This window comes from Bidens hawaiensis, unplaced genomic scaffold (assembly GCF_021521415.1).
Source record: "Bidens hawaiensis isolate Kalapana, Puna unplaced genomic scaffold, B.hawaiensis_p1.1 tig00005061_1, whole genome shotgun sequence".
NCBI lineage: Eukaryota > Viridiplantae > Streptophyta > Magnoliopsida > Asterales > Asteraceae > Bidens > Bidens hawaiensis.
This window is the reverse complement of record NW_027491322.1, coordinates 1,254,975-1,326,152: the sequence shown is the minus strand read 5'-3', so window position 1 is coordinate 1,326,152 and position 71,178 is coordinate 1,254,975. Positions and strand designations below refer to the sequence as shown.

The 71,178-nt window shown below is 37.5% G+C and overlaps 8 protein-coding genes, 1 non-coding gene and 2 pseudogenes across 9 annotated transcripts in view; 5 read left to right on the top strand and 6 right to left on the bottom strand.

Annotated features, from left to right (window-relative positions):
- LOC143628699 (H/ACA ribonucleoprotein complex subunit 4 pseudogene) overlaps window positions 1-9,349 on the top strand; it is a 17,327-nt pseudogene extending 7,978 nt beyond the window's left edge.
- A 2,734-nt stretch (window positions 9,350-12,083) lies between these two features.
- On the top strand, window positions 12,084-13,536 carry LOC143628770 (UDP-glucose 6-dehydrogenase 3-like). The gene has a single exon (XM_077098261.1). It carries the CDS (start codon window positions 12,094-12,096, stop codon window positions 13,534-13,536), a length of 1,443 nt encoding a protein of 480 aa, XP_076954376.1. The 5' UTR covers window positions 12,084-12,093.
- A 9,342-nt stretch (window positions 13,537-22,878) lies between these two features.
- LOC143628817 (putative galacturonosyltransferase 13) lies at window positions 22,879-26,014 on the top strand. The gene is made up of 6 exons (XM_077098300.1): window positions 22,879-23,095; window positions 23,944-23,999; window positions 24,082-24,237; window positions 24,337-24,930; window positions 25,017-25,319; window positions 25,699-26,014. The coding sequence occupies exons 1-6, from the start codon at window positions 22,885-22,887 to the stop codon at window positions 25,978-25,980; spliced, it is 1,602 nt and encodes a 533-aa protein (XP_076954415.1). The 5' UTR covers window positions 22,879-22,884; the 3' UTR covers window positions 25,981-26,014.
- Window positions 26,015-27,557: 1,543 nt separating this feature from the next.
- Window positions 27,558-27,710, bottom strand: LOC143628828 (U4 spliceosomal RNA). The gene has a single exon (XR_013152824.1). It is a non-coding gene; the product is annotated as a U4 spliceosomal RNA (small nuclear RNA).
- Window positions 27,711-28,442: 732 nt separating this feature from the next.
- Window positions 28,443-30,310, bottom strand: LOC143628768 (uncharacterized). The gene is made up of 5 exons (XM_077098260.1): window positions 30,190-30,310; window positions 29,328-29,401; window positions 29,174-29,253; window positions 28,598-28,749; window positions 28,443-28,521 (listed from the first exon to the last, which is right to left on the bottom strand). Exons 1-5 carry the CDS (start codon window positions 30,287-30,289, stop codon window positions 28,448-28,450), a joined length of 480 nt encoding a protein of 159 aa, XP_076954375.1. The 5' UTR covers window positions 30,290-30,310; the 3' UTR covers window positions 28,443-28,447.
- A 1,745-nt stretch (window positions 30,311-32,055) lies between these two features.
- On the top strand, window positions 32,056-33,823 carry LOC143628818 (pentatricopeptide repeat-containing protein At3g29290-like). Its single transcript, XM_077098301.1, has 2 exons — window positions 32,056-33,528; window positions 33,640-33,823. Exons 1-2 carry the CDS (start codon window positions 32,110-32,112, stop codon window positions 33,802-33,804), a joined length of 1,584 nt encoding a protein of 527 aa, XP_076954416.1. The 5' UTR covers window positions 32,056-32,109; the 3' UTR covers window positions 33,805-33,823.
- A 119-nt stretch (window positions 33,824-33,942) lies between these two features.
- On the bottom strand, window positions 33,943-38,549 carry LOC143628816 (chaperone protein ClpB3, chloroplastic-like). Its single transcript, XM_077098299.1, has 10 exons — window positions 38,283-38,549; window positions 37,183-37,401; window positions 36,851-37,088; window positions 36,576-36,771; window positions 36,428-36,482; window positions 36,198-36,348; window positions 35,808-36,116; window positions 35,419-35,684; window positions 34,416-35,342; window positions 33,943-34,323 (listed from the first exon to the last, which is right to left on the bottom strand). The coding sequence occupies exons 1-10, from the start codon at window positions 38,532-38,534 to the stop codon at window positions 33,997-33,999; spliced, it is 2,940 nt and encodes a 979-aa protein (XP_076954414.1). The 5' UTR covers window positions 38,535-38,549; the 3' UTR covers window positions 33,943-33,996.
- A 1,892-nt stretch (window positions 38,550-40,441) lies between these two features.
- LOC143628767 (uncharacterized) lies at window positions 40,442-41,246 on the bottom strand. Its single transcript, XM_077098259.1, has one exon. The coding sequence runs from the start codon at window positions 41,243-41,245 to the stop codon at window positions 40,532-40,534; it is 714 nt and encodes a 237-aa protein (XP_076954374.1). The 5' UTR covers window position 41,246; the 3' UTR covers window positions 40,442-40,531.
- Window positions 41,247-45,874: 4,628 nt separating this feature from the next.
- Window positions 45,875-47,824, bottom strand: LOC143628698 (uncharacterized). Its single transcript, XM_077098208.1, has 2 exons — window positions 47,576-47,824; window positions 45,875-47,489 (listed from the first exon to the last, which is right to left on the bottom strand). The coding sequence occupies exons 1-2, from the start codon at window positions 47,822-47,824 to the stop codon at window positions 45,999-46,001; spliced, it is 1,740 nt and encodes a 579-aa protein (XP_076954323.1). The 3' UTR covers window positions 45,875-45,998.
- An 18,272-nt stretch (window positions 47,825-66,096) lies between these two features.
- On the bottom strand, window positions 66,097-67,902 carry LOC143628766 (pentatricopeptide repeat-containing protein At3g29230 pseudogene; annotated as a pseudogene).
- Window positions 67,903-70,887: 2,985 nt separating this feature from the next.
- The window catches only part of LOC143628815 (chorismate mutase 1, chloroplastic-like), a 3,353-nt gene continuing 3,062 nt past the window's right edge, over window positions 70,888-71,178 (top strand). Inside the window, exon 1 of the mRNA XM_077098298.1 lies at window positions 70,888-71,074. Within this exon, the coding sequence (XP_076954413.1) occupies window positions 70,899-71,074 (176 nt within the window). The 5' untranslated portion in view covers window positions 70,888-70,898. The remainder of the gene's footprint in view (window positions 71,075-71,178) is intronic.

The following is a 71,178-nucleotide window of genomic DNA, read 5'->3' as shown; positions in this document are numbered from 1 at the left end:
ATCTAAATTTGAGCGAGTTTTTCGGTGGTGTAGTTGTTACGGATGAGAATAAAGTGTGCGGATTTGGTTAATCGGTCCACAATTACCCAAATTGCGTTGTGTCCTCGAGAGGTTTTAGGAAGGTGTGTCACAAAGTCCATGGTAATTTGTTCCCATTTCCATTATGGGATTTCGGGTTGTTGTAACATTCCCGAAGGTTTTTGGTATTCCGCCTTTACCCTTGCACATGTTGCACATTTACTTACATACACGGCTATATTCTTTTTCATACCAGGCCACCAGTAAAATTCTTTAACATCCTTATACATCTTATCAGTACCTGGATGAATAGAATATTTGGATTTGTGTGCTTCATCAAGAATCAGCTTTCGGAGTTTATGAAGTGTTGGAATCCAGGCCCGGTTTTTATAGTAATATACTTCATCAATTTTCTTCTCAAAATTCCTTTCATTTCCATGTAGTTCTTCTTTTTCTAGCTGATCTGCCTTCAAGGCCTCATCTTGTGCAACGCGAACTTGTTCGGTTAGGCTACTTTGAACAATCATTCCGAGTGCTCGTACCCTTAATGGTTTGATTCTGTCTTTTCGGCTTAAAGCATCAGCTACTACGTTGGCTTTACCCGGATGGTATTTAATCTCACAGTCATAATCATTTAACAGTTCTACCCATCTCCTTTGTCTCATGTTTAGCTCTTTCTGATCAAATATGTGTTGTAGGCTTTTGTGATCAGTACAGATGGTACATTTAGTGCCATACAAGTAATGTCTCCAAATCTTCAATGCAAAGATAACTGCTCCCAATTCCAAATCATGGATCGTATAATTCTTTTCATGTATTTTTAATTGTCGGGAAGCATATGCTATTACTTTCTTTCTTTGCATCAGTACGCATCCTAAACCTTTACGAGATACTTCACAATATACCACCAATTCATCAGTTCCATCTGGAAGGCTTAATATTGGAGCCTCACATAACTTCTGTTTTAACGTTTGGAAGGCCATTTCTTGTTCTTCTCCCAATTCATATGCTCGATCTTTTTGAGTTAGGAGGGTTAGAGGTTGTGCAATACTTGAAAAGTTTTCAATGAATCTTCTATAATACCCGGCTAGTCCTAAGAATTGACGAATTTCTCTTGGTGACTTAGGCACTTGCCAATTCTTAATAGCCTCAATTTTACTTGGGTCTACTTGGATTCCTTGATGGTTCACAATGTGTCCCAAAAACTGTACTTCTTGTAGCCAAAACTCACATTTGGACAACTTTGCGTATAACTTCTCTTGCCTCAATAATTTTAAGATTTCCCGCAAATGTTGTTCGTGTTCCTCCTTACTTCTTGAATATATCAAAATGTCATCGATAAACACTATCACAAACTTGTCAAGGTAAGGTTTGCAAATTCGGTTCATGAGGTCCATAAACACTGCGGGTGCATTTGTCAACCCAAACGGCATAACCAAAAATTCATAGTGACCATACCGAGTTCGGAAGGCTGTTTTTGGTACGTCTTCTTCCTGAATTCTTACTTGATGATAACCAGATCTAAGATCAATTTTTGAAAAATACTTTGCACCTTGGAGCTGATCAAACAAGTCATCAATTCGAGGTAAGGGGTATCTATTCTTTATAGTCACTTTATTCAATTCCCGATAATCAATACACATTCGAAAACTCCCATCTTTCTTCTTTGCAAACAACACTGGTGCTCCCCACGGTGAGTAACTAGGGCGAATAAAACCCCTGTCCAGTAATTCTTGTAACTGGTTGGACAGTTCTTGCATTTCAGAAGATGCAAGTCGATAAGGTGCCTTAGCAATGGGTGCTGCTCCCGGTATCAAATCAATACGGAATTCAACTTGTCGGGTCGGTGGTAAACCAGGCAACTCATCGGGGAATACATCTGAATACTCGCGTACCACTGGGATGTCTTCCAATCGTTTTTCCTCGGGTTCCTTAACTGTTATACTCGCCAAGTATAATGTACAACCTTGGCGTAAATATCTCAATGCCTTAAGTTGAGATATGAGAGGCAGTACTGTACCAGATTTCTCACCTTGAACAATTATAGCCTCATCATTCGAAAGAGGTATTCTAACGGTCTTATCCTTACAGACAATTTCAGCTTTATACTTAGATAGCCAGTCCATACCGACTATAACATCGAAACTTCCCAATTCCACTGGGAGTAAATCAATAAGGAATGGGTGGTCGTTTAGGATAAGGGAACAGTCTCGGACTATTCGGTTAACAAGTATAGACTTACCGTTAGCAAGTTCTATAGTATATGGTTTTGTTAGTTCACTAACCGGCATATTTTCTAAAGGTAAGAAATTAACAGATACGAAACTTCTATCGGCGCCCGTATCAAACAAAACTGAAGCATACTGACCCAAAACTAAGAATGTACCTGTCACCACATTCGGATCTTGACGCGCTTCACCCGGTCCTAATACAAACGCGCGTCCCTTAGCTGTGTTGGAGGTTGATGCTTGTGCTTGATTCTGCCTTCTCACTGTACTCGGGTTCAAATTAGGGCAGTATCTCCGAAAATGTTCCGTACTGCCACATTCATAGCAGGCACGGAGGTTCGTGGTAGGCGGGGTTTGTTGGTTGAGTTGTGGGCGGTTTGGTTGAGGTCGAGGGAGTTGAGTTGATTGCGGTGGATGGTTAACAGTGTTGGTGGGGGTTCTACAGTTGGGGGCATAGTGTCCCGTTCTTCCACACTTTTGACAAATGATCGGTTTGCAATCACCCACATGATGAAAGTTACACCTTCTGCACTTCGGTAACGTTCCATTATAGGCCTCTTGTTTTACATTAAAACTGGTCATGGTATAACTTCGGGTTTTCGGACGAGCCCGTTTGTTCTGAGGGTTTCCTTGCATTCTTGTCCCATAATCAGTTCGTTTTAAACTTGTTGTTTCACCTGGCATCCTTATCACTCCACTTCTCATCAGATCAAAAGTAACGACACCCGTTTGAGATATAGCACTTTCTAATGTCGGGTGGGCAACTGAATTCACTATACTTCTCACAGCAGGGGTCAGTCCCCAGATATAACGTTCAATTCGTTTCGCTTCCGGTGTAACTAACCATGGAACTAAGCGGGACAGTTCGTTAAAATGATTCGTGTATCCCACATGGTCTGCTCCTTTCATTTCCAGATTCCATAACTCGTGTTCCAACCTCTGAATCTCACTTTTAGGACAAAAATGCTCTAGCATGAGGGTTTTTAATTCAGTCCATGACATACGATTAATAGCATCTTGTCCCCTTATTTGGACTACCGTGTTCCACCACATCAGCGCTTGGTCTAGAAACATACTGGTAGCATATTTGACCACGCGGTTCGGTGGACACTCACTGATATTAATTACTGATTCGGTCTTTTCTATCCATTTGACCAGTCCGCTAGGTCCTTCAATACCCTTAAACTCAATCGGTTTACATGATGTAAATTGTTTGTATGAGTACTCCTGACGCGAGGGTTCTCGGTTATTATTATTATTATTATCGGTATTGGTCCGAGTATTATCATTATTAGTTGTATTAACAACTGGTACAGGGTTTGGGTTCGGGATATTATCAGGGTGCACAACAGGTTCTAGGTTCCCAGTGACATTCATAGTTGGGAGAGTGTTATTATTATTTATAACATTATCAGTATTCACCGGGGTAGTAACACCCGGGGCTACATTAGTGTCCGGCGGAGGTATATTAACAGTGGCCGTGGTGGTGCTCGTAGGTTGATTAACAGTATTGTTAGCACGTATGCCTGCAGTGACTTGTGCTACAATTGTTGGTATCACTGCTTGTAGTTGACGAGCAATCATTGCGGCCACTTCCGCCTCAGACAAAGGGTTTGCTTTCTTCGGGGCCATTCTATAGAATAATCAATATCGTTTCACTATGATCAACACAACTTTACGATATTACACCTTCACAACACATAACTATGCCAAAGAAAACACGTTTGTATTAATTATAATCATTACTGTACATATGCATCCAAAATTAGCGCATAGGCTTAACCTGGTATAGGCCAGCGCTTGTATATGCGTATCAAAATTTGTCACCAAGTGACATGTAGACTTAACCCGATAAGGGCCAGTGCTTGAAATAGTACTAAACCACAAATAACTCCCAAGTCAGCCCAACATGCTGTAACAAAATGCTGCTTGGGATATCAAAAGACTATATACATAAGACTAGATTACGATGTCCTATCCATTCTTTGCAACATGGAACCACAACCAAACAACAGCAGCCACTAGGGCCGCATTAACCGCTAAACACACCCCAGTAGTATCATCGCTCGATCCTGACGCCCGTGGCTGTGAGCACTGGATCTTTGCACAATTCTGATTTCTTGCTGCATATACCTCATGTGATCATACATATCATGTCTATGCTGGTTTAGGTTATTTATAGAATGTGAGTGGTCTAAAAGCTGATCAGTTGCTAAACCAAACCATGCTGAATCAGAATGACGAGGTGGCTCGGGTACCGGGGCGGGTAAACCCCAAGTAGGAATAGGTATCTCAGTGACCTGGACACGTGATGTTTCTCCCCTATGGTACGTAGATCGAGGTGGGAGAGAAGTGTGCTCAGGTGGACGCACTGAAATGCGAGCGGTCTGACGGTTTCTAATAGTGGGTGAGAGTACTGGTGTATGCTGTACAGGTGGAGTAGGGGATCTGGGTGCTCTAACAGGTGAACGATAAGCACTAGTAGCTCCCTGTCCTGTAACATTCCTAGGGGATTCCCTAGGGGGGTAGGTGTCACAACGGTAACCCGATAAGTCGGGTTGATCTGCGGGTACCTCGTAAGGAATTACCGCATCTGCACCTTCTTCCATTTCCTCTGGTTCCTCCTCAGTTTCCTCTTCCGGATCCTCCTCTTCCTCCTCAGGCTCTGTTGGTAGGGTATTAGGTACACGATCAGTAGATCTTGACATATTCCTGCACAATTGTTAGTGATAAAAATAATATCCTTCTATATTAATCATACTAAGATACGTGCAGGTATTTATACACATAAGCACAAATAATCGTTCATATACACAAATATTTATCTATTATTATATTTTATACACATATGTTGCTGTTTTTACCTATTCGATTGTTTATCGACTTCTTCTTGAATTTCCTCGTACAAACAAGTCTGTTATTACGTTCCGGACCATAATAACCCACTTGTCCATTCGCGTTCATCACGAGAATCATTCGTGTATATTATTTAATATTATTTTATTCCCAGAGTTAATCGAGCCTACGGTTATCTTAGGGTATCCTAAGGGACATCCTAATTCTTTATAACCAATGGCTCTGATACCAACTTCTGTCACACCCCGACTAGGTAGTTGCGGAAGCGTAATATGGGAATGTAACAGATAACACTGGTATCAACCACATTGTTTATAAAGAAATTCAACAGCTAGATTACATCATATTACATTGGTAGGTACTAAGTTTACAAACTAGGTGAAAAACACATAACCGGTTTACGAGCTTCTTATACAATATTATATCAACGTCTATTCACAGCTATTCAACTTTCTTTCTAATCACCAAGCATGTAAGCAAATCATTCCACTTTTGCTTTACCTGAAAAGCATGTTAAAACGGGTCAACTACGTCTAGTTGGTGAGTTTCAAGTTTCGCGAGTATCAATGAAATCAGTTCACGAGTTCGTAAAGTTTACAGTGTGTATGTATATATGTCTGTGTATGATGCATTATACTAAGCCACAAGTGAAACCGAAACGAGCTATACTGCATGGCCTCTGCTGCCCATGCACTCCTGTTGGCATTTAACAGCCAATTTGCCCCATGTATGTACTATGTCTAACACCACATAGCAGTATGTAAATATATAATGACAATGTGCAACTGGTTTTTACATATGTTCCGGCTTACCCCACCGGCTCTGTCACAGTTGGGTTTGTCAAACCGATAGTACTATCCACACGTCACCGGCACGAAGTTAATCACTTGTGTTTGTGGGGACTTGTCAAGTGTTAGTACTTAGATAATCCACATCATCACACGTTTTCAAGTATAACAGTTTATGTAAACATGCTTTTCACCCCAAAAGTTCGTAAAACAGTTTAGAAAGTGGGGGTCGTGAAACTCACCTTATCGTAGTTCGCACAGAAATCACGTATCAATAAGTCAGATGTCTCGTTTATAGCCTGATTCCTATAAACGGTATCGTATCGTTAATACTAGTACAGTGTTCAAGCTAAGTCGGGCTGTATAGATACTCTGGGTATAGCTGTTAGGCCCAGAACATGACCATAGTCTTAGATTGTGACGTTGTATACTATGAAATGTTTAAAACTGGATTTGGCTCAGTTTCACCGTTTTCCGAGCCTAGCTCAGTTGATCGTTTATACGTTTCGGGATTAGGTAAGATCACATAAAACTTAAGTAAATATATTGATTGATAAAATGATTTGATTTATGAAAGAATTTTAAAGTTTCGGTGTCTGGTTTGATTGCAGGGTTCGTTTCCGTTTTTACACGGGTTTGATTATACAAAACGCGCGCAATCCACCCGAATTGTCCGGAATTCTCGTAAAAAGTTCGTTTTTATTAATATCATTCAAAAATATGATCTTTGACCACTTTTGACATTTTGACATACCAGTCAGTCCGTTAAACACAAAACTGCCGGGTTCGTTAAAACAATTATAATTTAATTCTTTGATTAATCATAACTAAATATGTACTTATATATAAATTATGTAAATTTTTGTAAAAATACATTAAGACATGGAGAATTTTATAAAAATATTTTCAGAAATTTTATGATTATTTATTTATTTATAAAAATTCATTTAATAGGTTATAATCGTGTAATAAATGGCCCGTTTATATCAAACGACCTCTGAAAAATCCGATAATTTTTACCAATGGCCTCAATGTCATTAAATAGCCCCTGCAAAATTTCCAGAACCTAACTCTTTTGACAAAATGCCTTTTTGTGCGTTTTTTCGGCTGTTAAAATTCGGTTAAGCCATGATCGCACAAACCATACTTAGACATTTCCAATGATTCCCAAAATTTACCAGTGATCTTACCATCACATATTAAACTCCAAAACCAAGTTTCATAATTTTTCAATATGTTTAGCTATTTTTCCCAAAATTCAGTAGGTTGGAATGAATAATAAGTCTTAGAGTGTAAGTTATAAAAAGGTGTGTAGTTTGGTACCAATAATTCCGATCGGAATTCTTTAAATGGCCCTTAATGGGCTGTTTTGGCCCATTACTCCAATCACACAAGCCCAAACATGAAAAGCCCACTTCAAGTTTAGTTCGGGTTCGGTTTTTCGCAAGAAAATTAATTCGGGTGTGAGAGATAGCGCAAAAACGCGTGTTTTTCAGCTTATTTTTGTAAAATAAGAAAAACGTACTGACTCATTGTAAAATTCCAAAATATTTTCACGGATTGCTTAGAACATGTCATATAAGTGTTTTATAAATCTTTTTCGGCTTAACGGATGCTACAATGCTTGTTTTGATATTAACGATTGCGTTTAAGCTTATAGCGTATCGATAAACGAAACCTTTTTCGTTTAAAGAGTTTTAAACGTACCGGGGCCTAAATATCAATATGTTAGCCTCTATAACATATATATAACTCGTATATGACCCCTTAGTATGTATACGGGTCATAACTAGTATCGGTCGGTTACTCGTTTAAGCACTACGAATTAACCGATTTATCGTTTACTTGTTACGTAAAGAATATAGTATACCTCGTTTTGTCATGAATGTCACACAAGCTGTTATTACTATAGCTCGTAAGTCGCCTCTCGCGCCAGCTTCATTATTATTACAGCTCATAAGTCGCCATGCGCGCAGGCTCCATTATTATTATAGCTCGTAAGTCGCCTCTCGCGCCAGCTTCATTATTATTACAGCTCATAAGTCGCCATGCGCGCAGGCTCCATTATTATTATAGCTCGTGAGTCGCCTCACGCGCAAGCTTCATTATTATTCTTTTAGCTCATAAGACGCCTCGCGCGCAAGCTTTTATTATTCATACAGCTCATAAGACGCCTCGCGCGCAAGCTGTCATTATTCTTCTAGCTCGTAAGTCGCCTCTCGCGCCAGCTTCATTATTATAGCTCGTAAGTCGCCTCACGCGCAAGCTTCATTATTATTACAGCTCATAAGACGCCTCGCGCTCAAGCTGTTATTATTATAGCTCGTAAGTCACCTCACGCGCAAGCTTCATTATTATTACAGCTCGTAAGTCGCCTCGCGCGCAGGCTTTTATTACAACATGTCACCATAATGAAGAAAACCTCTCAAAACTCAAAAGACAATAAAGACAAGGCCAAAGAAAAGGGAAAAAACCGCCTCACACCTTATAAAGTCCAGCGCTCCACCTAGACGCTTGCGCGCCCAGGAGCAACGCTGGACTTGGGGGGCTTGTTGGGGTATGGTACTAAAACCCGGTTCTACGACCCTAAATCTATTATGTTTGGCTTATTTTATTACTTGGACTAATACAATGTTATTGGGCTGAGGGGGTTTTGTGGAGGTAACCCTAACTGGGCTAGGCCCATTAGGGTATCATGATGGTGGCCATGAGGCTCTCTATATAAGGAGGTCTCCACCTCCTTATTAAGGGGTCATGCTCAATAAGAGCCACCACCACTTTTTTGTGTCTGTAAACAAGAGATCTTAGGATTTCTTAGCAGTCACCTCCACACCTCCAAAAAGCCATCGCAGGTCTCAAGCAGCTGAAGAAGAAGATCAAGACGTGGTTCGTTCATCTCGAAAATCCGTGGAAACATTGTCATGGATCAGGTCAGATTCATTTCATGCTTCGACACTGCTGCTGCAGGTGTTGAAGAAACACCGGTTTTGAAGAAGAAGAAGGTTGAAGAAGAGGAGGAGAAGGTGGAAGGTGAGAAGAAGAAGAAGAAGAAGAAAGATGGTGATGTGGAGGTGGTTGTTGCAGCCGAGAATGGTGATGGAGATAAGTCGGATAAGTCGGAAAAGAAGAAGAAAAAGAAGGATAAAGATGGTGGTGCAGAGGAAGAGAGTAAGAGTGAGAAGAAAAAAGATAAGAAAAAGAAGAAGAAAGATGCAGAGGAGGAAGAGTAAAGGTGAATTTAGGTGTTTATTTGTGGTTTTTGAGTGATTACTATGTGTTTTTGACATGGCTTTTAAAGGATTTTGGTGCCTTGATTAAGTTGAATTAATGAATTTGTCTTATAAGTTTTGATATCTATGTAGTTTCTTGATGCATCTTCATGGTTTCAAGGCATTTGATGCTCTGTTTGTTGGCATAATAGTTTTTGAGATAGAAATTGCATCACATGAACATGACTAGTTACATCGATAAGAGTATTTAAGCGGATCAGTTATATAAGGGTTCTACTAGGGACACCCAAACACCCCTCAATATGCTCCTTATAGAGCTATATGGGGCCCTATACGTCCCGTATAGGGGACGTATTCTCCATTTCCACGCATAGGGTATGTGTAGATTCATTTTGCATTATTGTTACTTTCATTCGGTCATTATCACATAGACATACTTTTACGTTGGAGTTTGGTCACACGGAAAGCTCTGTCTTTATGGAAGACTAATCGATTATGAGAAAGTGTTGGTCAATGGTCATATGCCGATTTATCATAACTAGAAGTTCGGGGGTTCTTGACGTTACAATCATTTTGTAACAATTTCTATGTATTATATAATTTCATGTAGTAGTTTTTATATGTTGTTTACTTACCTGACGCTCGAGTAACATCAGCTTATAAAACATTTTTTCATAGTTATACGGGTAAAATAGAAGTCTTTTGTTCACGTTGGCAAAAACTTATCGAGCCATGGGGGACTTCTGCAAACTTGATTCTAATTTCTAAAGCTTAATTTAGTGAAGTTAGAATAAGTTTTTTATTCGTTATAGCTGTAAATCTTAAAAATAAAGCAGGAAAATAAAAGTGTGATGAGATGTAAGGATTAAAAAAATGAATTTGATAGAAAATGTGATTGGCAAGTCGGTAAAAAAAAACCAAGAATCAAGTGTAAAAATACTTAAATTGTCAAATTTGTGACTCAGTTATAAAAAGATGATTAATTAAAGAGGAAATTGTGGATTTTGTTCACGTGGCTTGTCCGAATATGCGGTTTTAGTCCAACAGTTTTAAATCTGTGATTTTTGTCCCTGTGGTTTCATTTCACTTGCAATTAAACTTGACCTCACTAACCCTGTTAAGTCTGGTCGTTACTCATTAGCATACCCCCTCGCGTGAATGGCAGTTTTGTCCTTTTCCTCCAAATAAACCCAACCCTAATTCGCAAGCCCCTTCACGTGAGAGGCTGAGGTGTATTTGGGGAAAAAAAGACAAAATTGCCCCTCAAATGAGGGGCACGCTGATGGGTTTAATGATTAGACTTAACGGGGTTAGTGGAGTCATGCTTAATTGCAAGTGAAATGAAACCAGAAAGACGAAAATCGTAGATTTAAAACCACAGGGGGACAACAAAATGCAGTTTACTCTTAATTAAATAAATATTGTTTTAAATTGTATGTTTTTAATAAATAAAACAAGATAAACTAATTTAACCGTTTGTAGGAGTTATAGAGAACTAGATGTAGCAATATAAACACGTAGAGTGATCGATCGACAGAAAGCAAGGCTAAAACAGTTTAATAACGTTTTTTCATGTTCGTTCGTTTGTTAAATAAATGTTCATCCGCTCAAACATACTCAAATGCCATTTATTAAAATCCACGGGACAAATTCGGTACTTTAAAAAAGTCATATAAACAACTTCCCGCTTTATATGCTCCATACAACAAATAACTAAGTGACTGATCTCAATTTCACACACACTCCGAACGTGGATCTAACAGGTATAATATTTACGAATCATAATTATACGATTTTGATTTGATTTGTTAGGGTTCTTCACTCGATGTTAGTGATTTATACGTTAAATGCATATTTATATATGATCAGATCTATTGATATTAGGTGAGTTAGGTTTTTATTGAAGATTGTTATGTTATTGACTTATTGTGTGTTAGTGAGGTGAATTTTAGGCTGTAGGTTATGAAATGTGAATTGAAAGTGTTGATTTTAAATCTGTGATGCTTAATTGAGGTGAATACATGATCTAGGGTTTATATCGTGTTTTAATTAGGTTTTTTGAATTTGAGATAGATGAAATGAGTAGTTTTTGTGGTTGTATATGATACATTTGGAGAAAATCTGAATGTTAGAAGTCGTTTTGACTTATGAGACCTCGAGCTCTTCTTTTAAAGCTCGAGATCGGTTCGTGAGGCCTTTTCTTAAGCTCGGGCTTGGCTCACTTATTATTAATTAATTAATTAATCAATTAATATATTTTTTAATTGTTTTTATATATTTTGAGAAAAACCTTAAACGAGCCTAAGCTCAGGTCGAGCTCGTGTATTACCGTAATTGAGCCAAAGCTCGGTTGCGCAGTGTGAAATTAATATATAGAAGTCTAAAATAGGTAAAAATCTTAAAAATACACATGGCTCGAGGTCGGCTTGATGGCCAAACGAGGTTTATTTGAGGCTCGGGCTAGGCTAAGCTCGAAAAATCTGGGCTCGTTTCAAGCTTTTTATCGATCCGATCTCGAGTAGCTCATCAGCAGCTTGGCTCGTTTGCACCCCTACTTTTATTGGACTGCTAGAGTTTGTTACATATAACGTAGAATTTCTCCTCTGCTCATTAATATGTCGTATGCAGCTTTCGTATCGGTTAATTGTGTTCTTTAGAAGATTCATCTTGAATTTGTTTCTAGGATATATGTTAACTGTGGTGATCATTTTGGATGCAAATCTGGATGGATCTGCTGGCATTTTGTCCCTCTTTTATTCAGAAAAGCAATTCTCTATCTTTTAGATTAGTGGCTTATAAATTTTCTTGAGGTTAGAAGGCATTTAATGGTGTGACAGTAATAATATTATTATGTCTTATTCTATACTTGAAACTTGAAAGTTACCTTTACTAACAAAATGTAAACTTTGAGTTTTATGGATAATAGATCATAGATGCTTATTCAGAAAATGTGCCCTACAGGAATACGAGAAGATGGTGAAGATCTGCTGCATTGGAGCTGGATATGTTGGTGGGCCCACCATGGCTGTGATAGCACTCAAGTGCCCTGCTGTTGATGTGGTAGTGGTTGATATTTCTGTACCTCGCATCACCGCCTGGAACAGTGAGCAGCTCCCTATTTATGAGCCGGGCCTTGATGATGTTGTAAAGAAGTGCAGAGGCAAAAACCTCTTTTTCAGCACTGATGTAGAGAAACACGTACGCGAGGCTGACATAGTATTCGTTTCAGTCAACACCCCAACAAAGACACGCGGTCTTGGTGCTGGTAAAGCCGCTGATCTCACATACTGGGAAAGTGCTGCTCGTATGATTGCTGACGTGTCAAAATCAGACAAGATTGTAGTCGAGAAATCAACTGTTCCAGTCAAAACTGCTGAAGCTATCGAAAAGATTCTGACGCATAACAGCAAAGGAATCAACTTTCAAATTCTTTCAAACCCAGAGTTTCTTGCTGAGGGTACCGCAATTCAAGATCTTTTCAAACCCGACCGAGTCCTCATTGGTGGCAGGGAAACACCAGGTGGACAGAAAGCAATCAAAACATTGAAAGACGTGTACGCTCAGTGGGTCCCTGAAGAAAACATAATCACAGCAAACTTATGGTCTGCAGAGTTATCAAAACTTGCTGCAAACGCCTTCTTGGCACAAAGAATCTCTTCAGTTAACGCCATGTCAGCTCTCTGTGAAGCCACAGGTGCAGATGTTACACAAGTTTCATATGCAGTTGGAAAAGATAAACGAATCGGCGCAAGGTTTTTAAACGCAAGTGTCGGTTTTGGAGGTTCTTGTTTCCAAAAAGATATTTTGAGCTTGGTTTACATCTGTGAGTGCAATGGACTCCCTGAAGTGGCTGAATACTGGAAACAAGTCATAAAGATTAACGATTACCAAAAGACACGCTTTGTAAACCGGGTCATGGCCTCAATGTTCAACACAGTGTCAAACAAGAAGATTGCTATTCTTGGATTTGCCTTCAAGAAGGACACGGGTGACACACGTGAAACGCCAGCCATTGATGTGTGCAAGGGTTTGTTAGGCGACCAGGCTGTTTTGAGCATCTATGATCCACAAGTAACCGAGGGTCAAATTCAAAGAGATCTTTCTATGAAGAAGTTTGACTGGGACCATCCTCTTCACCTGCAGCCGATGAGTCCAACGACGGTTAAGCAAGTTGGTGTTGTTTGGAGTGCTTATGAAGCCACTAAAGACGCTCATGCCGTGTGTATTTTAACCGAGTGGGATGAGTTTAAAACTTTGGATTTCCAGAGGATTTACAATAACATGCAGAAACCTGCTTTTGTGTTTGATGGTAGGAATGTTGTTGACGGTGAGAAACTGAGAGAAATCGGTTTTATTGTTTACTCGATAGGTAAGCCACTGGATGCATGGATCAAGGACATGCCTGCTTTGGCTTAAAGAAATGTGTTTGATTTGGGTTCTGACAGAAGCTGAGAGCACTGTTCGGTTCGGATTCTTCATTATTTTTGGCTGGTTAGTTCTTTATTCTTTAATTTATTCATGTAGTGAAAAACAGTCATATATGTTTACTAAGCTTCACATTTTTTCGTTGTTGTATTTAATGAGATTGGTACATTTTCCCACCTCATTGAACCTTAATATGACCTGCTTTGTTTACTGCTTGTTGGAATTCATTGAAACTGAAATAAGGAATTCGGTCGATAACATGTATGCTATTCTTTTATGGTCATTTTGTTACAAGTAACATTCACTGTTTCATGCTAACGAATGCTGCATGTAAGGAGCTCAGGGCTTTGTTTTGGTTTGCCCGGGTGAAGATTTTCAAGAGGTCATTCATGTTAGAATTGCTCGTATTTAGCCACGTTTAAGTCGAGTTATCACAACCAGAACTACATCTTAAAACACGTTGGTAGCGTTTGAGACAGGACATTCTTATGACCCAACATCTCTTTTATCTTTAACTGCTGTTTGTTTTGCGTGAAGTGTTACGATACTGATACATAGCCGAGTTTAATCATGCAGAATTATATAATTAATTTCTCTGACTTTATAAAAATGTTGCACAAATAGTTTCTCAAACATGGATGTATAGTGATTTAGCCTTTGAATAAGCTCGTTATTTGAACTACATTTTAGTTTCAACCTGCATCCGAAACCTTAGAGTTGTAAACGATATCCGGACAGGCCGGCTTGGGGACTAAAAATAGCACCAGGAGGGTGGTTCTTGCTGAAATCACTCGGTCCTAGAAAAAGAATGCGGTTAGTCTCATCATGACAAAAGTTTGTTGATTCATAAACAGATTTGGTACCTCGAGCAATACTATAATGTGAAAGTAATTAAACATACAAATTATGTATTTGCTTTTATAGTTATACTGGTTAGGTGCCCACGCAATACGGCGGGGTGTGCATGCAAACATGACATTGAATGAGTAACCGGTGTTATCGTGCCAGTACGTGCATGACCTCAAAACAATACACGCGTAACCCGTTTCAGCCCGACATTGTTCTAAACTGAAATTTGTTTTGATTTGACCACTTCGACCCAAACCTGCCCTGACTAACCTGAACCAAATTAACCTTTTTGTATCGACCCGTTCCGACATTAACCCTTTTAGATCCATGACCCGAACCCACCGACCTAATTGGCAGTCCTTACTAGTAATCACGTAATAGTCGGTAACACGTTAAGTTATGGGAAAAATGCTTGTTTTTATGGTATAATTTAAAAAAAAAATATTAACGCGCGAAAAAGTTATGGTTGTTTAAACGTCATGGGGGTAGTTGATTTTAAAATAAGGGGTAAATATATAACTATTTTATAAATTAACAAAATGTGATTAAAGTTAAATGATCAAACTTGTAACTATTGTTGAATGAATTAAATTAACTGTACATGATAGTGGGTAGAGACGAAATTGTCCCTAGAATCTAATAATTTTATGCATCGCTTGTTGTATCTAAAACAAGTTTGACGCCTCTTGATTGTCCCTAAGTAATGTTTTATATATAGTATAGATATTTTATATAAACGATTAATACATTTTAAGTTGAATTTCATGAGCTCAAACTTTCTTTACACAAAGTTCAAGTTCAATTTCACTAAAAGCTAGACTTGAACTCGAATGATCAACAAAACCGCCCGTTTGCAACCATAGTCGTACCATGCGTTTTTTTTAACAACTAATTTTGTTTTCCTTCTTTCGTCCATGTCGCAGATGATACTAAAACAAACAACCATTTGTTTATAACACACATATTTATCAGTACAAAAGACTAGTGGTTATAGTCGTACCATACATTATGGACTTGTGAAGGTGAACAAAAGGTATGAATTCATTTTGAGAAAATCACTGTTTGCGTCTCTGTGGTTTTAAGACGAAGGCACAATGAGTCCCCTATATTTTTTGAACTGGTTGAGTCTCTGTGGTTTAAAAAATGAACCATTTGAGTCCCTGCCTTGACTTAAATTTCAGGGTAAACTTTCATTTTAATGAAACCTCACGGACTCAAATTGTTTGTTTCAGAAACCACGGGGACTCAACCAGTTCAAAAATTTTTTCGGGGGGACTCATTGTGTCTCCGCCCTAAAACCACAGGGACGCAAACAATAATTTTCTCATTCATTTCTTTACAAGTAGAAAAGTACAAGGACTAAAACTATAAATAGTCCTAGACTCTACAAAACCATTAATAATATTAATACTAATTAAACATTAAAACAATTCCCAATTTCCCGAAACTCATCTCCGCCGTGACATTCCGCCACCACCACCGCCGCCGTCGCCGCCGTGGAATTCCAAAATTGACCGGCCGGAAAAGATGCAACCAGCATACCCTACGCTTTCCGATCCTTACACACACCAAAGCCATTACCAAGCCTCCCAATTCTACCCATCACAAAACCCTAACTCTAATTATCTTCATCAGCAACACCAATACCCACCTGCCGTTGATCCGTACGTTCGATCGTATGCAATTGACCACCCCGGTGGGCCCTACTCTCACGCAATTGACGCCACCACGCTGCCGTCGACTTACGCCGCCGATAATTGGCCGCTGGAGGAGTTCGTTCAGCAATATGGAAGCTCACTGTACGCTATTGTAAGCCACTATTCGTATATTATTATAATTAGGGTTTTTTGCTTGTTTGGTTATCAATTGATAAGAATTTGTGTAATAGTTTAACTAACAAGTAACAACATAGTTTAGTTTAGGTTTTTCCCCCTAGAATGGCGAGTGGCGGCTTTCTTTTGTGTTTAGGCCACCGCACTTCCTCACTCTGGTCGGACTATGTTGTCTTAACCTGGCCCACGCTGACTTCAGAGTTTGGCTTGGGCGTTCTAACCCCCGGGAAACCATATTGTCGGCTGCCACTTGACAGTCGTTGTACCACCACAAGACTCTGGCGTAACACAACGGTGGGACGAAAACTGGGTGGGCCTGGGATCTGAACTAACAACCTTGCAAGGCCTAGCTCAAATCTTTCGTTGCTAGTATCTACCCAAAGTGACACGGTGGGGATTGAACTTAGGTCTCCACTAGAAAACTCATGTCTTCCTACCACTAGGCCACAAGTGAAGGATAACTAATAACGTAGATAAAAAAATGTGAAAAAGTGGTTCCATGCCCTTTCCTCTTACACCCGCCAACCCAATGGCATGTCTGCCCTTTGGCGCCCTACCCTTTCTGGTGTTTGATGTCTTATGCAGTTGACATGGACAAGGGCATTAACCCAAAACACCTAGTATAACAGCATTCGATTTTTAGTTTCATAATTGCATACTTGTTACAGATTACAATATAGAAACCTTCAAGCATAGTACATTTAGGATAATATAAACATTGGTTTTTGCATTTGATTCATCAACTTAGGCCATATATGGGGCAGTACATGGGTGGATAAAGGTGTAAAGCCCCTCACCATCCTTAGGGTATTATGGGGGGTGAGAACGGCATGGACGTTTTTACAATAAAGCTCGTATGTGTCTTGAAGTGGTAATGATTGAAGAGGCATTATCCATTACACATGTTTTTTACTGAAAAAAGTGATGATGATGTGGTGGAAAATGCCCCTTAAACGGCATTAACCATTACCCATGGCCTTAGAGGTGTGACTGAAAATTGATCTGAAACCAAACTATACCGACGATTTGCTTTTATGTTTGTGTAAAAATCGAATTTTTGGTTTAGTTTAGGTTTTGCGTGTAATTAAAACCGAAAACCCAAAGTGAGCCTAACCGAACTGGCGAACTTATAGAATTTCATTTTTTATTTTCAATTTGAAGTTATTTATAATAATTTAATATATAGTTTATCCCGAATATTTTAGTTCATATGTATAAAAAATCATTTAATTATCAACTAACTAAAACTATTAGGCCCAAATTAATTATTTTTGTTTTTTTACCCAATTTTTTCAAGCCCAAATTGCACAACCGAAAAACCCAAAACTGGATGGTTTTCAAACCTCCAAAAACGAAATTTTTGTTTTTGGTTTGGTTTTTGCCTAAAACCAACATAAGCCGACCCATGCACATCCCTGAATTCAACTAATGCCATTAACTTTGCAGGGTGGAACAATACATCAAGATGTTTCACAACATCTATTACCAGTAATCCCTACTCAAACCACGTGGACCAATCACATTCCAACCGTCAAGCCTCGTGGGCCCTGGAAAAAGATCCCAAAGAAACCAAAAATCGTTCAGTCAGCATGGTGCGAGATATGTAAAATCGAGTGCAACTCGAAGGACATTCTTGATAAACATAAATTAGGCAAGAAACACATAAAATATATGGAGAAGTTAAACCCTGCAGCTTCTGTTGCTACAAGCAACCCGATCATAGGACCGTCAGAAAACCCTAAAAAGGGCAATCTTGGAATGAAAAAGAAGGCGGAGACTGCACAAGATTTGGAGACGAAGAGAAGGAAGGTTGTCGCAGGCGGAGCCGATGCTAATGCTGTGAGACTTTGTGGAATTTGCAATGTTGTTTGCAATAGTGATGCAGTTTTTAGATTTCATCTTGCAGGCCAAAAGCATGCTTCTATGTGGAAAAAATTACAGGAAGCTGGTGGTGTTTAATTGTTAAAAATTAGATGCTTAATTGTTAAAAAATTAATAATCTATGTCATCAAGATGTGATTTTAACTACTGTTTTACTGAAAGAAACTACATTTGTAAATGTTATATCTTGTTAATTTAGGGGTGCAAATGAGCCAAACCCGGGCTCGACTAGGCTCTAGCTCAGCTTGTTTTGACTTATGAGAGCTTGAGCTCGAGCTCGAGTTCGGCTAGTTTTGTGCATCTTTTCTAAAGCTCAAGCTCGGGTCGTGAGTTGTTTTTTCAAGCTCGGGCTCGGCTTGATTATTATTTAATTAATTAATTTATATACGTTTTTAATTATTTTTGTATATTTTGAGAAAAATCTTAAATGAGCCTAAGCTCGACTCGAGCTCGTGTAGTACCTTAAACGAGCCAAAGTTGGGCTCAAGCTTGACCGTGTAATGTGAAATTAATTCATGGAAGTTCAAAAGACCGAAGGAGGTAAAACTTGAAAATACACAAGGCATAAAGTTTGATGGGCCTAAGCAAGCTTACCATACAAGGCTTGGGCTTGGTTACTAAACAAGCTTTTTATCAATCCAAGCTCAAGTAGCTTGTGAGTGCCTCGTCTTGTTTGCACCTTACATGGATAAGATAGATGCCTTAGAACAAAGAAACAAGAATAACAAAACAAAATTTTAATGGTATGCTCTAAAATGTAGGGCCTTTGAAAGGGCCATTGGACTTGACATGTTTTAAGGTTGAATTTTATAAGTTAATAATATCATGCAAGAATAGAATCAAACTATTCAAACCATGTGCACCTTACTTTGTTTAGACTGACTTTTGTGTTTTTGTATCATCTTTGTCCCATATGTATTTGCACAAACATAATTATGATGCTATTAGTCGTTTCGAAAAAGATAAAAAGGGGATGTGATAACTGACTCCAGTTGTTTCTTGTAGACACCAACCCTTCAGAGCCTGTACAAGTCGAATAGAGATCGTGTACATGACAACGGTACAGAAATGCCAGACCTGCAGTTTGACTAGCCTGTGCACCTCGTATAGGTCCATACGAGTTGTACATACTTGGCAAATCATATAGTACAATATACATATAGTTCAATACCGAAGAACTATATGCCTTGTATATAACACCCCCCCCCCCCCTATATGCCTTGTATTGGGCCTGTATCACTTGCGTAGGTCTATACGACTCAAATACATTTATACAGTTCGTATATTTAATGGTTAACAATCTATGACAAAAAAATAAAAAATAAAAAATAACTGAACTTATATGACTCATATTGTTCTATACGAGTCGTATAGATGACCCATGATGTCTGGATATAAGGTGGTAGTGTCTGGTCACCGGGAGCCTAAAAAGTAACAACCTAGACAAGCCAACCTATAATTAAATTATCATCATAACAAATTAACAATTAAAAGATTTTATGACATTACAACAAAAACTATTAACATAAAAGTATTACCAAGAACATCAAAAGTCTTAAAAAGACACAAAGTTTTGATGTCATAATTTATTAGATTTGTGAAAGGATATATGGCTCTTTAAAAGCAATTTTTAAGTATTCATTGGTGTGGTCTTTGATATTGATATAGGTATAAGATGTGCACTCCATGAATCATTAATTAGTCTTTTAAAATGTTATACTATATAATTTGTAACGTCATGTGGCATGGGCGCATGATGGTTGGTTTTATAGCATAAGTTATTCTAGAAAGTATTACTTTTTCATTAATTAATTAATGGTTTTAATATCGGTTTTTGTTTTTTGAACGACTAAATCTTTAGGGTTTGAATGTATGCCATTATTTTTCACACCTTAATCACCTTATTAAAGTGTGGATGACATTTTAATATCACTTGTAGCTAATTTTCATCATGGCTGCTTTATACGTGTATAAGTTTCCCATATTAAAAAATCACCAAAAGTTGTAATTTGGATAATTCGAACACATTTTATACAATTAATTTGGATAATTGATTCACTAGCTCAAATAGACTCTATACACCTTTTGAATTCATAATTCAACCAATGTAATAAAAAAAATCTCTAAATTTTACCTTATTGGTTGATTATTTGCTAAATTAGTATTTTGATTAATGGATTAGGTTGTAGGATTTATTATTTGATTATTTGCTTGAATTCTTTGTTGTTTGAATATTATTACCATAATACCATGTTAGCTTGAAAATTGAAACTTTTTAGTAGATTAATATTATATTATAAAAACTATTATGTTATTTGTGATCGGACATGTCTCAAGTAACCCTAATTTGAAAATGAATTATATATTCATAATATCCTTTTAAACCACTACCAATCACCCACAAGTGTGACTCAAGTCGTCACCATTACAAATTTCATCATCATTACCAACCTCACCACACCAACTATAACCAACACCCGCCCACCTCTTTCGTATCTAGACATTATGTTAAAAGAAAAAGGACTGATTATCAGACAAACCTTTAATCTAGTTAGACAATGTCATATTAAGTTTTTTTTTTTCTAAAATTAAAATAATTAGAAGAAGTTTAATGATTGATCACCCATACATACAAATAAGTCTAAACATTAAATCCGAGAAATAACACAATTTTAACGCACAATCATCCAAACATGATATATGATTTTTATATACTGGCCCGGATGATTCAATCTTCGACGGGTCATATGAGAATCCTACCCGTGACATAAATTCTCGATCCTTCCGATTCAACCCTGTTTTTATAACCACGCCAAAAGTTAAAACAATATTGTTCTCAAACTGTATTCGTAATTTCATATACAAACACAAAATTTGTTGTGTGTTTGTTTTAATTTGTAAAATTTATTTTTTTTGATGTAAATCGGATGAGATTAAAACATATATTTGTTGTTTAATGTTCACGAGTGAATTAATTAAATTTTATTAACACTTTTCCAAATGAGAATCCAAACATGATTGGTCATACGATGAATGAATGAACAAATAGGAAAATGTGTAAAATATTCTTTAATTATAATAAAAAGAAAAGGAAATCTCATTATCCCAAATCAATAGCATCATCAAATGAGTATTTTATTGTTTCTAATTTTAATTTTAAGTTTAATATTAGTTTTAATATGGTAAAATTCAATTTTAGTGTCATATCTATAAATATCCTGTAGACATTCAAGTCACTTTTATTTTCCACAAGGCATGTATATGTGGGGCAAGAATAAAAAAAAATAATAAAATATTAAACAAAAAATATAATAAAAAACATGTAGAAAAATCTGAATTATTGATTAGTTAAACTAAATTCTAAGATAACACAATGACACTTTCATAAATAAATTGAAAGCCTTTTGTGATTGAGAAATGATGTCATGTTTATCAATTTAATTTCATTTGTTTTTTAAATGTAATAATTAGGTTATACATATGCTTATAAAAAAGTACAACATAAAATCATATATTTTTATTGTTTTAGTTCAAATACAATACCATTAAATTTAAAACAACATTTTTAAAAGATTTATAATCAACGTGTTAACAACCAGACTCAACTGTCCAATTAGACCGAGACAATGGCAGGCTACAAATCCGGTTAAGTCTCTTTAATTGTTCTCCACTAAAACTAGTTAGTCTCAGGTACCACAACGAAAAATCAAACCTGATTTTCAATTTCCTTTTTTTTACCTATTAAGATATCAATTTCAGATCCATTTAATACTCAATCATCCATCTCTTATTAATTTAACTTTTACGATTTTATTAAAATTATAAATTCACATCAAAACATGTTTATCTATTACATATAAAGTTATAAACGCAAGCACTTAATTTAATATCTTACATTATTTACGACATTATTTATTTCTTAAATCTGGTCTAATCTGTCCGACAACCATATCAATAAAACAACTAATCTACTAGTTGAACCAGAAAATGATCATTCACAATGAATGACCAGCAAGACGGCCAGTTCACCATTCGCTGGGGTTACATAAACATAACGGTATATGATTAAAATTGATTAAAAGATCTTAACAAACAACAAGGTACATATATCTAGAGGTGGGAAAATAAACCGGTTAACCAACCCGACCCAAAATTCGAGCCGAAACTGAGCAAAAACCGGTCAAAACCCAGACCGAAACCGATCAAAACACGAACCGAAACCGATCAAAACCCGAACCGAAACCAATCGTAACCTAGTCAAAAAACCGTTTCAACCCGAACCAAAACCGATCATAAAACGGTTTTAACTTTTATTGACTAAACCAAATCGGTTTCCACCAAAACCGGTTTTGAGTTTTAAACCGATCTGTGCACCTCTACATATATATCTATATCTATAATAATAATACATATAATAATAATATTCTCAATCTCCTGGGTATGAACACGGTTTTGACTAATAAACGATTTGATTCAGACGCCATTAATACTCTTCGATCCGACCGTTTGAATCCCAATTAATCATCACCCCCATCTAATTCTCTTCAAACCCAGATTCACCCATCTCCAAAAACCCTAACTGCGCGTCAATCAAACCCTAATTTCGAAAAAAATCGAATCTTTTTTGAAAATTGAAGCCGATTCAAGCAATTGGGATCTGGGTATGATGCGAAAGTGGATAAAGATTGATAATTTCGCGTTTAATTTGTTTGAACTTGGATTTAGGGTTAGGGTTTTATTACGAATCTTGGGGAATTAGGGGATTATTATATTCATTATGCAGCTACACTTCTCACCTAGCATGAGAAGTCTAACGATATCGAGCAGCAATGGACTTATTGATTTGATGAAGATCAAAGTTGCAGCTCGTCATATTTCTTACAGGACTCTGTTTCATACGATTCTTGTTCTTGCGTTCTTGTTGCCGTTTGTGTTTATTCTTACGGCGTTGGTTACGTTGGAAGGTGTTAATAAGTGCTCGTCTATAGGTACAGTTCTTGATCTGTGTTATGTTTGTTGTTATGTGATGTTATGATTATTGTGAAATTGGGATTATATGGTGGTTGGTTCTTGGTTTTGTTAATTTGTGGTCCGGGTTCGGGTTGAAGATCTTGTTTTTGTTGATGGTATGATTAATGTGAAATTGGGATTTGGGTTCTTGATCTTGGAATGATTTGGTGGTTGGTTCTTGATTTTGTTAATTTGGGGTTCGGGCTCGGGTTCTTTATCTTGGAATTATTTGGTGGTTGGCTCTTGATTTTGTTAATTTGTGGTTCGCGCTCGGGTTCGAGATCTTGATTTGGGTTTTTGATGTTATGAATAGTTTGGCAACAAGACCGTTTTTTTACTTGATGAAGATTGTTAACAAGCAATCTGATTTGTTTCTTGATATTTTTGGTTGAATCTATGTGAATAGAATGATAACTAAAGTGTGATCACATCATCAGTGACAGTTTGTAGTTTAAATCTAAAATAAACTGATTCCACTTTTTAATCTCCGAGTTCTTATCTTTAAGTTCCGTTTTCTTTTTTTTTTATATATTTTGTAATTGATTTGATTCTAAATGTTGCAAAGTGTTCAGTAGATCCATGTTTACCCTCACAAGTCTCCATTTTAGACTCTTGTTTTTGATTAAAGTTATCGTGTACCGTTGCATCTACGGTCACCCTGTTCTCTCTTGCACATGTTTCTGATGGTTATTGTTTACCCTTTCGGTTAATGAGTTAGCTTTTGCACCTACTACCATACTTTATATGTTTGTGATTCATTATAACTATAAATGTTTATATTGCATGTGGCAGACAGTTCTCATTAATTAACACTTATATGCTGCAGATTGTTTAGGTAGGCGTTTGGGTCCGAAGCTTCTTGGAAGGGGTGATGAATCGGTGGTAAATTAAATAAAAAGTTTCTCACTTTTTTACTTTTTACGTTTATTTCAAGAAAGTTAACGCTTGTCCTTTGGTGTAACAGAGACTTGTCAAAGACTTCTACCACATCCTTAATCAAGTCAAAACCGAACAGGTTCCAGCTGACCTAAAAATCCCGGATAACTTCGCACAACTTGTCTCGGAAATCAATGCCAACGCATACAGCGCTAAAGATTTTGCTATCGTATTGAAAGGCATGGTATGAATATGAATAATGAAATCATATATATTGATTGTATACATGTTTGTGAACCGAACAGGTGCCTAGATTAATGTTTTTTGTCAATGAAATTGATAGATGGAAAGATCCGAGAGGGAGATGAGAGAATCTAAACTCCAAGAACTTATGAACAAACATTTCGCAGCGAGCTCGGTTCCAAAAGGCATTCATTGTCTTTCGTTAAGGTTGACCGACGAATACTCGTCTAACGCTCATGCACGGAGACAGCTACCGTCACCAGAGTTACTTCCGCTATTATCTGATAATTCATATTACCATTTTATCCTTTCGACTGATAATATTCTGGCGGCGTCAGTTGTAGTCACGTCTGCAGTCAAGTCATCTCTAACACCCGAGAAAATAGTCTTCCATGTGATAACGGATAAAAAGACTTACGCAGGCATGCACTCATGGTTTGCCTTAAATGCCGTCTCTCCTGCCATTGTTGAAGTCAAAGGTGTTCATCAGTTTGACTGGTTGACCCGAGACAATGTTCAGGTTCTTGAAGCTATGGAAAATCATTACGAGATTCGAAACTATTATCATGGAAATCATGTATTCGGGGTTAATGTTGGTGATAATACTTCTCCGAGAATGTTTGCTTCCAAATTGCAGGCCAGAAGCCCTAAGTACATATCATTGCTTAATCATCTTCGCATATATCTTCCTGAGGTAACCTAAATACATGACTACATGTTCTTTTTGGTCATTTCACATTGCTGATGTTTTAACTAACCTTTAACGCTTATGTTACACAGCTTTTCCCGAATCTTGATAAGGTGGTTTTCTTGGATGATGATGTTGTGATTCAACGCGATTTATCTCCACTATGGGAAATTGACCTAAATGGAAAAGTCAACGGAGCGGTTGAAACGTGCAAAGGGGAAGATTCATGGGTTATGTCTAAACGGTTTAGAAATTACTTCAACTTTTCTCACCCACTGGTGGCTAAAAGTTTGGACCCTAATGAGTGCCCGTGGGCTTATGGGATGAATGTTTTTGACTTGTGCGCGTGGCGAAAAACGAATATTAGAGAAACATATCATGCATGGTTCAAAGAGGTAAATAAACACACAGAATAACCGCGCACATGCACATATTTACACACATGCAGATTTCAAAATTTTTAAGATTTATTTTAAAAGAACATAAAATTGATAAGTCTTTTATCTAAATGCATATATGCATGTGTTCACAGTTTTATATATTAAAAAAAATTGAGAGAGGAGATAAAATCGAAGAAAGAGTAGGCATAGATAAATGAACATATTTAATTTTATTTTTTCGTTTAAGGAAAATGTACATGTCTTATGCGATTCTTGTGGTTCTCAACATACTGCTGTTTCTGAAAAGAATGTACCTCTATATATGTGCGCGTGTATGCATACTCATGGTTTTTTTTTTTAATAATTAATGTGACTGCATGATTTATTGTTGTAGAACTTGAGGTCAAATCTGACATTATGGAAACTTGGGACTTTACCACCGGCTTTGATTGCATTTAGAGGCCATGTTCAACCGATTGAACCATCATGGCACATGCTAGGCTTAGGATACCAAAAGAATACAAGCATCGAGAGTGTAAAAAAGGCGGCTGTAATACATTACAACGGTCAGTCAAAACCGTGGTTACAAATAGGGTACGAGCATCTTCGCCCTTTTTGGTCAAAATACGTTAACTACTCAAATGAATTTGTCAAAAACTGCCATATCTTGGAGTAGTGGCTGGCCTGTGTTCAAGTGCATAAACAAAAGGATGCGAGTCATGCGACAATGATATAAAAGGCTCAAATTTTGTTCAAGAATCGGCCAGAATCTGCCGGTTAACGGAAGTTCAGATTCGTTTTTTGGTATGTAACATAACAGTTTCTTTATTTGGACAATTTTACAGCTTTGGCCCATACTCAGGTGAGTATATTTTTAGCCAATAGGAATCATGCGCAGGATGAAGAATGCGTAACGAGCCTGAATGCAACAAGAAGTAAGAGGCAATACCTTAAAGGTTCAAACTTTATAGCCTAATTAGGTTGAAAAATAGGATTCTTTGAGTTTTTGAACTTGATAAGTCATTAAAGGTCATCATTTTGTTTGTTTTTTTTTTATAAATTTTACATATCTGTGTCAATTTTTAGTTAATAGATTGGTTGGAATTGCTTTGTTGGAGGAATTTGTAATCATGAGGAAATATTTTGTAATGTGCAGTAAATTCTTTTAGATTCAAGATTTTTTATCTGCTTATCATTCTCTTTTTTTTATTTTTTAATTATTATTATTATTATTCTTAAAAGAACAAATTAGGCACACAACATTGGTTCATTATGCCATTCATTATGTTCTTTTCAAACCCTATTTAAAATCAGTTTGATGTATTTTTTTAATTTTTGTTAATAAGAAAACGAACGTGTTCATGTTTGTTTGTGTTCGTTGGTAAATATTCTAAATGAACGGTTCATAAACATAGTAAAATGAACGTTAATTGAAAGTAAAGACGAATATCCAAATTAAAGTCTATATAATCTTTACAATTACGTCCAACAATTTAAAACTTAAAAACTAGAATCAACCAATGTTAAATTGGACTTTTAAGGGTTTTAAAAAGATGAAAATCAAATAGATTTTAAATTAATTTTTGTAGTAAATAATCTTTAATGAATATTTAAAATAGACTAAAAAACAAATGTAAAAGGACGAACGGAATGTGTGTTCAGTGTTCATGTTTGTTCGTTCAATCAATTGAACAAAAACTAGTGCTCATCTTTATTCGTTTATTTAATGCACGAACATAAACTAACTTCCTGCTGAACGGTTCAATGAACATTTTGTTTGTTTACGGGCCTAGGTCTCATGTTCAAATCCAGCTTCCACTGGCTTTCTGTAAAGATATTGGTGGGTCCTATGAGTTTAACAAGTATTCTTTGTTCTTCATTTTGTTCTATTCAGGCCCTTGTCTCAACAATTTTCCGTGTCAAAGTGTAGACAACACTAAAGGGTAGAGCCGTAGAGGTGCACAAAATGCCGGTTCCTACCCGTACCTTAACAGCGGGTAGGACATGGTATAGGAGTTCTCAAAACCGTACCCGGAACCGACCCCAGACCTGGTTAAAACCCGACCCGACCCTAAACCCAGTCAAATACCCAACTATATCCAGACCAGTTTCTACCTAAACCCATTTTTAACATTTGTTGACCATACCTAAAACCAATTTCTAAAAATACCTTGTTTGTGTAATAACTAAAGTGTATAATTGCATTAAAAAAAAATACACTTTTTAAACAAAAATTCAAACTAGAAATTGTAGAACTTTACCCTTGAAAGGGAGTCCTTCCAAAAATTCTCGATGGTTAAGGGAGACCCAAAGCCAAAGAGTGGGTTTGGAAATAGTTTTCAACCAGCAATTGACACGCCTCAGTTATTACCTCATTAACTGCGTCATTGCCCCAAGCGCAAAGATAACTTTGACACCATACAGCCCTTCCTTTTATACACCCAGAGCTCGCCTCCTTTTACATCAACCAACCGATGTGGGATCAAGCAACATTTAAACTATTATACTTCTTTTATCTATACTTATTATTATAATTGCCATATAAGTTTACAATTACTTGATCAACACATGCCTCTGCGTGTATAACCAAGATTATATTTAAGTGATTGTTAATTACACTTTGGCAGTGTTGCAAAAATCCCAACTAGGCGCCGTTTAATCCTGATTAATAGCTAGTCTTCACTTCACTGATTAATTTTAGACTAATCGACTAATTAATCGGTCAATGGCCAAATCCGGCCAAAATCAACGGTTTCGGCAAGATTCCATACAAAACCAGTGGTTCCTGCGAGATTCAAGCCAATTTCCGGCCAAAATGTGTTTATATATGTATAAAACTGAAAATTACATATAAAAATGTGCGCATGTATATATAAAACTGAAAATTGTACATTTAAGTCCGATCCTATTAATCCCGATTAATCGCTAGTCCCCACCCCACCGCCCCGACTAGCAATGTTTACAACACTACACTTAGGTATTCATGCCAAATGGGTTGTAAGACGTTCAAGTCACTAACCGTGCCTAAAATGTTATCGAATAGCGAAACTCATTACCACGAACAAAACTGGTGTTACAACGAAATTCGTCAACAAGCAGAAAATCAACTCAAAATGATTAAAATTGTTATTTGGATCCTAAATTTAAGAACTTTGCTCGGCAGGTTTCATTTCGGCCTTGAAGTCCAAGCCAGTGATACTCATCTTCCCGATGTTAACTGCAAATTTAAGGCGTCGATTAACAACCGAAAAGCGCAAATTCACTTGTATAAAACTATTCAAGCAAATGCTTACCAACAGCATTCATGCCAGCTAGTTTAGGCATGAACCGCCTAACATGCTCTTCGGCTGCTTCATCCGCTTTAAGCGTTTCACACTCGAAAGATATCACAATCTTGGTTTTTTGGTGTTTCTGGTCTACCAAGTTAACAACATCCTTCTCCCATCTTTGTACAAATGGGCATATAAGTAAACACATTCAGTACCGCATAATATCAAAAGCCTTAGATATTCTATTGGAAAAAATTGCAAACAAGCCGAGCTGCTCGGTAGCTACTCGATATCAAATAGATAAAAAGCTCGAAACAAGTCAAGCTTTTTCGAGCCCGAGCCTTGTGTATTTTTAAGTTTCACCTCTTTTGGACTTCTATGTATTAATTTGACACTACACGGCCGAGCTCGAGACAAGCTTTGGCTCTAATAAGATTTTCTCAAAATATAGACAAGTATTTAAAAACATGTATAATTTAAATAAATTAATTAATAAATAATAAACGAGCTGAGCCCGAGTTTGAAAAATTGATTCATGAGCCGAGCTCGAGCTTTAGAAAAAGAGCTCGAAACTAGCCGACCCCTGGAAAGATTTATTACCCGTGAGCATGATCAACGTTACATAACCGTGCAGCATCATGCCCTCGTCTTTCGACCACTACATCTTGTTCTTTCTTGCTCTGCAACAAGTAACAGCAACTATTAGAGCGAAACATCAAAATATGCTACAAGGAAGGAACATCAGAAGAGTCACATTGAAGTCGATTATGGTTAATTTAACCAACCGGTAGTCCTCGCCCCGGCTGCATTCCCTTTCACATGCTATCTCTGTTTTCATGATGTAACACATTTATCACCAAAAAATAGGGGTGTGCATGAAACTGAAAAAAACAAACCGAACTAATGGATTTTTATTTTTTCATTTTTAAATAACCTATAATAGTTTAATATACAGTTTAACCCAAATACCTTAGCTCAAATGTGTAATAATCAATTCGTTATTAACTAACAAAAAAATATAGCCGAATTCATAATTTTTGGCCAACTTTTTTTTCGGCCCAAATGGTAAAACCGAAACCAAACCAAACCCAATACAAAAACCAAAACCGAAGGGTTTTCAAAAACTTAAAAGCCGGCATTTCAGTTTTTGGTTTGGTTTTTTCCCAAGACCAAAAAGACTGAAACCGAATGGTTTTTAAAAACTCGAAATTGGTTTGGTTTTTTCCTAAAACCAAAACCGAACCAAACCCACACCAAAAACCGAAACTGAATGGTTTTTAAAAACTTGAAAACTAAGATTTAAGGTTTTCTGTTTGGTTTATTTCCCAAAACCGAAACACCGAATGGTTTTCAAAGAGACTCAAAAACCAACATTTCGGTTTCTGGTTTGGTGTTTTCCCAAAACCGGAAAAACCAAAACTGAACTGTTTTTAAAACTCAAAAACTGACATTTAGGTTGTTTTTTCTCAAACCCAAAAAACCGAAACCAAACCAAACGGTTTTTAAAAAACTCAAAAACCAACATTTCGGTTTATTCCCAAAACCGAACCGACCTGACCCATGCACATGAAGTGGAAGGAAACCTCTAATCAAGACAAATATAAACAAAACAATACCAGTTCCATGAATGCCATAACAAACAGAGTGAGGAAGCTGAACAAAGTGACCCGAAACCGACCCGTCGGGTAACAAAGCAATTGACGCCATTCCTTCCATCTTATTCTTCAACCCCTCATCCTCCACTGTTAACTTTTCACCTTCAATTACACCCTCTTCATCATCACCTTCTTCCTTATCTGCAAACAATTACAATCAAAGATTCTTGAATTCATAAAAAGATTATAACTTTTATAATAAAGATTAACGTAATCGACTAATTGAGCAATACCCAGATAAGAGGGTGCTAATTACAATCCAAGAATTGATGATTTGAGCTTACCAATTTGTTCAAGATCGTCTTTGTCTTCCATTTGTGAAATTGGGTGACCCAACAAGGGTTTAGCGAACTAAAATTGGGCGTTTAAACCCATATTACGGTGGAGACGCGGTCGGTATCAGTTAAACCAGCGTGCTAGGACGTGTAACGAGAACTCGGTCGGTATCGGTAAAGTAGTGTTTCGATGGTTATAAAGTTGTAAGGTTAATTATGTAATTAATGAAATTTGAAAGTTAACTTATTAAAAACTACCGAATCAGCTTCCGCTAATGTTTGATGAACCATAAGTTTAAAACTAGTCTCTGCTGATATAATACTAGCTTCTGTTGATATAAAACTAGCTTCTGCTAATATTTTACTAGCTTCCGTCAATATAATACTAGCTTTTGTCCGTATAATACTAGTTTTTGTTACTATCATACTAGCTTCCACCAATATAAAACTAGCTTCCTAATAATCTACTAGTTTTCGTTAATATAAAACTAGCTACCGTAATTATAAAACTAGCTTTCTAATATTATACTAAGTTTATGCAGATATAAAACTAGCGTCTGCCAATTTCTGAAAAATTAACTAGTGGCTTGCCGGCACTAGAGATATATTTGGCTAGCTCTGAAATTATCAGATTGATAATTAAAAATTAAAAAATGACATGATGGCGACTTTAGAATTAACACTCTAAAAAACCTTGTCAAATAGAAAAATTAATGATTTTCATTGGTTAAACGGACACTTTGTCATTGCATGGTAGGGATGACAATTAAAATCTGAACTCGATAAAAAAAACCTGAAACCCGATATAGTTGTGACGGGTAATACCCAACCATCAAGGTTTGGGATTACTTATGAAATTTTTCGTGGTTTGGAACGGGTTTGGTAATATTACCCAATTATCCTACCTGAATACCCTATAACAGTAACCCATTTATCCGATTATATACCTGACATAACTTTTTTTATATATATTTATTTAGTTTATATATATAAATCATTCATTCTATATGATAATATGAAACTTGAACATGCAGTCTGTGTTTTTAGTTCCTTAACTTTTTCTGTATATTTATTTTTTAAAAATATGATGGGGTAAAGGAAATTGATTTCAAATTCTCTGATATTCATTCCATAGGTAAACACCAAATAAATAGTCACACCAATTACATTAGACACCCCCTACGGTCTAAATAAACCACAATCCCCCTTAACTTAATTGATTGAATAAAAATAAAACATAACAAAATATATATTTGTAGTTAGATTCAGTCAAATCGGAAAACCTGAAACCTAACAGGTATTGTTGAAATCTGACAGATAATCACCCAATAAATATCCGAAAAATTTAAGACTGACTTTAATAGTCTAGTATGGGTTTTTTGAATTACCTAAACCCGACCCATTATCGTCAGTATTTGATTGTATATTGTATAAATTGATACACTTGAATGAGGGTTAGGCGCCTTAAATGGTACGTTGTGCATAATAAATGGTACGTTGTGCACAATAAATAATTCTTTCTTTTTCTTTCCGACAAAGAGTAGTTCAAATTGTTCCCAAAACCCATTCCAACAAGTTTGAAAACTGAAGCTCTAACTCTCGATTTATGGCGGGATGTTTAACCACTTCTGTTGTATTTCACATACCAGCTCTTGGATTATCCGAATACTACAATACCCACTTGCCCAATTCAAGATTCTCTCAAATCTTTCGTTCAGACATTTCGTCGAACACTTGGAGTGCAAACCCAAAACCCCTAATTCCAAGTTCAAGACTTCACACATCAGTACTCAATGCTTCAATCGCATACGCATCGGATGTTAAAGAACACGGAGAGGATAATGACGATGTTGTTTATGAGAACAGGCTGCAGTTTTTGGAGGAAAGAGATGAAAAGAATCTATCTTGGCGCCTGTTGAAGCTTAGTCGGTCGGATAAGGTTCGAAGCGCTCTCGAGCTCTACGCGTCGATGGATTTCATGGGGTTGAGACCCGAGTCGCACGCGTTTAACGCTTTGTTGTCGTGTTTGTTGAGGAACGAGGAGTTTGATGATGCGTTACATGTGTTCGATTCGATGAAGTTGAGTGATCGAATAAGCGGGCATAGTTATAATTTAGTTTTACAAGGGGTTGCGAAAGCGAGAGGCTTTGAAGCTGCGTTTGAATTGTTCGAAGAGCTTGTTGCGAATGACGTCCACACGAAGAATCTTGATCAGGTTTTGTTTAACATGATGTTGACGTTGTGTCGGGATAATAAAGAGTGGGTGAAAAGCGAGTTCGTTTGGAGAACAATGAATAATATTAACTGTGTCGGGAATGCAGTAACGTATCAGTTATTAGTTACAACGTTTCTTGCATGTAGTCAGTACGGATTGGCGATCGAGGCGTATCTTGAAATGGTTCAAAACCGGGTGGAACCGGATGCACGCACCATGGAAGCGGTTATAATCGCATTTGCGAAAGACGGACGATGGGATTTTGCGTTGAGTGTGTTTCGGGGTATGATGAAACGAAAAGAGAATTCGAATATTATCATATTCAATGCGTTGATTCACTCGCTCGGGAATAACGGTCAGGTAAACCTTGCGTTTAAGGTCTTCGATTGCATGAAATCTTTAGGGCATGTTCCGACGTCATACACATGGAATGCACTGCTTGTTGCGTTGTGCAGAGCCGAGCAGTATGGTGACGCGCTTCGGCTTTTTGAAAAGGTTCAACACGAGAGCCCGTCTGCACTCGGGTTGCATTTGTATAACACTGCACTAACGGCCTGCAAGCGGGTCGGTGCTTGGAGACGAGCTTTGCAGATACTATGGGAGATGGAAGACTTGGGGCTGTCGGTTCCGGTTACATCTTATTGTCGGTTGATTGGAGCTTGTGAGGTTGGAAACGAGCCGAAAGTCGCGTTGCAAGTGTACCAACACATGGCTCATCAAAAGAAAAGCCCAGATACTTTGACTCTGTTGTCACTGATTAGATCTTGCATTTGGGGTTCGCTTTATGATGAAGTTCATGAGATTTTGAAAGTAAGTTGAACCAATGCTATTATATACAATTAGTAAAAATCGTTTGCAGTTTCGTGCTCGGTTTGCAATCTCATGTTCGGTTTGTTTAATATGGTTTGAACCGATGTGCAGCTAGTTCCACCGAACGCGCATCTTTACAACGCTGCAGTTCAAGGTTTTTGTCTAAGGGAAAAGACCGAGTCAGCTACCAAGTTGTACCAGGAGATGCGTGAGCTCGGGCTTTCGTCTGATCATAAAACGCGAGCGATGATGCTGCAATTCTTACCTAAGTCATAACAATGTAATATGTATCTGTATAAATTATAAATTTATAATATAATGTAGATTTGATTCTAAAAAGTGGCAAAAAGACTCATAGCATAAGCATTTAGTATGCATAGTTAATGTTCATGTACATGCTGTATTGCTATTTGATAATGGTAAAAACATTATAATTGTATGCATCATCTACATTCCGGTGTTCATAATCTAGACAGTTTGTGAAAAGGCTTCCTGACCCTCGGGTGCGTCACCAGGTTGCGAGTCAACTCGCTTGAAGACTAGCTTTTGTTGAGGGAGTTGACCGTTTGAGAAAGCCGTGACTTCAGTGTCAACCGATATGGTATCCTCGTCTTTAAAGTCTCCTCTCAAAATACCCTTCGCAAGCTCGTTTTCAACGTACTGTTGGATCACCCGCTTCACGGGTCTAGCACCATAGTTTGGATCATACCCGAGACTCCCGAGAAGCTCAACTGCAGCTTCACTTACTTCAATCTTTAGCTTCCGGTCTGCTATCCTCTTTTGTACCCGCTCCAACTAATGATCACAAAATATAAAGTTATTCAGTTTGCTAAAATGTTAGATGATTAAATCAAACACTTTTAAGGGCTAAATGTTGTGCAGCATACCTGTAATCGGACGATTCTGTTGATTTGTGAGCGGTCGAGGGGTTGGAATACTATATACTCATCGACCCGGTTCATGAACTCAGGTCGGAAGATTGACCTGGCTGCATCCATGACTCTTCGTTTTATGGTCTCGTAAGCTTGTTCTTTCGGCGTGGAGTCGCCATCTGTGTCCAGTATGTATTGTGAGCCCACATTTGATGTCATGATGATGACGGTGTTAGTGAAGCTGACTGTACGCCCTTGGGAGTCGGTCACCCTACCATCATCCAAAATTTGGAGGAACACATTGAACACATCAGCATGAGCCTTTTCAATTTCATCAAACAAGATAACTGCATAAGGCCTTCTGCGTACAGTCTCGGTCAACTGTCCTCCTTCCTCGTACCCGACATATCCAGGTGGCGCACCTATTAACCTAGAAACCGCATGCTTCTCCATGTATTCACTCATGTCTATCCTGACAAGAGCCTCCTCAGTGTTGAACAAGTAAGAAGCAAGTGCTTTTGCCAGCTCGGTTTTCCCGACTCCCGTGGGTCCCATGAACATGAAACTTGCTATTGGACGGTGAGGATCAGATAATCCGGCTCGGGACCGTTGGATTGCTTCGGCTACTGCTGTCACCGCGGGATCCTGACCCACAACCCGTTTGTGTAACTCGTCTTCCAAATATAAGAGTTTCTCCCTCTCGGATTGTTTCAGTTTTGAAAGTGGAATTCCCGTCCATTTGCTCACAATCTCTGCAATGTCATCACCCGTAACCTCTTCACGAAGCATTGATTTACCCGAACTCATATACTCAACTAACTCTTTTTCAGCAGTTTCAAGCTGGCGTAACAGTGAGTTCAAACTCCCGTATTTCAACTCAGCTGCACGGTTTAGATCATACTCACGCTCTGCTTGCTGTATCTCTAGATTAACCCGATCAATCTGCAAATAATGACCGTTTAGTTTATGTTATCATGAGCAGATAAAAGAGTATAAAAATAATCAGATGTTGACTCACTTCTTCTTTAATAGATTGCATATTAGTCATGACACTCTTTTCATGTTCCCATTGTTCAGTCAACTCAGCTTGCCTTTCCTTCAAGAGTGCCAGTTCAGCCTCGAGCCGATTCAACCTGTCCTTTGAAGCTTTATCCGTATCACTAGTGAGTGATAGCCTTTCCATTTCCAGTTTCAAAACTGCACGATTGATCTCATCAAGAGCAGTTGGTTTTGAAGTAATCTCCATTTTCAGTTTAGCTGCAGCTTCATCTACCAGATCAATGGCTGTAATTCACAACAAACACATGCACACTTTAATATTTGATCATGCATATATGAGGTAACCAAAGTATATATATGAGGTAAATAAGTGTTCAGTTGATCAATGGCTGCAATTAACTGAAGTACCTTTATCTGGTAAAAAGCGTCCACTGATGTAACGATCTGAGAGAATTGCAGCTTCAACAAGTGCACTATCTGAAATACGTACTCCATGATGCAGTTCATATCTTTCACGCAGTCCACGAAGTATGGAAACCGTATCTTCAACTGTCGGTTGGTCAACATAAACTTGTTGAAAACGGCGTTCCAATGCAGGATCTTTTTCGATATATTTACGATACTCGTCCAATGTTGTTGCACCAATGCATCTCAACTCTCCACGACCAAGCATCGGCTTCAACAGATTGCCAGCATCCATTGCACCATTTGTGGCCCCTACAAACACAAATGAACTTTAGAATTAGATCATATTTAGTATATGTCATCAAACAAAAGATCATCCGGAGTTTAATATACCCGCTCCAACAACAGTATGAATCTCATCAATGAAAAGTATAATCTGGCCATCTGATTCTGTAACCTCCTTCAAGACTGCCTTGAGTCGATCTTCAAACTCTCCACGATATTTGGCACCAGCAATAAGCGCACCCATGTCAAGAGATATCAACTGGTATGCAAATAGCAGGTCAGTTAATGCAAACAACATTAATGAGACAGTTAAAAGTTCACAGTATAGTATTACACACCTTTCTATTCATTAATGCTTGAGGCACATCACCTTGCACTATCCTCTGAGCAAGCCTGTCAAATGCAGTAGAGTAAATTAAGTCTTCAAGCCTTCAAATTACTTGGCTTTTTGTGGTTTTACAGAAAGGCATTATCTTAATAACTTACCCTTCAGAAATTGCAGTCTTTCCAACACCTGGTTCACCAATGAGCACAGGGTTGTTCTTGGTTCTTCTTGAGAGGATCTGGATGCATCTGCGTATTTCATCATCTCTTCCGATAACAGGGTCAAGCTTTCCTTCTCTAGCCATGGCAGTTAAATCTTTACCATACTTCTCTAATGATTCATACTTCCCTTCAGGATCTGAAGTTCAAAAACATATTAGGATCAACTTGGATCAACAAGAAGAGCATATGATCAAACATGAATAAACTGTATTTACCCTGGTCTATTACTGTTTGCTTTCCTCTGATTGATTCTATTGCATTCTTTAACGTTTTCAAAGATATTTGAAACTCCTTGAACAATTGTTTCCCAAATCGGTTATCTTGCACAAAACCAAGCACCAGATGCTCAACAGAAACAAATGAGTCACCATACTCTTTCTTGTAATCCCTAGCTCTCTGCATCAGGCTTTCCAAATCCCGCCCTAACATCGAGCCTGCTGACTCACTAATAACCTGCCATATAAAATAACCAAGGTGAGAAAATGCAATGGCTTAAGTATCAGACACACTACATATAATTACTGATATAGAAGACTGTATCTATCACCTTTGGTTGGCGCTGAATAAACTTATCAGTGGCTTCTAGAAGGCGAGTATTATCCACACCAGCCTTGGAGAATATCCTGCGAGCCAGCCCGTTCTTCTGTTCCAGCAGAGCTTTCATCAAATGCTCAGTCTCCACAATCTGATGCTTGTTCTCCTTTGCAACTTCAGGAGAAGACACAATTGCTTGCCATGCCATCTCTGTGAATTCTTGTTGAGTAATCTGTGAATGCAATTGTCCCATTGTCAATAAGTATATTGTGAAAAATATCAAACATCTACCTATTCTATAAAAAAAATTATTATACTTAGGTCTGTGAAAAAACCAAACCAAACCGAACAAGGCTTTGTTCATGTCTGTTCCATTAAGCTTTTATCAGACAATTGAACAGTTCACGAACACCTAACCGAACGCAACTTTTATTTGTGTTTGTTCATTAAGGAAATGAACTTGTTCGGGAATGCTTCACGAACACAATGTTTTTTTTTGGCTTAAATATATATGACAAAGATGAAAAGTCGTTAAAAAATATAAAAACCCTTTAACCAAGAAACATAAGCAAAGAAACATTAACGGACGTGAACAAACACCTTATAAAGTATAAAACACAATTGAGCATGCACGGACCCTCTTCGTGCTCATTCATTTACTAAATCAAACGAAATTCCTTGTTCATATTCCTTCATTCATTAAATGGAACAAACTTCCCGCCGGACAATTCACGTACGTTTAGTTCACTTCCAGCCCTACTTATCCTCTAAAGTAAGTCAAATTCAGTTTCTATGATTCATTCAACTATTAATTAGTTCCTAATTCATTTCGAATCTCATATTTTACGAACCAATTCTAACATTCAAATCCCTAACTATGCTAAACTCCACATAACCTTCATCATCCAATCAATCCAGTTAACAACCAACGGTAAAATAATAATAATAATAATAATAATAATAATAATAATAATAATAATAATAATAATAATAATAATAATATGTTACCATTCCAACATAATATCCTTCATCCAATCAATCATAATCATCAATTCAATTAACAATTAACAGTAAAACAGTATTATAATAATAATAATAATAATAATATATTACCCTGCCATTAGACGAAGCATCACACCGAACAACAAACGACGACCGATACCTCCTGCCACCAGTTCGCAACAACAAAGCCTCATTACACCTACCACTACTACCACTACTCTTCAATCTCAACGAGCGTAGAGCAATTCGTCTAGGTTTAGCAAACGAGTTGACGGAGACTGACGGCTGAGCAAACGACGACGTTCTATCGGTGCAGATTGACGACGGCGGAAGGTGGAGTCCAACGCCGGAGAATGACGCCATAGTTGCCGGAAGAAGTGTGTATCTGGATATTAATAATAATAATAATATTAAAGTGTATAGAGAAAGAGAGATTGAGTGAGAATATGGTAAAGTTAGGGTTTAAAGAATTAGTTTACGTGAAGTGGTTATATATATGAAGACGATGAAGAAAGAGGATGGTTCAAGAGAGTGCGAGGTGAGTCTAGTGTGCTAACACAATCCACAAATAATAATTTGTTTATTTTTTGTGTAATGTGGCAAAATTGAATTTTTTTTTTTTAATATTTTTGTTTAGATATAGATAGGATAAGTTTGTTTTGAAGTGTATATTTTGTTACTAGACGGGTGTCTGGCGGGAACACGGACTGTTGATAATAGTTTGGTTTTTAATTTTTAACGGTTTTGTTTCGGTTTACGATGATCAAAAACAGCTACTAATTGTTTATTTAAAAACTGTCAAAACCATATTGCAAACACCACTACATAAATGCTAATATTTTTAACTAAAAAAAACTAAGGCGATAGCATACTCAAATTAAAGAGAATAAAATTCTCGTTTTTATGGTGCCGGTTTTTTTAAAAAATATTAGCGTCTAAAAAAATTATGACAGTTTAAAAGTCATGGGTGGAAGTTTAGTTAAATGTGAAATTAAAAAGAACACATGGTTAAAAGTTAAAGGGCTAATGTTGTAACTATTACTTAAATTTACAAAATTTAATTAAAGTTGAAGGGGCAATATTGTAACTATATTTAAATATTTTTTTGTAATTGACTATTTTATCCCTCTTCAACATGCCATATAAGTTGTACCATTTATTAATTAAGTTGTAAATTACTTAAAACCTAAGTGTCTTAATTTGCCCGTGAGTTATGTATTATATATAGTATAGATAAGAGCATTATTAGCAGTTAGCCCATCCTTCCATATTTGTTTTTGGTTGTTTGGGTGGAGACTTCTCAGGAGGTCAACCATACTCATTCTCATGTTCACTAGCATTCAGCTCAAAACGCGTTGATGATTAAGAGACGGGACCATCACTTGTGAACCGATTATCTCTTCTGTCCACGACTGATCTGAGATTTGCCTAGGGTGTTACATAAAAATAAGTAAGCTAACACGTTAACTAAGCGTGTCCAAAGTTAAAAATTAACTTTAATTATAATAAGTTAAATAAAAATAATTAAACATATAGAAACAAAAAAATTTTAAAAAAGGTTTACTAAATTCATTATTACTATAATTTAGATAATTTAGGAGTAGAAACGTAAATCATTTAAAGAAAGACGATTGTTAAATTTCAATGATCGTATAATAACTCTATTAACTTGAGCGTAGAAATCGTTTAAAGAAAAAGAATTATTAAAGTACAGATCCAGCCAGTCCGTATCACAACTCTATTAAAGTTCAAGGTTAGAAACGTAAATCAGTCACATCATCTTTTTACACTCACAGAGGACGGATTCAACATACAGGGAGTATAACGTTGCCTCACTTAATACGTCTTTTCCTTTTGTCGGTTTAGTAAAAATAAGAATGCGAGTTTGTTGGTTAGTACAACAATCTTCGATAATCTTGTCTTTCAATGATAAGAATCAGTACGATTTTTATAAGGCTTCTCGGCCTTCTCCTCCAAATGAAATTCAGCACAAGTCACATTAATTCGGATATTCGAAATTTGGATACCGTAGTAAACTTGAAGAGGAAAAAAGAAATGACTTTCAGCTTTATTGATTATGCTAAACTTGAATTTGAGTCTTAAGTATATGCTAAACACAAAATAGAAAAAGATTATTTGAATAGTGATTCTTTATTATAAAATAAAATGCTAACTTCTATCACATAACATCAAACCCAATTTAAGCTTAAGCACAACAAAAACATTATATAAATCCATTGTTTAACTAGAACTTTCATATATTCATATTCACATATTCATTTATTCAACAGAATCAAACATTATAGCCTTACCAAAGGCACACATATACACAGAAAACAAACTGTAATCACGCAAACCAACTAACCGATGATCTCCCTCACCAACCAATCCAAACTAGGATACGAAAAATACAAAACCAGAAACGAAGGAACCGCAACCACAATAGTAAGCAAAACATACAAAGCCAGTATTACCGCACTTGCAGGAACCGCATATAACACAATCATCAAAAGGATTAACACCAACGGGAACTTAGCGGTCATTTCAACCAAAAAAACCACTACCTTCTTAACAAAACCAATACGACTGTTCCCCGCAACGGGCCCAGATGATTGGCCCGTTTGACCATCACTCAAAGTCAACATCGGCAAATTGTCATTCACTTTAACCTTTTCACTTGTCATTCTCTCAACCATCCAAAGAAGAAAGTAATTCTTTCTTGGAAACTTTAGGGTTCCTTTTATTACAACACGGGGCGATAAAAGATTGCACCAGGGGCAAGATATTAGGAGCGGTAACCGAACAGGTAAAGGTTGGATCTTGCCTATGGCCCACGGAAGAGATAAGATGCAGTTTTTACAGAGTGAATGACCACACCATAAAACGTAAGGTACATTTTCGACTATGTTGAAGTATTCGCAGCATATCGGGCACTCTAATCCCTCTTCTTTACTAATAACAGCAGAAGCTTCATCATCTGATGATTCTTGAACACTTTGTGTTAGCGTTTTGAAGCGGTTTCTAAATCGTAGCCCGCCAGTGCCAGCTAGACATTTGGATGCAAATTTCCACATATGTATGGACACTTGAAATATATTCAAATATCTTCTGCAATTGTCTGAATCAAAAAACATAACTATGAGCTCAGATGTTCAATTAAGTAGTTTTCAGATTCAAAACTGATTAAAATCATAAAAACCACTAGGAGTGTAAACGAACCGAGCCGCTCGTTAGTTACTCGATATCGGATTGATAAAAATCTTGAAATGAGCCGAGCTTTTCGAGCTCGAGCTCAAATAAAGCTGATTTAGTTATCGAGCCCGAGCTTGGCCCTTGTGCATGTTTAAGTTTTACCTCTTTTGACTTCTATGTATTAATTTCACACAGCACAGCCGAGCTTCGGCTCGTTTATTAGACTGCATGAGCTCGAGCCTAGCTTAAGCCCGTTTAAGGTTTTTCCCAAAATATATAATAAATGATTAATATAAATTAATTAATAAATAATAAACGAGTCAAACTTTAGAAAGTAGAGCTCGAAGCGAGTCAAGCTCGAGCTCTCGTTAGTCAAAAAGAGTCGAGCTTTAGCTCGTTTGTTGTACTACATGAGCACAAACCGAGCGTAAGCTCATTTAAAGTTTTTCCCAAAACATATAAAAAGTTAATAAACATGTATAAATTAATAAATAAATAGTAATAAACTAGTCGACCCCAAGCCAAGCCCAAACTTGAAAAAACAACTCACGAGCTGCGTTCGAGCTCTAAAACAAAAGGAGCTCGAAGCTTATTGCATGAGATGGAGCCGAGCATAACCTCGTTTAAGGTTTTTTCCAAAACATTTAATAAAATAATAAAAAAACGTATATAAATCAATTAATATTAATTAATGGGGAAAGTTAACATACAAATTAAATTAGCATGCTAACTGTGAGAATCAAGTAGTGTGATTATATATACAACATAGTTAGCACGTTAATTTAATTTGTGAGTTAACTTTCCACATTAATTAATTTATATACGTTTTTAATTATTTAGCAAGTTAATTTAATTTGTATTTGATCTAAACCTATTAATTAATAAATAATAAAGGAGTAGACCCTGAGCTGAGCCCGACCTTGAAAAAACGACTCGAGCTCTCGTAAGTCAAACCACATACAAATGCATAACTAGGTCATTCAAAATCAAATAGAAAGCATATTTTGAAACAGTAATTACATCGAATAATAAGCCCTAACCATCAGGATCGTGTTAAACCCTAAAAAATGATTGAATCGTGATTTGATGTATCGTTACTGAAATTAAAGGCAAAAGTAAGTAAGTTACGTTTAGTTTCTTACGGATTGGATATGAAGATGTGACTGATTTGACGTCTTCTTAGCTGCAAATCGGGAGAAATGATAACGAAGAAGAGGCCTTTGGTAAGTAGCACAGACTACATATTTTGGGCCATAGCTGTCTTTAAGCCTGTTATCCTGTCTAAATAACAGGTGCAAAATTAGAAACTAATCTATAAAATAATAAGATAATAATTTTTCTAAAATTCTAGCATATATATATATATATAGAGTAAAATTTCCAAAATAATCATTTATGAAAACAAATTTATAGTTTTAGGTATCATTTGTAAAAAAATTCCAGAATTAGGTATTATAAACTAATCGTGACAAGTAATTTGTCGAACCAATTAAAACTTGTCGCGTGTCCTTAAATTAACCGTAACAAGCACGTTCACTAATTAGTTACTCATCACGACTAAATAAGTTTCATACCTCGTAATCAACGCCCACGAGTAATTCATAAGTTCTTTAGTCGCGACGACTAGTTTACCCAGTTTATATTTCCTACACGAGTAGTTTATTAGTAGTTAACTCGTCGCGATTAGTTTAAGCTTATAATCTACTCGTCGCAACTAAAGGACTTATAAATTACTCGTGGGCGTTGATTACGAGGCATTAAACTTATTTAGTCGTGACGAGTAAATGATTGGAGAACGTGCTTGTTACGGTTAGTTTAAGGACATGTGGCAAGTTCTAATTGGTTTCTGCAAACTACCCGTCACTACTAGTTTATAATACCTATTTTTGAAATTTTTTTACAAATAGTACCTAAAACTAGAAATTTGTTTTCATAAATGCTTATTTTGGAAATTTTCCCTATATATTGGTCTCAACAAAACTATAAATTAATAGTTGGTAAAAGATTCAAAATTCTAAGGTTGTCCGGTAAAAATTGAATCTATAGTAACTTGTTTTTTATTGATCTTCACATCTATGTTGATTTCATTTTTAAATCTTCTCATTACGCTCAATAGACTCATTAAATTAATAAAGTATTAATTTATCGATATAATAATATCTCATTAAAATAATAAAATATCTATGTCCTAACATTATTAATTCATAGAGGTTTTACTGTAGACCCGGTTTATCTTGAAATCACAAGATGTGACCAATAACTAAACTGATAATTGAAAACCAATGAAGCTTAATCGAAATTAACCGGAAATTGGTCATCGGTTTCTTTTTGTACCATCGGTTAACCGAAATTATCCGAACATAATGATTCAGATTTTCATATATTTATAGCTTTTTATACATTCATTTCATGTATTTATATTTTCATTTCATGTATTTCTAAGCAAAAGTTTTATTTCAAGTTCGGGGGTTGGTTATTAACCAAAACTAACTAAACCAAACCAAAAACCGATAAAATAACTGAATAAACCATACCAATTAACCAAAAACCGATTGGTTAATGAAAATGATTAACAGATGACTTTGATTTCGGTTTCAGTTGAGGCTAATAACCGAACTGAACCGAAACGTGCACACCCCCTGCATCAAACCGCAATAGTTAGCCAACAATAGTGTATCAATAGGGCCTTGCAAACTCCAATGACGATTTGTAAAACAAAATATAGGTAGATTTGAACATTTACCTTTCAAAAAGACAACCTTATTTAAGAGTTTGTATCGCTAGACTAGAGGTTATGATATATCTTACACATATCTTTTTTACTAAAATATATAGCAATATTTGAATAGAAGCTACAAAAATCTTTGATGCTTGAATAAGACTATTAGAATTTAGAATCCTTGGAATAGTTATCTGATTTTTGTTTCTTATTTTTAACGTTTTACATGGAAACCAAAGAGATTTAGGATTTAGAAAAAGGTGGGTTATACACAAACCATTGACACACTATGTATACACTATTGATAATTCAGATGACTTAGTATGATCTATTCTATACTAGTTTGAGCCCCGTGTATTACACGGGAATTGATGAAAACTCAAAACCTTAAATATTAAGTAAAATCCAATCAACAACATAATTATCATATATTGTTAATACAAAACAATTTACATTAGAATTACATGAACAAAACAAACATTACACAAATATTTCAAAGTTGATTGAGTATGATAAGTTTGTTGTCACCGAACTACCTATGTATGAAAAGGTAATTGACTTAATCTACTACAAACAAAGTTAAGGTAAATAAGGAATGCAATTACGAGAAACATATTTTTAGACATACTAACATGTTTATCATTGTTCGGAAAATATTGATTAATCTGAGTTCGGGATACCAGTTGATACCAAAAGATGCAATGAGGTCATATATATTAGTTTAATGTATTAGATAAGGAATTTAATTTAATATCAACTAAAAGACAAAACATTTGGGAATCGGATCTAATTAGGTAGCGGCGAGGATGCAACGGTGATTGGGATGGGGGTGCTCTAAATTGAAAGAAATATGGCCTATTGGGTCGGGTAATAAGTTAATAACCCATGGGGGTATTTAAGAAATCCATAAACAAACTATATATTGAAAATAAGTTAAAAAAGATAGGAAGACTAAGAAAGTGACAAGTGTCAAAAATGGGTATTCTTTTATTAGTATAGTAGATATTTATACATCACGGCCCATATAACCTTATACGGCTTGTGCGACGTGTGAAAAAGTCTACCCGTACGAATATAAAAACAAATGTGTTCTTAAACACGCCTTATCTTTAGATCACTGGCATATTCCGGCTAGAGACTGCCTTCAGCCTTCTCATGGTAAGCGGCTTCCGTCTTCGTCATAAACTCTCATTAACTTCGGCTCAGTGGCTCACCACAAATATATGCAGTGAAATACATATACCAATTTATATATATTGTTTATACTGAATGTCATAAATGGTTCTATGATGTAGTGGTTAGCACTCTGGACTTTGAATCCAGCAACCTGGGTTCGATTCTCGGTAGGACGTTCGTTTTAATTTTTTTTGTTTCAAAAACCAAATTAAAAGTGTTTTATCATAAAAAAGTTTAAAACACAGAAATAAAAATTTACAAAACCTATAAAGATTTGGCTTTTAAAATGAATCTATAAAGAAACTATATTCACTTGGTTTAAAGTTTAAACATCTCATCGAAGATTTAGCGATTCATTTCCGTTGTGGCGAGTAATGTAAAAGGCGAAGGGCGATTTCACTATATTATTCTTACAATTATTTAATGTTTATGGAAGACTCGCAATGACAGTATGACGTTGTTCGAAGATGTTAAAGTCGTTGGCTTTCTTTGGTTTAGAAACCGCTCGAGGCTTACAACTATTAGTTGGGAAGTTTAATTTGTTAAAAAGAAGTTTATCATATCAATCAAAGACTACCAAAATCACAAAACAATATGATGTTTAATTGCTCATCTCACCAAAATAATCCAACTTTGTTGAAGGCAACTTTCATCACTTGTACAGGATACATGATTTAATGACTCTACTATATAACTATGTACAATAACAGTCTCCATAGCACCAAGATTTTTAACTCTTTTTAACACTTCAAAGCAAGAGACTGATGATTACCACCATTTTGACACCGCTGTCGAGGCAGCCGCCTCGTCCTCTTTCCCCACCCGCTAAGACTTTTCTCCTCCAATGCCACCACCTCCCGACAAACATTCTCCTCAACCGGAAGCGGTCGCGGGGGGCTGAGCACCACCGTCGGCCGCCTGCCCCTGCCACCTTTCCTCTTCGACTGCCACGACATGCCAATACCATTAAACGCCTCTTCAAATGTTTGAAGATCTTCAGTCACTTCCCGCCTTGATAAAGTAACAATTCCCGGTAACACATCCCTTTGAAAATCTTTCTTCTGCCTGCCTCTCTTTCCCGGTCCCCTTTTACTCACCGGTTTTCTCAATAAACCGTCGCCGTCTTTTTCGTTCTCTGCCACCGTCACCGGCTTATAGCAGATGTTATCCACCTCGGTTTCTTCCAGCTTTAATGTCATGTACTCAAACTCATCCATACCTTCAGGTATACTATCTTTAATACAATCATCAGATTCAATCACCTCTGCAAACCACATCAGCAAAGTGCCAGCTGGCGGTGGATCAGATGATGAAATGGACACAATAGCCTCGGATGCAGATTTAACAAGCTCTTGATCATCAGCATCTGTTTCAGATTCGAGGGCTGCAGGAGTCTCTAAGTCAATCTCCATTGAAGCAATATTAGCAACGGTTTCTCGAACATTTGGTGTTGCAGAAAGATCTTCTTCTTCATCTAACGACATATTCAAATCAATCGCATGTCTCGGTTCTGACACGCGGTTATTTTTATCATTTGCAGCGTTCGTATCGTGGACTGCTGAATCTTGAACCGGCACCCCAAGAATTTTTGTAATTCCTTGAGAATCATCAGTTTGAAGCTTCTCAGATTTCTTGAAAAACTGCTGCGAATGTTGCTGCAACGAATCTAAGTTCATCTGATAAGGTGCTGTTTCTTTACCTTTGGCTTGTGTAAGCCAATGGGGCAGCTGTGTTTCAAGATTCTTGATTCCATTAGAAACTTCATGTGATGAAGTGTTTTGATCCCACGAACAATGGCTACTTTCGCTGATTTCAACACCAAATAACGTTTTTTTCCTCGATACATGCTCGTTAGCTTTATTCGGTGCAGCTTGTAAGTACCAAAACTGTGAATTTGTGGATAAATTTTGCCTACAATCACCGTTTTTAGTTATAAAAGATGCTGCAGAAGATGCCTCTTCCATCTGAATCGGTTCGTTAAGATCAGCCAAATTAAAAGCTCGTTTTGTACTTAAATTATGAACATCTTTCACTGGTTGATTTCCTTCATTATCATCTTCCGCATCAGCAGGCAGTTCTAAATCAATCACTCTTCTCTGCGAACACACTCGATTCAAAAAATGACCCGAATTTGGTGCTTTTGCTGGTATCGTAAAACTGTAACAGTCTTTCATTCTAATTTCATTCATCAAGTCTCTCTGTCTTTTATACACACGGTGAAGTTCTTGAAGCTAAAACATTAAAAAAAGTACTTTTATGCAAATGAAATCGACTATTTATACATGAAAGAAGATACGATTTGGAAAACAAAACCAACCTGATGTCTGAAGATCGATTCTTGCTTCAAAATAGTTTGCTTCATTTGTTCTTTCGGATATCCCGGGCATCCGTCCATGGTTTGGCTCATCAAAAACGAGTTGTAACCCTGGTTTCGATTATCATGATATGGGTCCCACATAACATTGAACAAGCCGTTGTTTAGATCCATCATGGAACTGTGGAAATATGTTTTAGCTTGTACCTTGGCTGCCATTCCTGCACTATAATCAAGTAAAATAACTGTCATCATTTACAGTGATGAACAAGTTTTACAAGTATGCACAAACTGAAAAATTGATTCAGTTTCAAGATATTGAATATGTGAAGCACAGATATGAATGATCCAACAAACCAGTGAGAACAAAATATCAGCATATAAAATCTTACCAAACACTTATATGACTATGAGTAAGGATGTAAACGAGCCGAGCCAAGCCCAAGCTTGGCTTAATTTGACTTATGAGAGCTCGAGCTCTGCTCGTGAGTCGGGCTCGTTTATTATTTATTGTTTAATTTATATACATTCTTAATTGTTATTATTATATATTTTAAGAAAAATCTTAGCAAGCCTAAGCTCGTCTCGAGCTCATGTGCAGTACCTTAAACAAGCCAAAGTTCGGCTCAAGCGCAGCTTCGAAGTGTGAGATTAATGCATAGAAGTACAAATGAGTTACAACTTAAACTGCACTAGGCTCGTTAAAGGCTTGACAAGCCTAAACAATCTTCCCAGAGAAGGCTCGAGCTCAGGTAACTAAACGAGCTTTATTTGAGGCTCGGGCTCTGCTAAGGCTCGATAAGGATCGGCTCGTTTCAAGCTTTTTATCGCTCTGATATCGAGTAGCTCATGAGCAACTCACCTCGTTTGCACAATGCAACTAGGGGCGTAATCGAGCCGATTCCGAGGTTAACTTGATTGACTTACGAGCTCGAGCTCGGCTGGTGAGTTGTTTTTTCAAGCTCGGGCCCTGGTTGTTTATTATTTATTAATAAATTTATATACGTCTTTAATTAAATTATATATTTTGGAAACACCTTAAAACGAGCGTAAGCTCAGCTCGAGCTCGGGTTGTGCAATGTGAAATCAGTACATAGAATTTAAAAAGAAGTAAAACTTAAAAATACACAAAGCTCAACAAGTCTAAACAAGCTTCCCATACAAAGCTCGATAACCAAAACTATTCAATTATTGATCTGATCTCAAGTAGCTTGCACCCCTATATATGAGGATTAGGGGTGCAAATGAGCCAAGCAACTCGAGACCGGCTCGTTAAAAAGCTCGATCGAACCAAGCTTAATCGAGCCCGAGCCCGAGCTTCATTTATCGAGCTTGAGCCGGCTCACGAGCCTAAACGAGCCTGTCATTTATATAATTTCTTAAAATATATCTTTTATAATTATTAATTAATATATATAATGTTATGAAAAAGTAAATAAAATTAACTAAATAATATATATTATTTTATACATACAATTATAATAGAAATAAATATATAATAAAAATAATTATAATTATATAAAAAATAACTGATATATAGTAAACGAGCCGAGCTCGATTTTTGAAAATAGAGCTCGATAAGTTAGACGATCCGAACTCGAGCTCGTCTTGTTTGAACCTGAAGAGGTAGGTCCCAGCAGAGCCCAGTTGGACCCGCAAGACTCACCTTGAAGAGGGACGTCTGCGCAAGGACCAACTGGTCCCGCAGGACCCACCATGCTCAGAGATGAAGACCTTACGCGCAGTACGCCAGTTGTTCCCGCAGGAAAAGCCTCCCAATGGTGAAGTACCCCGCCTGTTCCCGCAGCTGCGGATACAAGCCATCAGGGAAGGCTACCCGCACTAATAGCAAGGCTACACGCACAAGGCACTAACTCTCAATAATTCAGTGTCACCTGAAGGAATGAGCAAGGCGGGAATACTCCCGCCCAAATAAGCCAGTCCGTACGCTTCTGGAAGGTCTTTTGTACTATACCTGCCAAGGTATGGACAAAATAGACAAGATCTGACCAAAGCATCCCATGAACCAATCACAGGGTGACAGCTCACCGACAACAGTACGAGGAGCACGCTCTAGTACAAAATGTCACTATCAGCCGCTGCCTACTCACCAACCCTTGTCGTGGCACGTACATAGCCTGCAGTTGGTGGAAAATGAATAGTACACAGCCGGCCATACCACTATCAGCCGCTGCCTACCCACCAACTACCAGCATGGCACGTGCGTAGCCCACAGTTGGTGGAAAAGGAATATTATACAGCTGGCTGTACCTGCTTGGAAACCTACCTTCGGCTATAAATACTCCAACATCTTGGAACGGTATCATTATCTTGTATATTATCTTCACTAGTTATTTCTCTTAATATACACTTATATTCAGAGCAATCTAGTCTGATTCTCACGCCGGAGGGTGGTCACAAAGAGGAACCCCCCCCCTTCTCAGTGACGAGCTCACGATGTCTGTTTTGCAGGTCATCAGAATAACCATCTCTGCCGGACCTAACCCTCGTGGGAAACATTACTTAGCCCCCAGATTATCCGTAATCTGCCCGGGGTCACTTAGTGTTTCTTCATTGGCAGAGAACTACAAGCGACAAACGCAGAGACTTAGCCGCAGCACGTGAAGAGAACTACAAGCGACAAATGCAAAAGTACTACAACACGCGGGTAAAACTCTGCAACTTCAATGTAGGAGACTACATATTGCGTAACAACGATGCTTCAAACCAAGAGCGCCCAGGAAAGCTGGCACCGGTCTGGGAAGGACCGTACATTATCAAAGAAGTTTTGGGAAAGGGCGCATACCGGCTCGAAAGGCTCGATGGCACTCCCATCCCAAGAACATGGAACGGAGCTCAATTACGCAAATTTTACATGTAGATCAATTCCAAACTTGTAAAGAAAAGGCCTAGAGCCGCTTCTAATGGAAATGATTCTCCTTTATCACATTGTGTTGATAGCCTTACCTTTATACTTATGAACTTCCCACACTAATATGCCGGTATTCACCGAATAATTATGAGAAGAAGTAAGTCGTTGCATGTGGAAGGCGGCAAAACCCGCATAAACACATAAAACGGTAAAAATTTCTAAGGAAAAGATAAGGAAAACCTTCACGCAGGTCAGTTATAGGTGAAGTTTGGTCATCCCACTAAATGAAAGTGACGGTCCTACCCGCACAATCATGATAGAGGAAACTAAACATTAACCTATTGACAACCGCGCGTCGAAAGGTTAACTTATTCAAAATACTTAGAAAATTTATAAGGAAAAGATGAGGAAAACCTCCACGCAGGTCAGATACAGGTAAAGTTTAGCTATCCTACTAAGTGAAAGTGACGGTCTTACCCGCACAATCACGAAAGAGGAAGCAAAACTTTAACTTATTATTTGCCACGTTGAAAAGTTAACTTATCCAAGTACTCAAGAAATTGCTAAGTTAAACCAAAATATGCGTGAAATAAACAAGGCAAGGCATTAACAAAATTCAAATATTACAAGAATTGCCGGGCATGTACCCGCATACAAGAGAATCTGTGCAAAAATAAAAATCTACCATAATGGTGGAAAGGGATCTAAAGGATCAAGCTTCAGGACCACTCCCACTTGGACCCGCACCATCAGTAGAGTGTGGCGGTTCAAGGAAAGCCTTGAGGATAGCTAGCCCATCATCAGCAGCAGTAATCTCGTTCACCTTCTCCACCACCGAATGCGGGAAGGCAGCATACTGATTCACTGCTTGGTCATAAGCAGCTTCAGTATCCACATCATAAAGAGGGAAGTTGGAAGGAGGGATGCCTTGTTCAACAAACCCTAGACCAAGCAGGAAGCCAGCATTTTCCCCATCCTCATGAGAAGCGTTGAGGGCTGCGCTCATCGCATCGTCATATGATGTGTTCGTAAAGACTCGATGCACAACCTACAAAACAGAAGTATATCAAACTCTTCTAAGTGTAAGGAAAAGCGTAAAGAAATTGTGAAACTGCGCATACCTGCGACAACGCTTCTCGAAGAAGCCATTCCTTGGTAACCAGAGCCTCCTGGAGGGCAGCTTGAGCTTCATTACGCGCGCGTTCGGCTTCGTTCTTTGTAAGGTTGGCAAGCAACACATCTTTGGCTGCAGCCTCTTCGACGCCCTTTAGCTTACGCTCAGTGTGGTCAAGCACCCCCCTTTGGTCCAAGATCTCTTGGAGCTTCTTGGCATCTTCCATGGCCAAGGCATCATGAGCCTGCTGGAGCCTCTCTAATTTGGCTTTAAGTTCCTCATTCTCGATGCGTAGAGGCTCAGCAACAGCTTCAGCCTTGGTGGCCCTCTCGGTTGCGTTCCGTGCAGTTTCCTTGGCCAACCGAAGCTGTTCGTTAACAGCTTGGGCAGCCTTGGAACGGGCCTCGAGCCGGGCCTGAACTTCAACCTCGAGGGCCTTGAAGGCCTTCTCCTTTTCCGCAGCAACGGCGGCAAGCTTCGCATTCTTCTCCGGGATAGCCCGCGCCTGAGCCACTTCAAGGCTACGCGCCGTCTTTAACTTGTCGTTTTCACGACAAAGTAGCTCGACGCGTGGCTGCATCCGGGCGAGGAGGATTCGGAGCTCGTTGGACAGCCTACCTTCCTGGTAGCTGGCCATGGCCTCCCCCAGCGCACCGCTTGGGGCGGCGTGACGCGCCCATTCGACGCACTCCTCAGCAGTCCGGAGGGTCGTTCCCCGGCGGATATTCCACCGAGGAGCGTACACCTCGTTGGAATCACGAACTACAATAAAACAAAAAACAGTTAACAGAAAAAGAAATGATAAAAGGGATATAGGCCAAAATAACCCTACGCACCTGTAGGGTCGACAACAGGCCGATAGCCACCAAACCCATCACCTGAACCTAAGGGATATCCATCCAAAAGGTCAGGGAGACGGGAAGGAGGCAAGGATTGGCTAGACGCCCCAACCCCGAACGTACCTGGACCGGCCGTAGTCGCCGGCGCCGGAGGAGGCATGGTGGAGGCCGCCGCAGTGGAAACCAGCGGAGGTGAACTCACCGGAGGTGAACTCACAACCGTGGATGTTGCTGCGGAAGAACCCGCAAAAGAAATCACCGCCGGCTCAGTGATGGATTCTGTGAAAATGGCACTGACAGCCGGCGGGGATGATGTTACAGTTGGAACAGTTGACTCAACGGGATGAGCAACTGAACCAATACTGCTAACAGACGTAGCCGCCTGGGTCATCGCCTTGGGTAGGTTGACCAAACCTACCTTCATGGGTCTAGAGCTGCTCCCTCCCGCTCCACTCTGGAATGCGGTAGCATCCACGCCTGCACGAAGACAAGATATATAATTATAATGGCGGAAAGATATGCAGTTAAGATAAAGGAAGTTTATACTTACGAGTCCTCTTGAGCTTGAAGGTGCGAACAGGCGGGGACGAACCCGATGGAGCCGGCCTCTTCACACCGGTCACCGTCGCTGTACTGGGCTGCCCGGAGGTGACAGCTGTCTCAACCTCCGGAACAGTGGTCTCACCACCACCAGGGTTCCCCGCCGCCTCTTCACTCTCGGTCTCCGACTCAGACCGGTTCCCCTGATCTGCAGTTGAGGCGACCTTCGCCTTGCCCTTCCCGCCAGCAGCCTTCTTCTTCCGCGCAAGGAAAGGACAATCTGCAGATTCCTCATCAGAAGATGACAAGATTAGAGGAATTCCAGCAGAGGTTTGAGCATTGAGAGGGCGAGGGTTGAATAATCTTTTACCTGGTCGCGTGGCGCTCAGAATCTCGTGGCCTGGCGGATAGGCCTCCACAAACCGATCCGCCGTCTGTTCAAGGATGGGCAACTCGTTCTCGTCAAGAGCACGAGTACCCAGCCGAGCGAGACCACCAGCCTCCCGCGGATGCAGGAGCGATCGCAAGTCATTCCCTTCTGAAATAAAAAGAGAGACAGTTAGAAGAAACCTTAAATCAGCAAAGAAGACGGAGCATACCGTAAGGGATAAAGTTCAAACCGTATTCGAGGACGATGGGAATCTGTGGCGCCTCTGCCCCAGCATCCTTCCACACCCGGCTCATCCCGAGCATCACCATACCGGACTCCGCAAAGCGGTAAACCGGAGTCTGGATCCGGGAAATCTTGGAGAACCATTCCGCCTCCTGGTAGTTGGAGGCGTGAAGGCTGGGGAGTGCTCTCCCGTTCTCGAATGTCATCGCTATGGGGACGACACGGGCAGAGATGTAAAAGAACTCCCGCTTCCAAGACCGAAGACTGCGCTCGGTAGCGCAGATCTTCAAACCCTTGATCCGGGTAACCAGGGTGTACCAACCTTGGATGCACCTCCAAGAGTAGAAGGTCATCAGGCGGTCGACATGGGGCTCCACGCCAAGAATGAGGCACACCCATTCAAAATGGCGGATCTTGGCGATCGCCATTGGGTGTACCTCCGTCAGGTGTACACCGTGTCTCTCCAAAACACGGTATACAAACTTCGTCAATGGGAACCTGAGATTCCCATAGACGAAGAAGGCAGCATATACCCCTATTTTGCCCTTGGGGGCATCATACACTGTCTGGTGAGTCTCAGGAAACTCAGGCTCGAACGGCTCGAGCATGAACTTCCTGACGATGTACTGACAAAGCTCGGTGGTAAGAGCGCACTGGCATTCGCCAGCAGTGCTCTTATCATCCTTATCAAACGTAGACGTCGGATTCTCGACGTACACGTCAGAATCCTCGGCGGTAGCTTCTGGATCGTGAGTAGAAGACATGTTTTGGAGGTAAAGGAACGATTTCAGGAGAATGCTCGACAGAGAGTATTCGCCGGAAATCGTTTAGAAGAAGAAGAGAGAAGTGAAAGTGTGGATTAAGATGAACCCTCTCCCCCTTTATATACTCATCGCAATGAATGCGATGAATTTAATGCGGGGGAGAGAGAAAAACGAAGGTGTAATGAAACTATGACACGTGGAAAAAGCAAGCTGGCAACAGCTGTTGACAGGACGCGCGCCGTAAAATCCGCACCCACGCGCCCGAAAACTGGCGCCCACGCGCCTGAAAAAGCGTCTGGAATGACCATATACTGTCACGTCGTCATAACTTCCTGCACGTCCTGAAACTGTCAGAAGAAACCGTCGGACACTAACGTCCCTTCAACAGTTTGGACTGTTCTTATCCTTTCACCAACTCTTCGAATTTCAAAGAAATTCAAAAAGATTCAAAGATTCAAAAATAAGAGGGAATATACCCCCTTACCTTGGTATCCAAGAAACCGTAAGACAAGTGCGGGTACAGTGTCAAGGCGAAACCCTTCACATACCTAGCACCTGCAGGGAATTGAAGCCAAGAATACCTTGGAAGTAAAGAAACTATAAGACGAGTGCGGGTACAGTGTCAAGGCGAAACCCTTCACATACTTAGCACTTGCAGGGAATTGAAACCAAGAAGGATCTTCTGGACCGTGCTTGCGGAAAGAGAAATAGCACCTCCGCATAGCGGGAACGTTGAGAACTACCTTGTTTGAAACTTCAAGGCGGAATTGGTGGTTTAACATAACTGATCACTATGTCCGAAACTACCATAATCTCGTGAAGAATCTAGGCAAGTGAAACTCAACGCTCCCGATGTGCGAAGGGGTTAAACACCTACCCGCATCACAACCAAAGATCAGGCAGAAAAGTCGGGAATTTCTGCGAGTGACATTAGGAAAACCGCGGGAAGAATCCCCACGGAAAACCTTAAAACTAAAAACCCTTTTCAAAACCCCTTGCTTAAGTCCAAAAGTTCACCTCACTTATTAACAATTCATGAGAAGAACATTGGACTGGGGGGACTTGAAGAGGTAGGTCCCAGCAGAGCCCAGTTGGACCCGCAAGACTCACCTTGAAGAGGGACGTCTGCGCAAGGACCAACTGGTCCCGCAGAACCCACCATGCTCAGAGATGAAGACCTTACGCGCAGTACGCCAGTTGTTCCAGCAGGAAAAGCCTCCCAATGGTGAAGTACCCCGCCTGTTCCCGCAGCTGCGGATACAAGCCATCAGGGAAGGCTACCCGCACTAATAGCAAGGCTACACGCACAAGGCACTAACTCTCAATAATTCAGTGTCACCTGAAGGAATGAGCAAGGCGGGAATACTCCCGCCCAAATAAGCCAGTCCGTACGCTTCTGGAAGGTCTTTTGTACTATACCTGCCAAGGTATGGACAAAATAGACAAGATCTGACCAAAGCAGCCCATGAACCAATCACAGGGTGACAGCTCACCGACAACAGTACGAGGAGCACGCTCTAGTACAAAATGTCACTATCAGCCGCTGCCTACTCACCAACCCTTGTCGTGGCACGTACATAGCCTGCAGTTGGTGGAAAATGAATAGTACACAGCCGGCCATACCACTATCAGCCGCTGCCTACCCACCAACTACCAGCATGGCACGTGCGTAGCCCACAGTTGGTGGAAAAGGAATATTATACAGCTGGCTGTACCTGCTTGGAAACCTACCTTCGGCTATAAATACTCCAACATCTTGGAACGATATCATTATCTTGTATATTATCTTCACTAGTTATTTCTCTTAATATACACTTATATTCAGAGCAATCTAGTCTGATTCTCACGCCGGAGGGTGGTCACAAGGAGGAACCCCCCCTTCTCAGTGACGAGCTCACGGTGTCTGTTTTGCAGGTCATCAGAATAACCATCTCTGCCGGACCTAACCCTCGTGGAAAACATTACTTAGCCCCCAGATTATCCGTAATCTGCTCGGGGTCACTTAGTGTTTCTTCGGCACCCCTAATGAGGATGCAGTCTCTCAAATATAGATAATAATAAAGTACCTTTGATGTTTCACACTTGATCCACCAAATAATTTTCACATAAAAGGAAACCAAATCAAATCAAATCAAACATAATAATAATAATAATAAATCTAACAAGCAATTAATTCAAATTCACAACAAAATCTAACCTAATTCAAGTAATAACCGTTAAATCAGAAAGGAATCTACCTCATTCCGTTGAAATTAAGCTCCGAATTTTATGAAATTGAGTTAAAATAATAATAATAAAATAAGTAATCTGCGATCCGCTGGGCCACGTTTCTGATCAAACAGATACGAGAAAGAGAGTGATTTGAGATAAGATATAGATAGATAGGATGTATAGATATAGAGAGAGAAAGAGAGTAATATAGTTTCTCTCTCTAGAAATGAGAATGAGAGAGGACTGTTGTTTGTTTGTCAAGATGTGGTCTCTGAAGCACATAAATTTCATTGCCTATTTGCCCACCAAATCTCAATCTATTATAACTATTTGTTTATTATGTAAAACTATTTATTTATAGATTTTATATATAGAGATAGAGAGAGAAAGCTATACATACATACATACACTCACTATGTAAGTATATCACTTCAGATTTCTAGATTCTTTTTTTCTTTCTTTCCACCTTATGTCCCTTTTGCCCTTTTGCCTCAACATTATTTATTTATTATTATTATTATTGGTAGCCCGGTTGTTTAGAGGCAAGGTTGTAAAAGTCGTTAGATGGACCTTAAACGGTCGACTGGGGAGTTGGGTGTACTCAGAGTACTCGGAAATAGTAAATATGAGGGCATTTGACTTTTAGATATTATATATATGTCAAATATCATAACTATATTAATATAATAAAATAAGAGTGCCAATATAAATAAGGGAAATATATTTTTAAATATTAAATTATTCTAAAAATTGATAACCATTAACTAAAAAAAGTGATATTCTTTTTCAATATTATTGAAATATGAATTTTTAGTAACTAGACGGAGTTTTTGGCCTAAGTTGATCGACTAGATGTGATTCTGGCTGAGGTTGACTACATTTGATTAATTTTTAGTAACTAAGCAGAGTTAAAGAACTCTCCTCGACGTCATACCTTGTAGCGAGTACTCGGAGAGTGCTCGGCCTTGGAGAGCTACTTTTACAGCATGCTTAGAGGTCGTCGGAGGACGTTTTACCCAAGCGCTGTGGTTTTTGAGTTGGACTTAATGCGCCATGGGTAGACTTGAAATAACAGTGTTGAATTTTATTTTATTTTTATTATTACACATTAGTTTAAACACATTAGTAATAACATTAAATAATTGATTGATATTTAGTAACTAGTATGCAAGATCCAATGGTGTTGTCTGATGTCTACACAATATTTATGTCTAAAAAATCATTTAGGTAATTATTGACCAAATTTAATGGGATGGTAATAATTTCCTGCCTTTATTTTCAAAGCTGAAAAAGCATTTATATACATACTTTACTTATATAAAAAAACTACTTATAAAAAGGTAATAAACTTTATAAAAGGCTTCATATGAAATAATTAGTCAGTCATAAAAAACTCTTTGGTCTATTGATACAAGATGTTTAATAAAGTTGCTTTCATCTAATTGATGAGAGTTTAGGTCTCGTGGTTAACAATAAGAGTAGAATTAAAGAGTGTCTGAGTCTGTCATCCGAAAAAGAAAAGAAGGATAATCTACCGGTTCGTTTGGTCTCAAAAATCAACGGACGAATAAAGAAAACGGCAAGCGTTAACTATTTTTCCTTAGTGTAATCAGATTTTGTTTACATATGTTAGGGTGATCGAGGCATAAGTCGGGTAGTTTGATGATTAGGCAAAAGGAATCGGGTAGCCATTTTGGGAAGTGGAAGCCAAAGTCTTTGGTAAAGAAAATAATGATTGGTTGTAATGTTTTAAAAACCGGCATTTTACTCATACCAGATTGAGTTAAAAAAATGGTACAACCGGTTGAACCGAAAAATATCAAAAATCTATTGGGCTTAAAACGGGTATGCCAGTTTAAACCGGTATTTAAAAAAAACGACGGTTCGATCCTCTAACAAACCGGCTCTAAATACCGGCTACTTATTCAACCCGGTATAGCCAGTTCAACCGGCCGGTACGAACCAGTATTTAAAACAATGATTGGTTGGATTTGTTGATTCAACTACTTCGAGTACACCGTCGTTAAGAAACTGAGTTTAATCGGGTATGAGTGACGTGGCTTTTCTTGATTGTTTTAAGTAATAACTCAAAATACAACCATTGACATTCTAATTTACCCAACAATATTCCAACTTCTCCAATTTGTTTTGTAAATATGGGCCTATATGAATATATGATTATCCCAAATACAAATACAAAGACAAAGGACTCCAGCTCATACTATTTTAATAGGGTAGACAAGGGATTGTGGGCTAATACCTTCTGCGTTTTAAATATGCTTTTTAAGGATAGTTATAGTGACATCAAAATATTAAATTATATAACTGATTTAATTAAAAACAATTGGATATTATATGATCTTGACTCATAAACTTTTATTTTACTTTATTAATTGTTTGAATTAGGATATGGACTATGAAATTTCGTTGTGTTTTCATATAAGTATTTTAACTTTATTCTTGTATAAAGTTGTATGGTTTAAGCTTTTAGCTTATTACATTAATAATAATAATAATAATAATAATAATAATAATAATAATAAAGGTTAAGACCATGGGACACCACACCGCACTAGGATGATGATGGAAGACTAGGCGATTAGGTGGCTTTCACTAGTTGGATCCTTGAACTGAACAGGTTTTATCTCACCGAACTGTCGTGCATTCGGACGAGTGTTCACGGGCATATGCCTTAGGTGAGGGTTTTCCCGAATCGAAAGACGAATGTATCCCGATGCGGTGAATTTAGTTAGTAGCCCATTTGAAGGATTCGTTGGCATTTCAAAAAAAATGGGACACCACACCGGTGGTCCTTGGGAAACGGGTGTTACACTAACCGATCACCGTCGACTACTATTGCTAAGGTTGTAAATATTAAATCTTAAATATATATAAATGAAATTTTTAAAAGCTTTCTGGTTGCTTTCTACATTCTCTCAAGCCACCAGATTGTTTTATTTGCAAATGAAGACTTCTCATGCATTTGACCCGAATTCATGGGTATAAGTCTCACCAAACCCAGATAGCCCTTAAACGGGTTATAACATCTAGCTAAATTAAAAATTAATCTCATCAAATATTTGATATGAAACCCATAAAATAGAGATATACTAAAAATTAATATTAGGTTTAAAAATAAAATATATTATTTATAATTAAGAAAATAGTTTATGTAAAAAAAATAAGCAGGTCATAGGTCTCATCAAACACAGATAGCTTTTAAATCGGGTTATAACATCTCATTAATTTGTGAAACCTTTTCATCATCTAACACTACGTATATTATTAACTTCTTTAGAATAAAAAATTAAAATCCAAAAAAATATACATCATCAAATACTACATATATTAACTTTCTTATAGTAAATAAAATTAAAATCTAAAAAAATATAAATATAAACGAATAATATAAAACAACTCCGTAATATTAGGAATAAAAACTAGTTAATTAATATAGGTATAAACTTGATATATCTCCTCTCTATGTAAGATTTATGTTGAGTGTTACAAAATTTTAGTAGTTAATTTATATAAAATGAAAAAAAAATCATTTGTGGAAATAAAGTAGAAATAGTTTATCCGAAAAAAATGCAAAAAGTTTTCCACAACCACGAGTCTCAAGAGTTACGGAAATGTAGGCAAGTGGCATCACAATCAATTCTTTGTCACCCACCCACGTCACAAATGGATTCCATCAATGTTATTGGTTTTAAATTATCAGTATTCGTTGATTAATATCTATAAAGCGAAAATGATGTCAATAAGTCATTCAGTTTCAGTGCTAGATTGTTTTCATTACTTCGAATCTTGAACTGAACTAGTTTTACCTCACCGTACTGTCATGCCTTCAGGCTAGTGTTCATGGGCGTCAGCCTTAGGTGAGGGGTTTTTCCGGATTGAATGACGATTGTATCCCGATGTGGTGAATTTAGCCATTAGCCCATTTGAAGGATTTGTTCGCCGTTTAAAAAAAGGCCAAAAGGGTTCGCATGAACAAAGAATTTTGTTTGGTAAACTTAACGGATGAACATGAATAGAGGTTGTGTTCACTCATTTGTGTGCGTGAATATTTGGTAATGTGTTCGATTATGTTCGTCCGATTTTGTTTGTTTCTGTGCGCATGTTTGATTACATTCGTTTATTAGAATTTTATCATTACTATTTATCTATTTATTTTTTAGTATTACTGTTTTGATATAATTACGTTTATGATCACTATGATAAGTCTCTCTTTTTTTTGTATTATGTGTGTACTTCCAGATTATTTTTTTGGTGATTTTGTGTTTGGTTTATTGATTACTAGATTTTACCCTCTGTATTACGGGAGTTGTTTTACATTATTCGTTTTTAATATTTATATATGTATATTTGGATTTTAATTTTATTTATTGTAATAAAGTTAATAATTAATATACTTGAGGTTTGATTATGAAATGGTTTCACAAATAAATGATATGTTATAATCCGGTTTAAAAATTATTTGGGTTTGGTGATACCCATTACCCGTTTATTTTCTTTATTATAAAATTATATATTAATTATAAATAATGTATATTTTTTAAATAAAATAGGATATTAGTTTTTAGTATATCCCTATTTTATGGGATTTTTAAATCAAATATTTGATTAGATTAATTTTTAATATAATGAGATATTATAACCCGTTTAAGAGCTATCTGCGTTTGGTGAGACATTTACCTGTGAATTCGGGTTAAATGCGTGAGAAGCCTTCATTTACAAATAAAGCAATATGATGGCTTGAGAGAATGGTTGTTTTACATTTTTTGTTTTTTAATATTATTTTTTGGACTTTAATTTTCTTTATTGTAAGAAAGGTAATAATATAATATGCTTAAGGTTTGATGATGAAAGGGTTTCATAAATAAATTATATGTTATAAACCGTTTAAAAGCTAGCTGGATTTGGTGACCCATGACCAGCTTATGCTTTTTACTATAAAATTATTTATTAATTATAAATAATATCTTTTTCTTTTTAAATTGGATATTAAATTTTAGTATATTCTTATTTTGTAGGATTTTCATATCAAATAATTGGTAAGATTAATTTTTAATTTAATGAGATGTTATAACCCGTTTAAGAGCTATCTGATTTTGGTAAGACTCATACCCATGAATTTGGGTTAAATCAATGAGAGGCCTCCATTTAAAAATCAAAAAATCTGGTAGCTTCCATAAAAGGGGGAGCGACCACATCGCGACACATAGGATTTTTGTGTTTTCGTTTATATATATTATAGATTATTTCTCAAATTAGACATGTTCGTTTATGTTCATTTAACTTCGTTAGTGTCCGGTTTTTATGCCCGTTAATATCCGTTTACAACATTAACGAACAAACACGAACGAGCATGAACAAGCTCAATTCCTTAACAAACGAACATGGATACGAAATTTCGTTCGGAAAAGTGCTGTGGTCTATTATTCTAAAGTTCCTTGAGGATTTGGTTAATTATGGGGATAGGTTCGAAGCCTGTATGAAACCGGTTTTAAAGACTTTATTTGTTTATTTTTGTTTTATATTTATACTTTTGTCTTTCTTGCTGTAAATATATTAATATGACAAATTATCGTAACGAACATATCTGATCCTGATCGAATTGTGTTTGACTCGCCACCATAACGTATGGGTTTTACCGGCCGAATAAACGTCGTTTTAAGTATGTTATTTTTTGTATCATATGCTATACGAGTGTCGTTACTCTTATAGATGTTTACTAATTTATTTTTTGTTTAGTTTCGGTACCGTTATTAACCTAACTGACACTGACCAACTTCATGTTACTTTGATCCTAAGTTTCATGTGTGTCGATGATGATACTATTTTGTCATTTACAGATTTACTTTATTGATTTAGTGCTGATACCATAACAAAATTTAACTGATACCGGCTAAATTTGCGTTGTTGTGTTGTTGTAACACGGACGACATTGTTACCTACTTTAAAAGACGGGAGAAAAGGATATAAAGTAGTATTATAATTTAATCTTTATTAAATTCTATAAGCAGCTTCTTTTTTTTTTTGCCATAGTTAAAAAATCATATATACTTTCACAAAAAAAAATGTGTTCAAATCCTTTTTTTTATTAATTGAGACATTAATTAATACAGTTTGAACACCTAATCACTTAACACTATATTTTATGTATGTTTTTATAAAGGCTTATAAAGTTTATTTTACACGTTTCTTGAACGTGCAATATATATTAATAAAAAGTTAGGGATTTTGTTTATTTGTGGTAAAGATTATCGATCGAGACAGTAAACCTTCGGACTTAATGCATGGGGTTTAAGACACGACATATATAAATATACGAGCTGTGTTCGGGTTCACCGCTTCACCTATTCATTCTATCAACCTGACATGATTAACACTCGTCTATCAAAGTTACAAATTAAAACCACTATTTGTTTAGAGACAATCCACACCACTGAATTCTTTTACAACGTAATTTTTTTTACTTTCATTTTTGAGTCTATTGATTATTTGATTATGCTTAGAAATATAAATATAAACGAGTAAACTGTGGTTTTCGTCCATTTGGTTTGTCCAAATATACGGTTTTAGTCAAATAATTTTAAACATGTGATTTTCGTCCATGTTTTTTCATTTCACTTGCAATTAAACCCAACCCCACTAACGCCGTTAAGTCTGGTTGTTAAACCCATCAGTGTGCCCCTCATGTGAGGGGCAGTTTTGTCATTTTTCTCCTGAAATAAACCCCAATCATAATTCACAAGCCCCATGTGAGGGGTTGAGGTGTATTTGGAAACAAAAAAGGACAAAATTGACCTCACGTGAGAGGCACGCTAATAGCTTTAACGATCAGACTTAACGGGGTTAATGAGGTTGGATTTAATTGCAAATGAAATGAAACCACATGAACAAAATTTTCAGATTTTAAACTATCCTACTAAAACCACATATTTAAACAAATTATATGGTTAAAAAGCACATTTCACTCAATATAAAACAATACCTCTATTGTTAAGTTTTAGCAAAATATTTATTTAGTGTTGAGACTATCTATAACTAGAATATATATTAAAATAGATAAAATGATCATGAGTTTCTTTGTTATATATCTAACCTTTTATGGTAATTTAATCTATAATTTATGAAATTCAACAGGGATAAAAAAAATATTTATTTCATCCAAAATGTAGGAAAACATCAAAGTTCATGTTTAATTATTCTTATTTGCTAATCAACTTTCCTTTTTATATACATACATATGTTAATAAAAAATACAAAGCTTTATTTATTTAATTGTTTAATACCTATAAAGATAGTTGACTGATAATAGAATAACTACAAAAAATTAATATATAAGGATAATAAAATAGCTTATCATCAACCAATACCTAAATATATTGCATAAGTATAAAACAAAACAATAAAGTTGGGCTTATCGTCAAGATTAGATTCATCCTAGGTTTAATGTTTTGCTCTTAAATGAATAATAACTTGTATTTCCCCCTTCGGGTGTTGCGCGGCGAATTTCTTTCTTTTTCTTTTTCATAGTAATAGTCATATTTGTTACGGTACCGGAATTAAATCTAAAAAAAAATTCGTCAAGTTAACATATAAAAATACTTAACGTATTTAAAACGACGCTTATTAGGTCTCCGGCCGTTGGTAAAACCGAGTGTTGAAACCCGCATGTTGATAAAATCCAAGCGTAACAACGGCGAGTCTACGCGAATTCGGTTGCTATCGGTTAGGTTCGCTACGTCGGTAAAATCCATGTGTTAGGTAAAATTTGAATGTCGTCAGTAAAAACTGAACCGAAATAAAAAAAACCATAAAAAAACAAACCGGATTAAAAACTGATGGTTCGGTCAACTCTAGCAAAAACTAAAATATTGGTTTTTGTTCGGTTTTGTGTTTTGTTAAGAACCGAAAAAAACCGAACCGAACCAAAAAACCCTGAGAAACCCATAATAACCGAATTGAACCGTAACCAATTAAACTGAACCTACCAATAACTATATGTTCGGTTTCAACATATGGTTAAAAACTAATAATGTTGGTACTTTTAGTTTTGATTTTGAATACATCTTGTATCAGCTTTTAATATTTTACTAGTACATGATCCCGTGCGTTGCGATGGGAGCATTGATACACATTAGTCCGTGTGTTGCAATGACCTTGATAAAACATAAAGTTAATAAAGTTTGTCCACGTGTTACAGTAGCTCAATTTTAATAACTTTTTTTACATCAAAACGTATGTAAAAATATGACTACCTTTGTAAAAAACTAAAATGCCATGGAAAAAACAAAAATATACTATATTTGAAACACATGTTTTGGTCATACTCGTGCATTGCATTAGCTCGGTATTGAATCAAATTTATATCGAAGCATACGTAAAAACATTGTCGTTTGTATTCAAATTTAGAGTAACATTAAGTTGCGAAAAAAAATTTAAGATATATAATATTTGACATATATCGGTTTTGAATGGAACTTATGTTGAAACATAAATAAAAATAAGCGTCCGTGATCGCATATTTGAAAATTAAGAAAACATAGTATATTAAGATTTGTATAAGTAAAATATGTTAAAATCAAAAGTTAGTTATAGAGATAATAGAAAAATAAGTGAAGTGTTAATAAGTAATTGGTTAATATATTTACTGTTTCATGAATAGTAACTTTTGTGAGTAAACTACCTTTTGCTTTTTAATACATATATAATGTCCAAATGTTTAATATTTTATTACTCATTAATTTTAAAAATATATATATCAGGCCCAATTTCAATATCTTGGGGTCAATTTTTGTGGCCCGATGACTTTTGGCCCGATAACCAAAGCCTAATCCAGAATCGAAACGGACTCAAAAACACAAAAACAACTTAAGCCGAACATTTTTGAAAAACAAAAAAAATTCAAAAACTTGGTTTTCGGTTCTGCAAACCAAACCACACTGCGCACACCTCAAATTCTTTATCCATAACATACATTATAATTATGAAAATCAAATAGAAAACTATAAATCGAATAATCGAATCGCAAAAACCAATTAACTTATATTTTCCATTTAAATTAGAGAAAATTACTATTTACGTCCCTGTGGTTTTAAGGCGGAGGCATAATGAGTCCCCGAAAATTTTTTTGAATTGGTTGAGTCTCTGTGGTTTCAGAAACGAACCATTTGAGTCCCTGTGGTTTCAAAAACGAACAATTTGAGTCCTTGTGGTTTCAGTAAAATGAAAGTTTTACCATGAAAGTTAAGTAGCTTCAGGGACTCAAATGGTTCGTTTCTAAAACCACACGGACTCAACCAGTTCAAAAAAATTTTCGGGGACTCATTGTGTCTCCGCCTTAAAACCCCAAGGACTCAAATAGTAATTTTCTCTTTAAACTAAAAAAGTATCAATTAGGGGTGTTCTCCGTTCAGCTGGTTAGACCTCAAAAGTCTACAACCATAAAAAAACAAAGCATCAAAACATTTCATGTATATCAAAATATGACAAAACTTAATTACATAACTAATCTAATCATACAATGTTTTATGCTTTATCAGTATGACTATAAATTATTGAATACAACAAGATTATATTACATCTGGCCAATAATCAACCTTTCCAATATGATCACTCAATCCATCAACCATCTGATAAATCTTATCAGACTCAGGATGCTTAGTATTCTTAACAGTATACTCATGAACACCGTCTTCTAACTCGATCAAACTCGCCCCAGACGGCTTTTCATTACCCGTGTTCTTCATTTTCAACCTCACATCCGCAACACCAGCCCAGTTCCCGGTTGCAGAATATATATTCGACAACATCGAATAATTACCAGCGTTTTCGGGCTCTAACTTAACCAAATGTTCCAACACTTCTTGAGCAAGCTCAACCGCGTTATAAAGCCTGCACGCCCCTAAAAGTGCGCCCCATATTATAACGTTTGGTTCAACCGGCATGGTTTTAACCAACCTAAACGCTTCTTGCAGGCGCCCTCCACGCGCTAAAAGATCAATCACGCAACCATAATGTTCGATTTCTGATGGGATCCCGTAGTCTCGTTCCATGGTGTAGAAATATTGAATCCCTTTGTCGATGTAACCACCGTGTGTGCACGCGCATAACACGCCAACAAATGTAACTTTATCCGGAACGAATCCTAATTCTTTCATTTTGGTAAAAAGATTGAGCGCTTCACTTCCGTGCCCGTGCATTGCTAACCCGTGAATCATCGCATTCCAAGAAACTAAATCTTTATTTTTCATCGCGTTAAATATAGTTAACGCCTTGTTTAAGCTCCCGCATTTGGCATACATATCTATCAAAGCGTTTTCGACTAGCGTACTACACTGGTATTTATTTCGTTTAATCGATTGATGCACGAGTTTACCTAACCAAAGTAATCCCGACTCCGCACACGCAGCTAAAATACTAATAATAGCTCCATCATCGGGCCGATACCCCGCTTCCACCATTTGAAAATACAACTCAATAGCCTCCTTCGCAAGCCCCTTCTGCGCATACCCAGCTATCATAATCGTCCACGACACCAAATTCTTAACCGGCATTTTATCAAACAACACGCGTGCCATATCCATATCCCCCGCTTTACTATAACCCGTAAGCATAGTCGACCACGACACCACATTCCTCTCCGGCATCCTCTCAAACAACTCAAACGCATCATCCAACCGCCCCGACTTCGCATACCCATCCAATACCGTGTTCCAACTTACCAAATCTCGTTCGGGCATTTCATCGAACAGTTGGCGTGCATTGCCTAACCTATTCGCTTTCACCAACCCACCGATCATCGTATTCCACGACACGACATCTTTACACTCCATCACCCTAAACACCTCCTTAGCCACCCGAACCCCACCCGAACCACACCGAGAGTACGAATCAATCAACGAATTCGGCACGTAAATATCCAAACAAAACCCTAGTTTCAAAACCTGACAGTGTATCATTTTAACCAAATTCAAATCCTTTTCGCCATTACAAGCCTTCAATAGAAATGGGTATGTGAAATTATCCGGAACAAGACCCGAATTGAGCAAACTGAAGAACACATCAAAAGCTAGGGTTTTGTGATTGTTATGAACGTGGGCTCTAATTAAGGTGTTGTGTAAGTGGGTATTGGGGCGGTTGACTTGGTCAAAGGCTTTGACGGCGGCGGGAATATTCTGGCAGAGTGAGAAGGCGGTGATGAGTTTAGGGATGATGAATGGGTCTTGGTGGAGGTTGTGTTTGTATATGATAGTGTGGAGTTGGGTTAAGTGGTGTGGGTTGGTGCAGTAATGGAGAGTTTATGTTCGAGGAGACGGCGTGTGGAGGCCCATGCCGGAGACCGGATTGGGGTGGGAACTTGCATTCTCGACGGAGATGGAGAAGCTGAAGAGAATGTAAGAAAGATAGATGATAATATTATTATTATTATTGGTCGTTTGTCGGGCTAGCAGCTTACCTGGTAGAGGTTTTGTTTTAATTATGGGGTTTTCATTTGCCCTCTTGGCTCTCGTGTTCGCCAAGCCATTCACGTCTTAACCTTTTGACACTAAGAGTGCAGCTATTTAAGGTTTTTAGCATTATTAGAAAACCATAATGTATATTATGTTTAGTAGTTAAATAACATCAACCGGAAGTGTTAAGAGTGGCTATCAAACATCATTATAAATCCATTGGACTTTACCTGCGTAGGTTCAAAACCTGTTGTCCATATATTTTTTACCAACAGTTAAAAAAAAGGGTCAAATTACCTTTGAACTTCTCTTATAGATATGCCACTGTTTGACATCCCTTTTGCGCCTCTTCGTAACGGCATTTAGCGCCCTTTGGGTTGACTTGGCAAGTGACGCCAAGCCACTACACACGGTCTTAGTTGAAGGTCTTGAGTTCTAAGTTCTAACCAAGACAAATGATGTGAATATAGGAGTACCGAGGGGTTTTAATCGTCTAAAAGAAGTATTAGTGTTCATGCATATGCTTAGAAAGCTTGTATATACGTGTTAAGTAAATTAAATCAAAGTTTATAAATAATTTCGGGTTTATAAACTATAAAGTAGGGGGTATGCATGGGTTGGTTTTGGACTAAAATATAATCATAACCGAGATGTAAGCTAATGGATAGCCATATCCGTAACTTATTAGTTGTGACAGTTTTAGTTAATCGGTTGAAAGTTATAGCCGATTGAATATGAGTCGGTTAACAGTAAATTAGGGTATTCCTAAAAATTGCTCAAAAATATAATTGGGCATTATTTGATACTCAAAGTATGAGCTTGAATTTCTTTTTACAATGGATTAAATTATCATCACACGTTTGCATATATTTTAGTGTATTACATAGCATTAAAAAATCCATATAAACTATAATATTAAAAAGTAAATATAATCGGTTTTTAGTGTATTACATAGCATTAAAAAATCCATATAAACTATAATATTAAAAAGTAAATATAATCGGTTGATTTAATTAGGGCGGGATGTGAAAACCTTGTTGTCCATTATCAACACACTGTTGAAACAAATAGTAAATGATAAAACTAGCAAATAGTCTGGTGAGCATGTAACTAGTGTTAACCTTTGATGATTGTGTATGAGTAGAGTTACGTGGATGAGCTGATAAAAATCTTGTCTCTGTCTCAAATGCATTTGATACATTGTTGATGTTGTTGGTTGGCCCGGTGAAGAGGTAGGTCCCAGCAGAGCCCAGTTGGACCCGCAAGACTCACCTTGAACAGGGACGTCTGCGCAACGACCAACTGTTCCAGCAGGACCCACCATGCTCAGAGAACCTTACGCGCAGTACGCCAGCTGTACCCGCAGGGAAAGCCTCCCAATGGTGAAGTACCCCGCCTGTTCCCGCAGCTGCGGATACAAGCCATCAGGGAAGGCTACCCGCACTAACAGCAAGGCTACACGCACAAGGCATTACCTACTTCAGTAGTCACATGAAGGAATGAGCAAGGCAGGAATACTCCCGCCTAAATGAGCCAGTCCGTATGCTTCTGGAAGATCTTTCGTACTATACCTACTAAGGTATGGGCGGAACAGACAATTTGACCAGAACAGCCCATGAACCAATCACAGGGTGACAGCTCACCGACAACAATACGAGGAGGAGCACCCTCTAGTACTGTTTGTCACTATTAGCCGCTGCCTACTCACCAACCCTTACGATGGGACGTGCGCAGCATACAGTTGGTGGAACAGTGCGTAGCCCGCAGTAAAGGAACAGTGTACAGCCGACCTTTACTGTTGGCCGTAGCCTATTCACCAACCAGCATGGCCTGTGCGTAGTCCACTGTTGGTGGAACAGGAATACTATTCAGCCGGCTGTACCTTCTAGGAAACCTACCTTCGGCTATAAATACTCCAACACCTTGGAATGGTAAGGACATCATCTGATATCTCAATCTTATCTAGCAATCTCTTAATATACACTTATATTTAGAGCAATCTAGTCTGATTCTCACGCCGGAGGGTGGTCACAAGGAGGAACCCCCCCTTCTCAGTGACGAGCTTACGGTGTCTGTTTTGCAGGTCCCCTGAAGAATAACCTTCTCTGCTAGACCTCATCCTCGTGGGAAACATTACTTAACCCCCAGATTATCTATAATCTGCCCAGGGTTCACTTAGTGTTTCTTCACCCGGAAAATCGTTTACAAAACGTATTTTTTTATTTGTTTTACAGTAAGTAAATTACACTTTTCATTCTTTAGATTTACCTCGACTTGAAGATCGTGTTGTCTAAGACCGTGCGTAGTGGATGGAGCCTCTATTGGGGACATTTTACGCCATGTGGTGCCACGTCATCATAGAGGCTTTTTGACTAAAAGGGGTGGAGTGTATGGAGCCCTTCAAATCATTACATTATTATTATTATTTATTATTTTATTATTATTCTTATATTAAAAAAAACAATAAGACCAACTAATTAACAAACACATTCTTCTCCCCATCCGGCGCTTTGTGGGAAGCGCCTCCACCTCAAAACAGCCCATAGCGCCCGGGGTAGGTGTTCCCGACGCTATAAAGGTTTTTTTTTTTTTTTTTTATGGGAAAGACGTTCCACTACGCATGCTCTAACTAAGGTAATTAATAAAAGATTTATAACTAAAATTATAGACCAATAACTAAAATATTCAAGATAGTCCACCACCTATGGGGCACAAGCTCATTTGTCACTTTGTAGACCAACCAACAAACCCTAGTTTACCTAACCCCAAAGCCCACCAACTCTCCACCATCTTCTTAGTCTTCTTCATGTTCATTGGTTAGATTTCTTTAATAATTACTTTACTTCCAATTTTATTCATATGCCTTTCTTGACACCAAATCAACAAACTTTTTCTTTTTCCAACTATAATGGAGGCCAAACTTTGGAGATTCCAATCATCTCCGGCCACCACCGCCGCCTTCCGGCCAAAATCTTGGAGGTTTTCCGGCCAAATTGCACCTCCATTGTTGAAAGCTTGTAACTTTCCAGCCATTTATGGTCAAAAGAATTGCATACAATCTGTTCAGGCCTCTGCATCCCTAGGGTACCTTTTTTAGTTTTCTTGAATCTTTATTATTTTATTTTTCTTTAATTATGCAAATTATGCCATAAAGTTGGTTACTTCCTTGTTTCAAGATTTGAACTTTG

Excerpts from the sequence above, each read along its gene's own strand:
- LOC143628770 (XM_077098261.1), top strand. The coding sequence starts at position 12,094 with ATGGTGAAGATCTGCTGCATTGGAGCTGGATATGTTGGTGGGCCCACC.
- LOC143628817 (XM_077098300.1), top strand. The coding sequence starts at position 22,885 with ATGCAGCTACACTTCTCACCTAGCATGAGAAGTCTAACGATATCGAGC. Across the intron at positions 24,000-24,081 it reads GAAGGGGTGATGAATCGGTG|AGACTTGTCAAAGACTTCTA; the intron begins GTAAATTAAATA and ends TTGGTGTAACAG. Across the intron at positions 24,238-24,336 it reads CTATCGTATTGAAAGGCATG|ATGGAAAGATCCGAGAGGGA; the intron begins GTATGAATATGA and ends TGAAATTGATAG.
- LOC143628768 (XM_077098260.1), bottom strand. The coding sequence starts at position 30,289 with ATGGAAGGAATGGCGTCAATTGCTTTGTTACCCGACGGGTCGGTTTCG. Across the intron at positions 29,254-29,327 it reads TAACCATAATCGACTTCAAT|AGCAAGAAAGAACAAGATGT; the intron begins GTGACTCTTCTG and ends TACTTGTTGCAG. Across the intron at positions 28,522-28,597 it reads AGCTGGCATGAATGCTGTTG|TTAACATCGGGAAGATGAGT; the intron begins GTAAGCATTTGC and ends TTAAATTTGCAG.
- LOC143628818 (XM_077098301.1), top strand. The coding sequence starts at position 32,110 with ATGGCGGGATGTTTAACCACTTCTGTTGTATTTCACATACCAGCTCTT. Across the intron at positions 33,529-33,639 it reads AAGTTCATGAGATTTTGAAA|CTAGTTCCACCGAACGCGCA; the intron begins GTAAGTTGAACC and ends ACCGATGTGCAG.
- LOC143628816 (XM_077098299.1), bottom strand. The coding sequence starts at position 38,534 with ATGGCGTCATTCTCCGGCGTTGGACTCCACCTTCCGCCGTCGTCAATC. Across the intron at positions 36,483-36,575 it reads AAGACTGCAATTTCTGAAGG|GCTTGCTCAGAGGATAGTGC; the intron begins GTAAGTTATTAA and ends TGCATTTGACAG. Across the intron at positions 36,117-36,197 it reads TCATACTGTTGTTGGAGCGG|GGGCCACAAATGGTGCAATG; the intron begins GTATATTAAACT and ends TTGTGTTTGTAG.
- LOC143628767 (XM_077098259.1), bottom strand. The coding sequence starts at position 41,245 with ATGTGGAAATTTGCATCCAAATGTCTAGCTGGCACTGGCGGGCTACGA.
- LOC143628698 (XM_077098208.1), bottom strand. The coding sequence starts at position 47,824 with ATGACAGTTATTTTACTTGATTATAGTGCAGGAATGGCAGCCAAGGTA. Across the intron at positions 47,490-47,575 it reads AATCGATCTTCAGACATCAG|CTTCAAGAACTTCACCGTGT; the intron begins GTTGGTTTTGTT and ends TTAATGTTTTAG.